This window comes from Corapipo altera, unplaced genomic scaffold (assembly GCF_003945725.1).
Source record: "Corapipo altera isolate COAL_440 unplaced genomic scaffold, ASM394572v1 0, whole genome shotgun sequence".
NCBI classification, from domain to species: Eukaryota; Metazoa; Chordata; class Aves; order Passeriformes; family Pipridae; genus Corapipo; species Corapipo altera.
The window spans coordinates 6,608,867-6,680,955 of NW_020884872.1; the positions used below are offsets into that span (position 1 = coordinate 6,608,867).

The window sequence follows — 72,089 nt, forward strand, 5'->3', positions numbered from 1 at the left end:
AATTCATAAAAAGCTCTAATATGTAGTCACAACCTGGCAGTCCCTGTCCAAAGGACCAACTTTCCATGTTGACCTTGGCGCTCCCTGGTCTCTATGGACCTGCCTGACATTCACTGGATCTGACCTTTGGATTGACTTCCTGGCTTGCCCTTGAATCTGCCCCGTCACCACGAGCTTGCATGGTGATCTGGAAACTTGGTTGAGCCTGCTCCCTTGCAGAGGGCAGTGAGATGGGGCCTGGCTGGTGAGACCCTACCAGCCCCTATGGAGACTCGTGACTCTTTCCTTCAAGGGAGCTGCTGGCCCTGGCTGCACACTAACATCATCACTCTCTGAACCAGTGCTCCAGTATTTCCTTAGCTAGTAAAGGAAGCAGAATTGCTTCTGGGGTTGAATGAAGTCAAGCAGAACCTTTAACTAAGGAGAGTGAAAAAAAGCCGCCAACTGGAACTTAAAAGGGGAATGCTGCCAAGCATCTCCAAGCTTCCCAGAGCACTGACTTCCATAGCAGATGACTTCACCTTGTTAATAAGTGTCCAAGTCAGACTTCTTCAGAGTCGATCATCAAAAATGGAAAATATTTGTCATCTGGTACTTGCACCCTTTCGCGAATGTCCCTGGCTCTGAAATTGGCCTGCACTTAAAGGAATAAGGCAGCAGTACTGGAGAATGGGAGCCCCTTGGTGTGTGTCTTAATCCCATTAGGCAGAATGATGAAATGTGTAGCTGAAGTGCAGCGGGATTTTAGCTGGATAAAGAGTTAGTTTGGTTTGATTTTCCTGTGTTACCACTGTGTAATCCCCTACTATCTACAGAATGATTTGAGGTCTGTTGTTTCCTCTCCAGCATTTGGGGCTGGAGGCCAGTAGTTACATTAATGAAAAATGCATCTCAGATCATCAGTCATGTAAGGTCACTGCCACCCAATGCTTCCTGTGATCTCTGAAATAAAATGGTTAAGGCTGCATTTCAGCCACCTCTAGTGTCCACAACAGGGGAAAAGTTACATTTTAAGACCACTGACGATTTTCACAACTTAAAAAGGAAATTCTGGGAACTAGTAACAGGTTGTCTTTCCTTCAGTGCCTAGAATCAGGAGGTTTAGCTTTCAGATCCTTTCTTTCCAGTATCCTACAAAAACTGAGTTGTGCTAGGGTTGTGTCCCGATGACGAATTGACTTTACTGCCTCAGTCCTCTGGTCAGCTCCATGCTGCACAGTATGATATTGGTAGTTTGGAATTCTTCCTGCAGAAGAGGAAGGTAAAACAAAGCATCTGTTTCACTGCTGGTTGTGCCAATTTAACTCTCACTGGAAATGTGCCCATCCTGTACCAAAATCACTGTCAGAAGGGCACATTCAATGGCAATTGTGGAAGAGGGGGATACACAAACATACAGGTACTTCATGGGATGGTTTATCATTTACCTACTTGGGGGAGCCACCAGAACAGGGCACAGGGGTGGTCACAGTTTAGAGGGCACAGGGCTACAGATGGCCCACAGGCACTGGGAAAAGCTGACATGGGGACACTGAACAGAGAAGGATTTATTTGAGCTTTGCCCTTTTAAAATAAAGAAGCTTTGCAGGATTATCAATCAGATATATTGTAATAGAGTGTGGGCAGACCTATAGGGATATTTAGCTATTGACTGATTGGTTGTTGCATCCATGTGAGTAACTAGGACTCTGTTTGGTGCTAATAATATGAAAGGTTACATGGAAAAAATATCCTAACTTTGAGTTGTTAAGTAATTTGCAGATTCACTATCCAGTCAATGCATTGATTTGGATGTAAATTGCTCATAGTTTGGTGTTCTTATTAGAGTTGCAGTATTTAGGACAGAAATATCAATATTTTCACTAAATATTGTAAGTTAAGTTATTGTGCACTGTGTTCATTTTTATCTTTTCTTACCATGTTTCACTTAAAATTGCTCAGTGATGAGGTTATGAAGCACCAATTTTTGCATATTTTTGGTTCTGTAAATTAAGGCATAGCTCAGTTTTGTAATTTCAACTTCCAAAGATCTCAAAAATCAAATTGGCATTCATGAGTTCTCAACACCTCTGAAAATCTGGTCATCCTGAATGTCTGCAACTACATTTTAATCAGATATTTAAGCCTTTATGGTCAGTGCACACACCACCTTATCCAGCTTAGGAGGAATCAATTAAAGGTGTCTCCTGACTCCCTGTTTCTGAGGCAAGGAGGGATTATAATGAGATTGCCCACCCTCCCTTTTTCCTTCTAATATTTCAGTGTTTTGCAGAAAAGGGAAAAGATCTGCTGTGACAAGTTTTCCTGAAGGCCCTGCTGTCAGAGAGGATGCATTTTTTTCTCTGGTATAGGATAAGCTCCCCTCTCCAGTTTCTCACTTGTGCTTCCAGGCGCGCAGTAACCATCTGCCTGAGTGCAGCCCTACAGCAGCAAGACCTGTAGAATGTAAATAGGAAACGCAGCAAAACCTCACAGAGATGGGATTTTGTGAGATATATTGTAATGACAAAGCTCCTTGCAAGGGGAATGGAGCTCTCACACATTCCCTGACATGGCCTTCTTGGACCTGCTCTGTCCAGAACATTTCAGGTCAGGGAGTGCAACCCAGCTGTGAGTATGTCTTATGTGGTCTCCTCTATCCACTAAATGGATGAGTGTCTCCCAGCAGGAACAGAGAAGCACTGCCCTGAGGTCTCACACACCTCTCAGCTCCCAAGAGACCTGGTTCCAACATTGGCACAGTCAAAAAGTCAGCACCTGGACAACTTGATGCTCCACAGGTGTGCAGAGGTAGGAAACACAATGAAAGGCCTTCTCCCTTGGCACAGTCAGTCACAGTAGCCACAGTAATTTCTCCCCCTGCATCATCATGGGTATAAAATCCCATTCTCAAGACCTCAGTTACACACATGGCATTCAGATTTCCACAAACTGGGCCATTCTTTACTTCCCAAAGCAGGGTGCATTCCTCAGCTGTCGATGTTGAACGTAAAGGTATTCCTTGAGAGCTGAAAACATTGTGTGAAAATATCTTTACCGATATTTTTAGTGGATATTGACTTCCTTCAAATGGTTTTAACCAGAGGATGATGTAGTGTATTTCTACAACGCCCACAAGATGTTTCATCATAGATGATGAAACAGCAAGCTGAAGGAAGAAAAATAGAGAGATCCAACAGACATCCAGGTAATTCTGCCACATGTGCGCTAAGCACAGTTTTGGTTAAACACAGCAAAATCTGATCTACAATATGACCAAACACTCCTCTGGGGAGAGGTGAGACTATTTGAGCTGTTTTAACATTTTTGCCAATACACAAGTTCAGTGATACAATGGAAGTATTTGCAGAATGTCAGTTAAACCACAGCTGGTTTATAAAGTGCTTTGGTGTGCTTCTGCACTAGGATCAGCTTTCTGAAAATAACTCCAGCTGCAGATCTGGACTATGTACCTGGCTGGGAAGGGCACTTTCCCTCAAAAGGAGCTTTCTCATTGGGCTGCAGGCAGAGAGCAAACCTGAGAGCCTCCTGGGCACACCTCTGTGAAGCTGCTAGAGAAGATTGGTTTGAAAGACTTGCTTCACCCAGATTGACCTAGAAAATTAGGTAGATCATGTAAAGCAGTTGTTTGCCCAGCTAAGCATCCTTTTGACTTCCCTGCTATCTGTTAGCTCTGTGCCAGGCATGTCTGCTCTGGCATTGACTCAAGGAGGGAGAAAGCAGACATTCATTAAAAAATAACTTAGACTCACTTTAAATTCAACTTGTACTTCCAGAGTGAAGTTCTGAGCTGGAAATACAGAATCAGCATTTGTGACACAAAATCAAGGAGATTTATTTTCCACGAGGAGCAGAGATGATGCTACACTCTCACTTCTTCCCTGTGTCTATCAATCTTGAATTGTCTGAGACTCCCAAGTCCACTAACTGATCAAGATCAGGAGTGGCTCATTTTTCTGTAGGCCAATAGCTACATATATAGCAGCGTTCTCAATATCATATGAGGGTTTTTTTAAGCAGCATTTGAAGAAATTCATGAGTCACCAGATGATACCCTTTGAACAATGAGAGCTTTATTCACCAGTAATGTAAAAATACGGCCAAAGCTCATAAAATACACTTCACAGAAATCATCTGAAAAGGCAATAAAACACCTCTGCAATACATTTATTTCCTTGACTGTCTTTGTCTTCACACACTTCAAAACAAAGGAGTCTTTTTTCTTGCAGGTTACACTGTTTTTGTCTCCATGTCTGATTGACCTCTTAGCTGACAGACCTTGAGTTTTTTGCATTTGGTTTAATCCTTTCCAGAGAGAGGGACTGACATGATTCCTGATGTGGGCCTGGACTCCCAGCTCCCACCATACTTCATGGTGTGGTGAGGCCAAAGTTTTGATTCAACTCCACTTCTAATAAGTACTTATTAAAGTTTGCTAACACACTGCATTTTTTAGCTGTTAGTCATGTTTGTCAAAGTTTGCCTTCTATTATATCTGTTAAAAAAATCAGCCAGTGCATACAATTCTTTCCCAGGTCATGGAGACCACAAGTGGAGTTATACTGCAACCACTAAAGGGGTAATGGGACACTGTTATAATTTATGTTTTCATTGTGGCAACAAGGACAAATCATGGTTTAGGAGTTTCACAATCTTGCAATTGTGACAAAGAGATTACCCTGTAAAATATTCCACAAAAACCTGAAAGGAACTTGAAGTCAGACTCAGTTCAAATTTCAACTAGATGAGCCAGATGGAAAAATGAAAGATAAAAAAGGGAGGCTGAGGGGCAGAGGAGGGATTATAGGGACAGGATGCCAGCATATTTCCTCCTCAGTTTGATTTCTGGCAGAAAACAGTTAAGTTTTCTAATATTCCAAACTTTGGAACATTTCTCTTTGCTATTTCTCTGCATTTATCATCATATTACTAGTGGAGTCACCCCAATTACCTGTGTCTGGAAGCCAGCTGGCTCTGCTCCTGAAAGACCTCATCCCTCACATCTCCAGGCATTCTCAAGCCACAGCAATCGCTTTTAAAGATTGGGGGGGGAGGGTTCCCCATTGGGATCGTACTTATATCACATTTGATGATTGAGCAAACATTCTTTCCAGCATGAAGAGGCTGGGAATAGAAGAATGAAGGACAAGACTCTAACCCCCTTGGAGTCTGTGGGAATACTGCCATTGATTCAGGGGGGCCAGCATTTTAGCCAGAGCTTTCCTCCAAAACCAGTATTGGTGTCACATCTTTAACATGGACATTACACAGAAAGAACAAAAGGAGAGAGATGCTCTTCCCTCAGCAGTGGTCCCTTCTCGAACAGGACCTATGACAGGAGAGAGAAAATTGCTGTTTATCCAAGATTGTTATCCAGGGAGGTTCCTGACCCCAGAGCACAGCTCAGAAAAGCACAGTTACCAGCTCTGGTCAGTGGTGGGAGCACCAAGAGTTAACTGAGAGCCTGGGACAAGGACAGCATTGCAGTCCTCCCCTTCCCTGGCAGTCTCCAGCCAGAGCCACGCTCCACCCCCACGCTCCACCCCTGCTGCACCCCTTGCAGGGCAATACTGACCCAATGGCTCTGGCTCTGAGGGGCCACAGCAGGAGGGAACATCTTTAGGTCCCGGGAACACTGCAGTTAACCACAATCTTCTGGATGGCTCTTATGAAGACACAGACCTTTGCTACACAGCAGAGATAACCACGTAATCAGTGATTGGCACAAACCACTCCAAGGGCTTTTAAATCCCAAGTACCTGTAAGAAAGTCAGAACACAAGCCTCTGGAATCAGAGACTTCAACCTTTAGGAAATTTTTGATTTAGCTTCAAAACCTCTGGCCCATCTTTAGCTTCACTCTGATGCACCCCTTTCATCCATGAGCTTTTGAATGTTTCCACAAAGCAAACCCACGAGCCAGCAGACCAAACCAGTCAAGTGCATGAAGTGAGCAGCAGCATCTGCCATTAGAGGATGTGTAGGTGTTAAACAACAAACACCACTAAATCTACAAATAGCTTTTATCATATTTGCTGTATGTCATACACACAAAGAAGTGCTTCTGCTTGATTTTGTTTTTATAAAGGATTAAAAAAAATTCTCAATTTAGCTCACTGAAAAAATAGGGTCAGTATCTTCATTAATCACCGTTCACAGCCTGCTCCATCTTTGATCAGAGCCACAAGGCTCAGAAGATTCACTACAGCACACCAGCAGATGACATCGTATTTCAAGTTAGCAATATGGTGCAAAGAAAAATGCACCTCAAATTAAATGTTGCCCTCGAGATACACAACATAATGGATGTGGTATTTTCAAGCTCACAAAATATTGAAAACAAATATTTTTATTTGTCAAATTGATTGTTAAAATACTTTATGATCAGTATGGTTTCAAACGTAGTAATAACATTATAGAGGGTTTCCCTTCACATCTCCTCTCAGTGTCTTTGCAGTTTGAAGCTAACTCTTTTCCAAGAGTCAGTTGTCCAGCTCCCACTCCTCTGAAGTCCCCTGGTCACAAAGTAACACACTCTCTGGCTATGGGATCTTTCCAATTCCAGCCTCATAGACAGTCAGGCATTTTCCCTACAATACTATTCCCATTAACCTTATGGTGAAGAGTAATCTCCTGCAGAGTACTCAATTTGACTTGACTGCTCTTCTGAAAACATTTTTTGTGAATAGGCAGGAACAAAAAAGGGAAAAGAGAATGATTACCACTGCCTCTAACACTGGTGAGGGCACCAAGTGAAACATGCAGATAGCAGGTTCATATAGAACCAGAGCTGGTAGTTCACAGAAATAAGCTTTGGAGTCCTTTTCTGTGCAACACTGAGAGTGCCTAAAACTTATATGAGCTTTTCAAAAAGGGATTAGGTATATTCACCAGGAAAGAAAAGTCCATGAAGAAATGTCAAACAAGATGTTCTCTTCATAAAGTGCACTGCTACCTTGAGTATGCTAATTCCAAGAAAAAAGAAGAGAAGCCTATGCTAATAGCAAGTTATCCTTCCTGTGAATCTTAGTAGGTATTAGAGAAAAAATATCCAAAATGTATCCCTGATTTAATAATATTTCATTCAGGTCTGACCGAAAAGTAAAAAAGAGAATGGCATCTGCATGATTAAATATATTTGCTGCAGGAATATTTTAAGAGGCAAGGGCTACCATTAGTTTCTTGTATTTTTATATCTGAACATATTAATTGCCCTTTTATTATATTTGTTCAATAATTTTTACATTCACCTTTAATTATATTTTTTTTACTGCACTATACTGGGATCAAATTTAGATGAACTGCTTTAAATGAGAAGGATTATAAATTCTGGCATATGGCTGGAACATTAAACTGAACACTGTTCTTTTAACACAGAAAACTTCTGCCTGGAATATCTATAAAATGCCAAGAGAGCTCTTTGTCAAGACAATCAGTCTGTGAGTGCTTGTTGGAGTCAGCAAGAGAGAGGACAGTGGGAGCTAACGACCACATCACCAAGTGTTTTGACCACTTCACCTTGACTGCCAAGGTTTTCCACATTTTGTCCCTCTCCTCTTAGGGGAAAGAAAACCCAAGATGAATTCCAGCCTTTTTTAACTACATGGATGGTAAAACTCCTTCAAATACAATTTTTGCTTTTGAGATATGCTAATAAACACGTGCTGCCTGTATCCAGTGGTGTTACCAGCCCTCCAGCCAGTAACCTTCTCCATCAGAGTGTGATGTCTCAGAGAGGAAAGCCCCATGCCCCCCTACCAGTTGTACAGCATACTTCAGTCCCAGGGCAACACTCACATTAAAAAGGGATACAAACCATCAGTCAAAATTCAGAAAGTGCTTCCTAATCAATGTTAGAAGAGGTTGTTCACATCTTAGTTTTAACACAAGTATTTCTTCACCTTTTTTTCCTTCTTTGGGGACAACTCAGTCTCTCTGTCTTGCATAAAGTGCCCATGGCACACAAGTCTTTTCTCCACAATCAAAGTTCATCACTCTCCAGCCCTTTGCCTTCCAGCTGGGAAAGCCTCACTTACCCAGGAGACAAAAGCCTCACCCCTCTCTGAGCAGTGGACTCTATGCCTACGAGCGGTTACTAACTCAACATCACATGTGGCCTGCAGAGGTCTGAGGCTTTGTAACACACTGGATGTAAACTACAACAATTTCACAGAAGCAAGAGCTCTTAAAAGTTTTATGACTAGTTAGGAGTCTTATTAATTAAATATGAACCATGTTATTACAGCTCTTGTACCAATTAAGCACTGAATCGGTGCCCTGCTATACAGAGTGACAACACCGTTGTCCTTTGAAGCTTACATCAGTGTTTTGACTTATTAGTTTGGTTGTTTAATCCAGATTTTTAAACATGGAATTAATAAAAACTGAAGGCTTCCATTATGTAGCTGTAGCACTGGCCATACTTACTAATTCAATCACTTCTCATGGGCTTGTACTAATTATATCACTTCAATTTTATTTAAATGCCTTTGAAACATTTTGATTCAGAAGGAAAAAAAAAAAAAAAAAAACAACAACAAAAGAAGAACTTTATATTCAGCTCAGTAATGCATCAGGCTCCCAATTTGACCAGCACTCTAACTGCCTTCTTTGAAATCAGCAACTTTTCATTTTCAGCTTTACCCCAAATTCTTCTGCAAGGCATTTGATGTTTTTTTCTCCCCAGAGGAGGCAGTGGGTTGGACACAATATATATGATCATTGATTAAACAATAGCATTGGTCTCAGCTGAATACAGAAATCTGAAGCCAAAAGAAAAATGCAATACATTATTGCGTGGGCTCATATGATTAAAATTCCACGACTGGCTTCTGGGTTTCAGGTAGGAGTAGCTTCCTGACCTGGCATTTTCTCCCTGAAGTTATGACAATTTTTCTGTTAAGGAAGAAAATAATTTATTTTCCAGTGACTTTCCTTTCAATACCTTTCATTGCCCCTGCTTTTTCTACATGAGATAGTAGAGGCGTTGTAGGCAGTACTGGAGTGATGCTCATGAAAGCTGTAGTGGTATGAAGGACTCATGACACTCACACACCAACAAACTTTTCTGAGTGACCCTGAGAGCAGGGAAGAGCCAAAGTCTGAGGCAGTTTTGCTTCCCCGGAGACCAGGAAACAGCAAGAACATCCCTCTGCTTCTGTGAGCAGAATGCAGTCATTTGGCCCCTTTTCCCACTGTTTTCTTCATGGTTGCTGGGATCTAATTTTGTTTTCGGCTCCAAAACAACAAGAACCTTTGCTTATCAGAAGAATAATTTTACGGGTTTTGCAAGGAATAGCTGAAGTGCCTGTTTCCACAATTTCCACCAGGTGCTATCACTTGACAAGGGGTTTACAAGAGGCATAAGGGCTGATTCTTTTTGGCCATATTCTTTTGGTACAAATCCAGGATTAAAGACACCTATCCATGTTTAGACAAGAGACTGGTCATGTAGTCTAAAGAGGTACCCACTGATGCAAATCCTCTTTCCTTCACTCTCCCCTGTTCATGTGGGGTGCACAGCTCAGCCAGAGCATAGACACAGCTTTTCTTATAGACTGAGCCGGCAGCCCACCTCAGGGAAGACTCATAAACACCAAATTAGCTACTGCCAACTGTGCTAGACTGTATTTTACCCGCTACTTATACATCTGCACCTCTGGTCAAGTAAGGGAACCCCTTCCACAGAATATTCATACCAAGCCTGTCACAGCTACTGACCTAGTCCTCAGAAAAAGTTCTATTAGCCATTTTATGTAGCACACCTCTTTAGGAGGCACAGCAACTCCCATCCTTGTTGTGGCATTTATAATGGCCAGAATAATGTCCAGACATTCACCTGCCTATGCCCATGAGAGGTGACATGTCCTAAACATGCACAAGATTCCCTGCGGGACAGTTAGGGCAATTAGAGCATCACAGGGACACACTGCAACCCATAGCAGGAGCAGCAAGGATCACATATTTCCTCAGACTGCAGCAAATACCAGGCCTGAACACCAGGCAGGAGTCAAGATTTCCAGAGCTTCAACAGATGGGCTAGTCCAGTGCTTATCCACCACTTCAAATCTGGGAATTCTCTTCTTAAAATTAACAGGCCGTCTTGCTTAGGGCTGTCAGAGCAGCTCATCAATTTACAATGAGCAAAGATCATCTGAAACTTTGAATATTTATTAATTACTCTTCTGCAATGTGTTCATTTGGCATGTGTGTGGAAATGCCAATGCACGTTTTTGCTTGACCAGTTTTCTCACTTTGCAGCCATTCCCACAGGACACAGGTAGAGAAACTCTGGTCCAATGCAGCTGAAGTGCAAAGGAGAGTCAGCTGTACCTGTGTGATCCCTGACAGCTGTTTTTCTACACCACCAAAAACCTGCTGGGATTAACAGTGTGAGCTGTCAGATTAGAAGGAATCAGGGTGTCTCTGTTGAGGAGATGAGAAGTTTTTATTGCATTTTTTTGGGAGCAATCCCACTGTCCAATACAGTACTCCAGGTACAATAACCAGGAGATTTTAATTTAAAGAAATAAAAGGAGTAAGACTGTTCCCCTACCATGCAGATATAAAAAAGACAATTTCACGTCTGGATGATTGACTCCAATTTACAACAATCTTGTAACAATAATCATTTCAATAACGTGGCTTGCCAAGGGTTTTAGGGCAGCTAACTGAATTATAGCAAATCTTTACAATTACAACGTTTGTAATGAATGCAGTTAGTGAAGCCTCAGCGGCCTTCCCTTATCATTTACCATTGACTGATTGCTCGTTGGAGGAGGCCACCCTTCAGCAAAGAGCAGTGGAGCAGCACACAAACCAGCCAAGCCTCAGCTTCACAGCTTCAAGGAGACAGAGCTGCAGGGGTGGAGGGTACGTGTGATGTGCAGAGGCTCCCTGTGCCACTCTTCACCATTTCTGCTAAGGACTGTCTGGAAACTGAAAGAGAGTAAATTTATATCAGATATTAGGAAGAAATTCTTTACTGTGAGACTAGTGAGGAACTGGAACAGGTTGCTCAGAAAAACTGTGGATGCCTCATCCCTGGAAGAGTTCAAGGCTAGGCTGGATGGGGGTTTGAGCAACCTAATCTGGTGAAAGGTGTCCCTGCCTATGGAAGTGGGGTTGGAATGAGATTATCTTTAAGCTCCCTTCCAACTGAAACTATCCTGTGATTCTATAATTTATTTATTCCTGCTCCGGCTTCTTTTCTTCCATCATCCCTAAGCATCTCCACACACCCAATGAAGAAGCAGCCAGTTGTGTTGCTGCTCCTTTGCACAGGGCTTTGTTGGGAAGCAGGACTGGCAGGAGGCAAGGGGGCCAGCTGGCCTGTGAGGCCTTGTTACAGAGAGGGTACCTTTGGGGTAATTTTGTACCATAAAACCACCAGAACAGGAGGAAAAAGCAAGTCTGCCATTTCCTTCCATGCTGGGCTCACTGAGGCTCCTCTTGAAAAAATACTTAAGCCGCTATTTTCCCCTTTATGTGCTGTATTCTTGCTAAAAGGCAACGCCCTTGGGGGATGCAGGTGTCCGTGCTCATGGACACTGTGTTTTGGGCAGAGCACAGGGCTGCCCACAGCATCCAGTTCTCGCTTTTGCTTCTCTGTGGTTGTGTTGCCACCAGCAGAGCCACAGGCACAGGTCACCTCTGCAAATCTCTGCTCACTGTCTGGAGCACGACAAAGCAAAACAGTCCCAGCTCATAGGGAGGCTGGAGCAGAGAGTTCCTCTCCTATTCCAGGTGATGCCTCTTTGTGCAGCACCGACACTGCCTGAAGGGAAAACCAGACCCAGCTGGGATCTTGGAGGGCATCTGAAATGCATCCTTTGGATATGACATAATTTGTCCCCCAGCAAATCCAACGTCTTTTCAACCTCAGTCAATTGAGTTCATGACTATAAGAGAAAAACTAAAAAGCAACCAGAAATACGTTTTGTCCATGACAAAAGTCATCAACAGGAGACTCAGATAGCTCTTCCTTCCTTAACATACTGAATAGTCCACGTCCCTGTCACGAGGCCAAGTCTGCTCTGTGAGAGAGCCCAGCACATGTGGGTGGGCAGCCTTGGCCAGCCCTCCTCACTGAGGCTGCTCACCAAGGCTTTTCTGAGCATGCAGGAAAGATCTAACGTGGAAATCATCAAACCAAATGTGTAAATGTACATCTACATTGCTGATATCCACACTGGAGCTTGTAGTTGAGGTTCCTTCACAGTCTACAGAGATGAAAAACAGCTTTGCCTTATTCAGGGGTGGCTTCTAAAACAGTTGAGAAGTACTGTACCCAAGAACTGCCTGTTTCTTCAGTCTGCCTTATAGTGAGCCTAGGGTTAGTTGAGGCTGGGGCCAATACCTATGTGTGACACAGTTAAATGATGTGAAACTCAACCCAGCAACTAAAAGAAGTTTTGTCTGGCACTCAAATGCCTGCTCAATGTACCCTGAGGTGCATTGCCTGGTGCCTTGCAGCTGCCCTGGCTGGCTCTTACAAGTGTATGAATTTGCTTGGCTACAAATGCACCTTGTGGCATTACTACAGCAATAAATTACCCTCCGGGCTTCTGTCTGAAATACGCATGTTAATGTTGACTTCTGCAAGCAACCAGTGGGAGCACAGGTTAGCAGAGTCCCAGAGTCACACTACATTACAAAGATCAACCATCTTTTGGCTTGACACAACTTTCAGCAGTTCCAGCAACAGCCAGTGAGTACACACGTGCTCTCACCTTCATTAGACTAATATGTGATGTGTGACTGTGTCTGAGACTTCTAAAACTCAGTTGTCATTACATAAATAAATAATAAAGAAAGCAAGGAGGCTTTAGGGAGTCCCCTGTAGTAGTTCTGCACCAAGTCATCTCTGTGCACTTGTGCTTAAAAGCACAATTTGTGTCCTGCTGAAATCAGTGGGATTTTATAACTTAGCAGTGGAGTATCACCTTTTTCATCACCAGCAATGAAAGTCAATGCTTCAAAAATTCCTGGTATGCTGAGACCACCATTTCTCCTGTTGATAAATAGTCTTTCACTCCTCCTTTACGTTGCTTCATGTCCTGACTGCCTCTGACAGCTGCCTCTGATTTTGATACTGAACATTTCCTGGGAAAGCGGGCAACTTTTTCTTCCAGGTTTCTGGAGCACCTGACATGGTAATATTGAAAATAATAAGGACTCCTACATTTCCAAAGGAGGTACATAATGACATAGAGATATCAGCATCCTCCTATAAGGAGTAGAGCTGAAAGACCTGAGTGCCCCTGGTTCCCAGCTTCAGGACTTGCTTTGTCACTTTGCAGTATTCATCATTATAAGCCCAGGATATTTACTGTGCTGCTCTGGTTTCTTTTCCAGTTAGAGCTACAACTAATTCGGTCAGACAAACCTACGGCCCCCTTTAAAACTTTACTCTTCTGCCCTCACAGCTTGACTCTCGGGGTTCTTGGCAGATGGAACTCCCCATACTCAGTCTGCAGACAAAGCTTGGTTTTCCTAATGTCAGTACAGTGAGCCAAGGCAGTTCTGCATTGCGCAGGTGTGCAGCACCCTCGAGAGAGAGAACAAAGAGCTCCCTCACATCCGTGCGTGTTATACAACCATGGAAGGAAACAAAAATACATCCCCAATAAAAATTAGGAGGTCTTTTGTATTTGAATTATTCAGATGGGAGTTTGCTTTTAAACCTCGGGCTCGAGGTAGTTTTCTTCCACAGCATGGCCTACATTCAGGATATTGGATATATAACTATATGTACAGCTGAATATATAACTGTGCTGAACAAAGGGGAGAACTGGTAAAGACCTGCCACTGAATCTCCTGCCCCAATTAGCCTTGTTCCTGCGTGGTGCTGTAATTGACTTCTGCTCTTTATTAAATGCAGAAGCACTTAGTCCATTGCCTCTGCTCCCAAGCTTAGCAAACTACCAGCTGAGCCTTTTCTTAACCCCCTCAGAGGAACAATAAGGCAGCAGTGTGAGCTGCAGCTCAGGCCACTCCCTCCTCTCCCCCCTGGTGCATCCACGTTTTGAGGAGAATGGTAGAGCCTATGTGGGGTGTGCTCTCAGAAGCAGAACCAACACTACCAGCTGCCCTGTCCTAGTAACAAACACATTTTGTTTTACGGGATTTTTGTGCAGAATATCTGAGTTACCAGAAGACAAGCTATGTGTTTACGACTCCAGCAGGAAAAATCAAAACTCTCGTTCTAAAAGCAAAAAAAAAAAATCTTGTTCCCTCCGCTTCTCCCTGTTAATAGCAGCTGCGTTCTTCCAACCATTTCTGCTAAGAGAAATCAGACTTCATACTCGAATGGGCAGAACCCACACCAGGCTTTACTTGCTGGCAAACCCTCAGCAAACTGAAGAAACCAAAATTTCATTTATTTGAAGGACTTGATGTATACACACAAGGCTGAGCAGCACCTTTTCCACTGGGTGAGGGTACCTGTCGTGAAGAAGGGTATAGAGGCTACAGCTGCCAGATGAATGATCAAGGGCATTCACTGCAGGCCTTGAAATTGCTGGACCTTTTGTTGTCCCTCTCAGAACAAGGATTTTATCTACTCCAGGAAAAATTAGAGGAAATTCTAGCATCTTCCTCAACCTGACCTCACATAGGAGCAGGGGTTAGCCCAATCCTACCCTTATAACACCAGATTGGGACAGCAGAATGTTTCAGAGTCTCTCATCTCTCTTTAGAAAACATAAGCTTACAGCAACCCAACTACACAAAGGTTAACACAAGCCAATGCCAGAGAGTGCAGGAAAGGATGTATTCTTCCAGTGCCTTGTGTACTGCTTGCGGATTAGAAACTCAGATATGAGGACTTTTTTATTTTTTTTTAATTAACCATGATTTTGTGACTGAGTTGTGACTTCCTACCTGGGAAAACAGAGACAAGATTGTCCTGTCTTGTGGCTTTGGGTGCCAGCTCTTCTGGACATTCCACATGAATGTTCATTCAAGCAAATGCAACAGGTCGTGTTTCTAAGCTGAGATCTGAAAAGTAAGCCAGTTGTTTCCAGCTGGCTGTTATAGTCCAGCCCATCAACCCAGCAATAAGAGTTTGGCTCTTTACCAGCTCCCACATGTGTCAAAATGACCTGAAATATCTTGTGAAAGGATCACCTTCCTTCCTGGAGTGGATTTTTCTTTTTCCACAAGGATGTTAATTGAAGAGAGGGTAGGAAAGGGATTCAATAGCAGTGAAGAAAAGTTATGCCATCAAGTACTACAAGCCTTGCCACTTTTCCCTCCCTTTTTGAATACTGGCTTCAGAGAGACAACTTCTCATACACCTGGTTAAGGAGTACCTCTGGTAGCTCCACAGGATTCATTTATCACCTCCCATCACCAACAAAGTTACCTATTTGTTCAATAAGTTCAGAGGAAAGGTCTAAATATGCCCAAACTACATGCAAAAGGATCTTCAGAAATTCTGTACATATCATGCTTTTTACTCAGCAGGCTGCACTTTTCAATACTGGGAGTATTTTAATAAAAGATACTCTGTTCAGATCTGCTATACATAAAAAGAGCACTCCAGGGGGAAAGATAATTAAACACCTCAAGTATCACTTTTCTAATATTCTCATTTTTCTATGCACATTTTTCTAAATCTCATACTGAAACAATTTGAAGAAAATATAAAATAAAAATTTTTATTTATTCTTTTGTCAAAGAGAAACTCCTGGTCTTCAAAGCATGAAAGGATTTTTCTACAATTTGTCTACTAACTTGCATATCTATCAGATTTGGAAAGCCTGTATACCCCTTCATCATTTTCTATTTTTCTGTAAGAGAAGCATTCAAGGAAAAAATTCCCAATAGTCACGTTCAAAATCTGCTCCTGCCCACTCTGTCAACATATTGATTTTCAACATTTGCCTATGACCAATAATACTGAAAACAGAAAAAAACAGAAAGTAACTCCTCAGAGACATTTCTTTTTTCTAGTGCAATGGAAAACATCGAAGTGTTTTACTTTATCCCATCCTAAATTAAAAATAAATAAATAAAAAAAAATCAGTAAAATGAGTCTGACTAGGTTTTTGCCCGAGACCACCTAAGAAATCATATCAAAGCCTTTGTAGAACATTTTGACCATTTGCTCCACTATTTCAGGTGACTCATAACAAGTTTATTTCTCCCAATCTGTTTATCATGTGCTGCTTATTTGTGTGCCCCTGCAGACATGGGCTCTTTGCCTCCAGCTGCCATCTCCTGGGAAGTGTGGTCTCCACAGCAGCCCCTCCCAAACCCCCAGTTCCCCAACCTGTGCCTCTGCAGGGGTTAGAAGTGAATAATGCTTCTCCCTAATCCCAGATTAGGCTGCCAGATGTGATGCAACCACTGTAAGAGAAATCTGATATACATTACAGAGACTGACAGGCAGCTGTGTGGTGTGAGTGATGACTCTGGAGCTGAGAAAGCCTTTGTATTCAGCACCCATAGCTCCCTCTCTGAAGTGCTTGTTAAGTCTTTCAACACAGGTGCCAATTATGACCAACAGCCAAACAGTTGACCTCTACAGCTTTAAATTTTGTAGCTGATCACAGAGCAGACGAGTGGGTGATGACTTTTGGTCACATCAACCTGGACTGAATTTAAGGCCTAAAGGCAGACTTGAGAACAGAAAGACCATTTTCAATTACCAAAGTCATAAGGCTTGTTTGAAACTGTATTGACATAAAAAAGCAGGCTAATAAGAGCATTTTAGCTTTGTGTTTTCATTACTAACTCAGAATTTCTTATCTGGAGCTTACATTATAAATGTTTAGCCTTGCAGTTCAGGTTTAAGTTTCATAGATTAGATCTAGGAGCAGTATCTGATATTCTTAAAAGTAGTTCCCTGCAAGACAAATAAAGGCTACACAATCAAATGTTGTGCAATAAAAAAGCAAGAAATGACCACATCAACATGATGAGTTGCCAAATGAGTTCATCCCATATAGCTGTCACCTCTGTCTCAGCCTCAGAAACAGGAAGCACAGACTGATATATACTCCTTGTGTAAACTATCTTTATATTTATCCAAGGAGGTTTCTCTAACCCAAAGGTTAATACCAGAGGCAAAAGAGGACAGTTAAAAGAATACTGGGTTTAGATATCAAGGCAATGGGCACTCTTGTAAAATTTCCAGTCAGGCAGACAAAAGAAGCAGAAGCTAAAAACAAGAATGTGTCAACGTGCATCTTTGGGACATCATTTATATTGTCCAGCAAGGCCGGCAGGGTAGCACAGTCATGTTGAGTTTCAGAAACCAGTAGTTAACACTGAGAGACAGAAGTTGCACACAGGTTATCCCAATAGTATATATTTAATCACAGACACATCTTTATAGGAAGTGGATGTACAAACTACTGTGAGGAGCTTAGGCTTTATAAATGTAAAAGAATATAGTAACAGACATTAACTTAAAGAGCACAGATTCCTGAAAATTAAAATTCTTCCTCTCTCAGATGCAGAAAGGTTTGCTGAATAAATAAGCAGGAAAGATAAGCTGATGGTATCTTTAAGAAAACCCATGTAATATATTGATGCATATGAAAAAAATCAAAGTAAGTGTTGTCATCTTGTCAAAGCAATGCAAGCACTCTGGTGCCCAGGAGCATAAAAGTAGTGTCTGTGCCCCAACATTCAACTCCCCAATGCCAGTAACAGGACTAACTTCATTGTGTTGTTCTGTGAAGTCTGGTTTTACTTGTTGCTTTCCAGAAAAAAAGAAATTAATAAGAGTATCTCACAGAAAGGAGAACCCATTTAGGAGCTCTGCTGAGAGTCCCAGCTCTTCCCCTGAGGTGTGGAAAACTGTGGCAAAGGTAGACAGGAGAAAATACATAAAGGTGACACTGTTAAAGTAGATTATTATTTAATCATCTGCCCTGAGCAAATAATGTCATCTTTTTCCATTCTTCATTCTGCTTCTCCTCCACATCCCTGGCACTAATATAAAGTTTCAGATTTTGACTATTAATAAGATGGTAATGTTATAAAAACCTTACATCTAGTGGAATAATACTGAATTACCAGCTTAACTACTGATCAAATTTATTTCTGTGTAAAGGAAGAATACCTGCTTTGATATCAGTGGCACTGTGTTAGGTTAAACTTATCAGAGTCACTCTCAAGATTCCTGTCTAGGGCAAAGCTTTTTTCCTCTCCTGTTCATTCATCTTCAGTCTGAGGCCAGTTTAATTTTCAAGAACCATATTGCTCAAAGAGCAGTCTACAGGTGAATTTCCACCGGTTTGATTGAAATTTTAAGCTGATGCAATTAAGCAACAGCAAAATATAAGATGTTTTGAAACTTCTTTCCAGGAAGATTTTTCGATTGGTTTAAGAGTGGTTCACACAGACTTAGCCTAAGAGGCAAAGAGCTTGCACACCTGTTCCCAAAGTTTGTCCTCAGCTCGAGGTTGCAGTCTATCAGCTGAGGAGCAGGAATTAACTCAGTGCCCACACTTAGTTCTTTAAGCACAAAGGGGCAGCAGCTTCACAAACAAGTCCAGCCCAAATGTGAGCACCTGTCTGACCTTAACTGAAGTCAATTTGACCTAACCCGGAGTAATCCATTATCCCTCTGAAATACAAATATCTATACAAGCTTTAGGCTTGTTGACCAAATCAAATACAAATTGACTCAAGTTGCATCAATACAATTTACTTAAGTCTCCTCACTTGTACCACACTCCCTCTCCTAAGCTCTGGCTTTTGCCCGTTATCTCAATGCAGATTTAAATAATCTCTTGTTAACCAACATATATGTGCTCTGCCCTACAGTGAGGCCCCCAGAAATCCTTATCCCTGCTTTTGTTGTGCCTGATCCTGAATCTGATATGAATTTTTCTTTGCTCCCATGGCTGTGATGTCTGATGACATTGGGAACACTGAGCAGCTTGCAGGATCAGTCTCCAAAGCCCTGATTATGGTGGATACTGAGACACACACTCCCATCAACAGCACTACAGTGCCATCCCGCCGATTACTTCTCCTGGCCTTAGGGGCGAGACCTCTAGGAAAATATAGTTCATATTTTCAATGTGTACCTGCAACCTACATTTTTCCTTTGTGCCATACCTAAAATCAAGGTTTCACCTGCACACTGAGTTTAGCACATAAGAATATCTTGTTACTCCTCCTTTGAATATCCCCTCACTTGGTCCTTCGACATTTTTTTTAAACTCTTCTTTTTCATTCTGTAGCTCTTTGATATCAACATTGTTTTCCATCCTCACTCTGGCCTCTAATTTTCTCGTCGCAGCAACTTTATTTTCCATGCAGCATGATCTAGGAACAGCTGCTGCTCTTCTACCAGGGTCTTCCTTTCTCTCTCAGTCTGGCTGTTGGGAGGCTGCAGGTATTCTCCAGCTCCACAGTTTCTGTCTGTCTGTGCCAACGGATGACCCAAAACTTCCTGGGGATTCTCTACATTCAGGTGTGCCCAGGAAGTGTTTCTGCAGCCTGTAGGAGCCATAAGAGCACAGAAGAAAGTCTGGTTTCACAACAGGGTTTCTAGGAAGCCTTCCTTTATTTAAATTTCAGGGAACTCAACCATGGCAATGCTGCAGTTATAGTATCCTAAGTCTGCTTGGCTTTTAGGTCCTCTCTTGTTCCTAGTTGTTACCCATTTAAGAAGACTGTAAAAGGCCACCTAGTGCCCCACTGAATCACAGGGTATGCTGGCTGGAGCTTCTCTCAAAGGATTGAGCTAGTCTTTTTGCATCTAAAGGGGAGATCCCCCCACCTCCTCAGCATTCCAATCTTAAGTCTAGCTGGGATTCACAGGAACAGACAGGAATTTGGGATCAACATTGCTTCACGGGTGGAACGGTTTACCGGTCATCCTCCAGCTCTTCTGAAAATTAGACCAGCGTTCTGCGAAGAAAGAATAAGCTTAATAAAACTGTCTTGGAACAAATTTATAAAAATGAAAAGGAAGCGCTCTCTCTCAGCTAACTGCATCCTGGCTTGGCTCCAGTTGCTGCTCTCTTTATTTCATCCAGCTAAAATGCTGTTGGGGCCTGTCTCAGCTGCAAGAGCCAGAGCCGGAGCCTGGAAAGTCTGAGCAGTTTATACTGAACTCAAACACTCTCATTGCTTTCCAGCTCCTTAGGCAAGGTACAGAGCAGGGATGCTCCCCTGGGGATGCTCCCATTCCTGCAGGTTCCTCTCTGCAGGTTGTACAGATGCAGACATCGGAGTGTTAACTGCAGCTGATGATGCATCTTTATCATGCAAACTGTGTGATTTTTATCTCTTACAACCTGTCTTTAGGAATGTGGATATCCCCTGGCACAGGCCAGACACAGCCTGGCATCACCATTTGTGTAGTCGGTGAACTCCAGGCTTTCCTGACCATAAACATTTCCTGACCAGAATAACAACTGGGTTAGTAATTTTCCCTGTGAGCAGCCCATGTAGTTCCTGTGGATGAGATGCCATCTGCACTCCAGCAGGGTGACATTTAATCTTAAATCCGCTGCAATGAAACATCTCTGCTGCAAAAAAGGTTATGTCTACCCTCCATCTCCCCAGCAATACTTCTTCACCATTTTCCCTACAACCAGCACTGCTACAACCATGTGAGCAGCCAACTCAGGCTTTGCTTGCTGAACTCTCTGAACCAGCACATCATGGGGTTGAACACACAGCAGTGCCAGTGCAAAGGAAGCAGCAGGAGTGAGAGGTCTTGCTCTGTGGACAAGGGGAAGGGGAGCAGGGCCACTCATTTCAGCAGCAACCCACAGTTAGGTCAGCTTAACCATCTACTTCATGCTTAGTCCTTACACCTGAAAGCTACATTTTGTGCGAACACGTAAAATCGCTATCATGTGCTGTACAAACAAAAGATGTGACTGTAGACACAACTAAAAGCAGAGACTAACAGGAAGAGAATCCAGGGCAAGTTCCTAACTTGACTGACTGAGTACTGGTGCCAGCCTTTAGAACCTTCATTGCTGAGTCCAAGGAGATGTGGCATGCCAGCACCTTAGCAATGCAAATCTTTAGCATGTGCACAGGTTAGACATTTATTCATTTCCCGTGCTAAATGAGGAGTTGGGTAACTCTACAGCTCCTTTGAGGCTCATCTTCTTCCCATCACACCATAATGTCACATCACCATTTGACACGGCTTGTCTGAAAGTTGCAGCCTCAAAGGCTCTGCTCCCCATGCAGCTAGAAGCAACACTCACATATATTTAGGACTACAGGTTTGTAAACCCACACATGGCATTGTTACAATAGACTAGGAAACATCTCCTATGCCTGACTTCGGTAGTTCCATGTTTGCTTTTGGTGAGAACAGTGAGGGCTTTCTCAAGGAGGTGTTCTGTCATCTCTGTTGCAGGGGTTGATAAGAAGTAAGTGGTAAATGTCACTTGAATCTTCACTTACCAGACAGCTGAAACTCAGCTTGATACCTGTGGACTTTCACTTTTAAGTGCTCATTTCTCGACGATTTCAACAACTTAGATAAGCTGGAAAAATGCATCAAGGACACACATCAGCCTTCTGGTAATGAATTGGCCTCAAGACACTTGATGCTATATGGAGAGCAGAAGCTAAATCTAGCAATGACTGATTCTGAAAGCTGCCAGTAGTGATGAAGACCTCTACTTACAGCAGTGTACTAAGTTTAAAAGTAGGCCTGAAACATACTGGGTAGCCAGTAAGTAAAATGTTGGCATTTTATTTTAAGAATCATGATTAGAGTGCAAGATGTTGCCTTAATAAAATATGTTTTGTACCTACTCTTAGTAAATCACAGACAAATCAACAGCCTATACAGGAGAGGAAGGCTGGAACTCAGCTTGCAAGCAGACTGAATTATTTCTCACTACAGATTTGAGGTTATTGGCAGACATCCCATGTTGCCATTTAGTCCTCATAGCAAGCATGTTTTATAAATATTTTCCATATAGACAGACACACTGTAGCCATTGAGACTCCAGAGAGCTGCCATGTAGGCCCTCCTGCCCTTTGGAGGCTCCAGTTTTGATTTCCAGGTAATACAAATCAAGACCAAAATTGCAATTACATCTGTAGCAACAATAGTTCTTTCTTCATGCTGCAAATAACAAAGAGAAGGATAATATGTTCCCAAGGAATGAGGAGATGCACACTGCTTTCTTTCCTCCCAAGTGCCACACTTGGACCCCTCTCAGGCTCAATGGTTTTGTCACAGGCCAGGATGGCAAAAAGCTAAAGCCAGCTCTGTAACTTCTCAGAGTTCTGAAATTTGCTTAGACTAGAAACTATTATGTCCTTATCAGAATAATATCTTCAGTTGTAACTGGGGAAATGTTAGGCAGAAGAAATTGATAATTGTAATGTTTGCTTATACTTGATTAGTATTTATCCTCCTGTCCTTCTCCCTTTTATATTTTAGACAAGAATATGCTCATGTTTAAATGTCATTAAAATAACCAATGAAACACCCCCCTCACCTTCCCCCAAAAAAAGAAAAAACCCTTACAAATCTACTCATTATGATACCTTTTTACCTTTCTCCTCAGGGAGAAGGAACACTCTATGGTCTATGCATATGTGCTCACCTATGAGGTATTTTTAGCAATATATTAATGTTGTGTGTTAGTCCCTTTTTGTACAGACCCTTAGGCTATTGCTGTTTTACATGATCAAAATAGAATTGCACCAACTTCTGGGTGACTAATTGATGCAAATTATACTGGCATAGCTGGTGATTTTCCTGCTTTAAATTGGCAAACATTTCAGTGGAAAAGTCATTAAAAGAAGAGGAGGACTAAGTAAATAAAAATGTTGTTTGTTGTGTTGTTGGCTAGGCTGAATCCACTAATGCTTTTAAAGCACTTTTTAAGTTATTTTCTTTTAATCAGCTCAGCCAAAATTCAAAGGCCATTGTTTTAACATTACTGTGTCATCCGGTTGGAGTTTTCTGAAATTGTTGCTGGACAAGAATTTGCACAGTTGCAAAATCTATGGTGACATCCATACTCAGGATGGAGAGAGAGAGGGAAAGGGCAGGGAAGATGGGAGGCAGGGAGGGAAGGAGACAAGGTGTTTTATTACAAACAGCCATCATATCCACATTCAGCTCAAGGATTAGCCAGAACTTCCTTTTCTTCTTGCATTTTTTCATTTAATTAACAGACTGCTTTTCAGAAGCCAAAAACTCAGAAAGAAGATCCAGAAAAACGTGCCTGTTTTAATAACAATTTTCCTCTGACTTTCACAAAACATCCTCTTTCCGGTTTGCCTGAAAACTTTTAGTTAATACCCTCCTTTTCCCACTCTCCCCCAGACAAGCCCTACTATTTCCAGTGCTATTTTGGCAAAGCAGTTATTTGAATTTTTGTAAAGGTCGTGAATGGAGACCCTTGACCAACTCTTGCCGTCTTCACAACATAGGCATGAACTGTAGGTCAAGCACTGAACAGTGAGCAAATTTCACTGCTCAAAAGTGAGACTCTGAGGAAACCTGTAACTGAAGGATTTAAAATGTGAGTAGTTCCTCATCTACAGTCTTTTGCAGCAAGACTGTGCATTGGAGAGCAAGAAGCTGCAGCACCACCTCAGATGACCTGGACAGCTTTGGGTGAAAGACCCAAGCACCTATTCCTACCACTGCAAGAGTGGCCTCAGGGTGAGAAGACAGCAAGGATCGCTGTCCCGTAGACCCTGCAGGAGCAGTGGAGAGTGAGAACCACATTGAGGAAAGCTGCTGTTTGTCTCTCACTCCAGTTCATGGCCCAGAGAGTCACAGAATCACTTCGTCTGAAAAAGGCTTCTAAGATATCAAGTCCAACCATTAACACAACACTGCCAAGTCCACCACTGAACCATGTCCCTAAGCCACGTCTACATGTTTTTTAAATATCTCCAGGGATGATGACTCAGTCACTTCCCTGGGCAGTCCGTTAGAAGCTGGCAAGTCCTCCAGTGTTGCCTAAAATAGCTGAAACATGTAAACGTCTACTTCAAAAAAGTGCCTAGGGTGCTCATGGGATGGGCACTTCTCTTGGAAAACTCTAGTCACTCTCTCTCCTTATTCAAAACACTTTCCCTTTGAAGTTCACACATTGTATGCCAACATGGGAATGTCTTCTAATCTAATGTTGGCAGGAGAAAAAAAAATTATCCTAAACCTCATGTCATTCCCCCAGAAAAACTGGCAGTCTTGTAGCTGTAACCTTCCTCTTCACCAGATTCATACTGTGCCCCTTACTGTCTTAGTGTTTTAATCTCAGTAATAGACTTGTGACTAACATAACATTTTAAGAGCTTTGGAGAAGGGATCACAGCAATTTCCTGCAGCTAGGATGAGATTACAACATTCAAAGATGTGATACATTAATAAAAACAAATTAATCTGCTACAAAACAAGGAATATCTTGAAGCATATTTATTAATTCCACTGGGATTATACAAACTGCTCAGATCCCCAGGAATTTCTCATATTGTGCTATAATTTATGCTTCTGTGCTAGGGAGGCTAGACCTGGTACCAGCCTGCTTATCTATCTGTGAACAGGTCAAGGATTAAGTGTTATCCGTGCCTTAATAGACTTGCCTGGAGAGAACAAGGGAAAATGCATCATCAGTAAAGGCAACCTTGCTAAAGTTAAAAATTGTTGAGTTTCTAAAGTCTGTTGTAAAATATGCTGAGTGCATTGGCCCTCAGCACTGTGTACTTCTGAAGGGAGAAAGTGTAGCTGTGCAGTGACTTCCAAAGTGAAATTCTCTGTGGGATGAGAGCACAGGGCATCTTTAGGAAACCTGTTCTGCTGGTGAGTCCATGGGCAGCTGGGTTGGAGCATTCCCCCTCCATGGGAGGGTGGCAGAGAGGGAGCCTGTTCCTAACAGGGATAACAGAGAGGCCAAGATGGTGTGCAGTGCCACAGTCTGTTGACCTCTGGAGTGTTCCTGGGATTTGGTGGCAAAAAATCTTCTCCGTGAAGGTCCTGCAAGGGCATTTCCACTGGAGCTGTGTGGATATAAAGACCTCTATGGCTTAAAAACCTATTTACATTGTGTTGTTTAAAGTCTTCCCTGCTCTGTTGTCTGACCCCCCAAGATGCTGCTTGGCCTCTTGTGGCTACACTGCAGAGCAACACACCTTTGGCACCTGTGACCACCCATGTTTGGATTCCAGATGCCAGGGGGATGGCTGTAATCAGCACTTCCTTAGGCTGTTGTGGTTTTTTACCATATCTGTAAGTGTCAACAGTGTGTGCCTGGTCTATATACTCTGTACTTTGTGCTTTTATAACTGTATTGTAAGTTGACTGATTCCTGCAACCAACCAAACTTGGGTGTCTGGGGGTGGCTGATATTCGGACATGCTGATTAACTACACGGCTTTATACCTGTCTACACAAATTCTCATGTCTTGCTCACTGACTGCAAAAAAAGGCGTCTGGAAGGAAAGCTTTATTCACAGAGAAAAAAGGTTTGTTTAACCTGAATAGTGTCACTTAATGCTGACACCGGAAAGTCAGAAACCTGCACATCAGCAGGTTTCTTTTATAATCTCTTGAGGTTCTACTTCAGCTGTTCTCTGCCCAGCTTGAATGTCTATTTGCCTCATCACAAATGATTGCTGATTTATTGTCAAGGGCAAAATTACCTGCTCTAAATCCCTGCTAACTACTTCACTTACAAAAAATGATGGAGAAAAAGACTAGGTGGGGATTTTTTTGTTCCTCCAGGACTTCGCTGGGCTAATGTCCTTCAACCCCTAATTAAGGCTGAGGGAAATTATATTACAAAAAACTGTGTTAGAGAAACATTAAGAATTTGAATTGAAGCTGCAGAAGTGACAAATTTCAAAGATGGATCTGAAATTCTCATCTAGCATCCTCTCCCTACCGCATCCTTCACAAAACGAAGGTGTACTGCCTACAGATTGGAAACCCATGAGCTCCATCAATCCTAGCAAACCTAACAGGGCCTGGGCTCACCATGTGTGACTGCCCATAGTGCTCACACATTAGTGCACTCTCTGGTATGGTTTAGGGTCATGTCCATCAGCATTCTACCATTCAGCTTCTGTTCACGGTGCAGAAGCAGCACCGAGCCCCAGCCGCCCTCGTTTGGCTACATGGAAAAGGACACACTCTCTGGGAGAAGAAAACACAACAGTATGTGAGCGGGTAGTGCCACATCCCTCACACTCCTCAGTGAGAAAGAGCTCACTCCCGTCTCTTTTATTTCCTGAAACAGTCATATCTATTTAGTAATTTTATAATTACAAGAATGACAAGCCCTGGGACTTATACTTTAGATTTTGCATCAGGAATTCTTTTCATTTTTTCCCCTTCTATCCCTTCTGCTTTGGATTGAGCAGTATCCTCAGTGCATTCTTCCACTTCCCTTGGCCTGTCAAGAAACCTAACTGAGTCTGACTGCACTCGGATCAAGCACAGCTCCTCAAGGGATCTGCACAACACAAATAAAATTAAATGTAGGGATTAAGATGAGTAGGGGAGGATGTGATTAACACAATCAATTAATCCAAGTTCTCCTGTGTGGAATCAGACCTACCGCATCCATGGTAAATTCTCATTAAGTTACTAATTTTATCATGGATGAGCACACAGATAACCCATCGCAGCCCCTTTTTGTAATAGATGTTCAAAAAACATTAGTGAAAACACGTACAGCCAAGTTGAGGCCTTGTGCTCTTGTACTCTGACAGACAAGGGAGCTGATTTGTCCTGTGACAGGACCAGCAGCTGAGTTCAGGTACTCACATTTCCAGACCCGGACAAGTCTGTGCAGGCTGATCATCCTGTTTAAGCGTGTTTGTGAGAAACTGTGAAAAGGGGGAGGGGGAGAAGAAACATGCCATCTCCTATTTTAAATACACATTGGTTCCAGCATGGGGAACTGATGGTTCAGCAAACACCAAGTGAGGAGCACCCAGAGCCATCACAGAGTCCTTGGGACAGACCTCAGCCTCTGGGAACTGAGTGTGGCCAGCTGGGACAGTAACTTGTTTTCTTCAACAAGTATCTGGTTTAGAGAGGACTGAAAAAACCACTTTGATAAGCCATTCACAGACCTTCTCTGCGACAGGGGAACATGGAAGCAGAGGAATTTAGGAATGAAAAGGGGCAACCCCAGACACCTTCCTGGCTGCTATCAGTCCCTGGCCCCTTGCACTTCTCCATTGTCCCATCTTCCTGGTGTGCAGTTCAGCAGCCTGCATTAGATTAAATGCTTACACAGTAGACAAAATGAGTTTTCCCTTTCTAACAAAAGCTACGGAGTTTTCTTTCCTCATTTACTTTTTCAAAAAGACACAGGGCTTTTAAAACTTTTTGACAGTTATGTCCTTAAATACGTAACACTTACTGTAATCGCAGGTTGCTGAGGAGCCACCCCACACCCACCACCTGGGAGACCCAAAATGAGCAAGGTTCTGCCTGTCTGGGTGAAGGTTGCTCCAGGGGTTGCCATCGTAGGGCTGAGGTAACAGCAAGTGCTCCATGAGCAGCACATGGGGATTCAGTCCTGATTGACTCTAGAAAGGGCCATTTTTGAGTTATGACAGTCCCTGCCCACCCAGACACTTTCCATCTCACAGTATTTTAGCTATTCAAAATATGTGATAGCACCTAAAATTAATGCCAGTTCCACAGAGTTAGACACATTTATTTCTGTAAACTGAGATCTTAATCAAACATAAAGGCGTTGGGAAATACCTTGAGCACAGGCTGTAATGGAGCCAGTCTCTTCAGAAGGATTGAAGGGAGGTTAAAAGCCAGGTACATATTCTTTCATAAAAGCAGGTAGATGTATCAAAGGGGGATGAGGCTGTTTTTCTGCCCCTTTGTTTGTGTAGAAGCTGTTTGGCATCTATATTTTGTGGTTTTGTTTGTTTGGCAATAGTCTGCCATGTGGCTTTTCTCTTTTCTTCCAACTGAAGCTCTATGTTTTCTAAGAATCATAAATCACAATGACAGGTAAAATAACTAAACCTTTGTCAAAAATATATGCACCTCTAGTGTTTTAAGAGCATGTGGATATAGCATGCATACATTGTGGTTTTAGGGAGAGATTGGAGAGAGATAAATCTGCTTCTGCCCCTCCACAGCATGGTAAACCCCTGTTTCTGTACCCAAGGTGCAGATTTTCTTCTTTCTTTCCCTTCCTTTCCTTCCAAAATGTCAGTCTTTTATGTACATGTCCAGAACACCAACCTCTAATATGCTCAAAAAAGGAGACCTAAAAGCTGACATCAAAATCACACTCCCTTCTTTCTTTGTGTGTTTTCTTTGTTTTGATCGCTGTCATTTCCCTCAAAATAAGCCAGCTTTGTTCCTCCAGCTATTATTCCTTGTGAAAACAGCCTAAAATATTTTCCTCAGTGAAACCTGGACACCTGTCTTAGTTCAATAATCTCTCTGTGCCTTAAGTGAAGCAGATGCTGTTGATTCAACCCTGTAGAAATTGTACTCTTCCTAGTCATTTTTGTTATTTAGATTATCCCTTCTGAAAAAGAATTGTCTTAATCTGTATGTCACCTAGTTCTCCAAGGGAGCTGCACAAGGTCACTGAAAAGAAAACAGTGCAGAACATCTGGAGGCTGCAGAGTCTGCTCTGCCCAGCCTCCTCCCCAGGCTGGAGTCAGCTGTGCATCCTGCTGACTCAGACCAGCCACGCTTTCAGAGGAGTAAGATATGACTAAAAAGTGCTAAAGCAAGTGTTCATCTATAATTAAAATTTGCCAGCTACATCTAAATTAGTTCAAAATACCTTTTCCAGAAATCACTATTCCTATAAAATGAGATTTTTCCTTTTCGGATCAAAGGATAGTTTTAATAAACGAGGACAAAATTATCTGTGGAAGCATTTCTTGCAAAAGATGGTGATTAAATTGCTTCATTTTCTAACCTGATCCCTTTGACTTCTGCGAAGCATTTCCTGGGAAGGTGCTGGTAGCAACCCACCCTTGCTGTGCATGAACCCCAGGTCAGATCCCAACTCAGCTTCACTGAGGGCGTGACCCAGGGCTGTGACCCCTGTGATCACCTGAAAAAGCAGCAGACAAAGTCAGTGCCTGCTTTGTAGCTGTCTGTTGGACTATTGATATTGAAGAGATGGTCACACAGATTCAGAAAACCCCAAAATGTGTCACCCTCGCTCCTTCAGAGCTCTCTCAGCCAATCCCTCTGGTTTTCTCCATCTCAATGAAAGCTCTTGCCCAGCCACCCTGCTCCTGGAACAGCAAGGGGAAGGGGATGCTGCAGCACAGCAGCAGTTTTGCTCCACCAAAGACAAGACTTCAAGCTGAGAGATATTTCTGGGGAGGGTTCAAAGAGACTGCCTGCTGCTATGCAAAGCGGCCAAGGTCCCCCTGGTGCAACTATCTCAGCCAGCTAGTTTTCCACACACCTCTTCTAAAATTATTGAAACTTCTATTGACCTCCAGCAACACAAAAAATTTTCCTCTATTTCACCATATTTACTGTGTGTGCTAAATGGCATGAAAAGCAGGCAAATGATTACAAAGGGAATCTCTGTCCTGTTGGCATCATTTCAACAGTCAGAGGAAAATCTCAGTATAAGCATTTTCTCAGATGTCCATGAAGCTATATTAAGAATATGGCCTTGGAGGAATAATATAAATAATTCTGTTTTATTTCAAGTGTGACAAATTTTTTTATAATTGTTCTTATTGCTTATTACTGACCCAAAACTCAGGGCAGATTAAAATATCAAGAGACAGGCCCATATGGCAAATATTCATGGTCATGCTAAGCATTAAATGGATGGATGAGCAGAGGGAAAAAAAAAGAATGGCTGCAGACTCTAACACTGAAAAAGACATTAGATGTATTCTCTGGGTTGAAAGGAGGGAGGAACACTATGAAAAGGCTGAATTGGGAGTCATAGAATCATAGAATGGCCTGGGTTTGAAGGGACCTTAGAGTTCATCTCATTTCAAATTTCAGGGGACACCTTTCGCTAGAATGGGAGGTAAGAGCTGAGTTGGGACCCTCTCTTCTACCTTCTGTTTTTTAATGAAGAAGAAAGGGGGTCTGGGACAGTGGCTGTGCGAAGAGACAAGGCAGCTCAATCCCACGTGTGCCCCAAAGAACAGAGCTGGAAAAGCAAGTCTCCGGGTCCAGAAAGCAAACTGATAGGTTTGCAGAACACAGAAATCTATGGAACAGGCTTTTGGGAGCTGAGTGGGGTTTCAGCCTCAGCTCCTTGAAAGCTGAAACTCTGGGCTTCTCCATCTGGTGCTCCTGTGCCCACTCTGAGATGGGTGGGAGTACTTTAGCAGAAGAAGCTCCACCTTGCACAGTTGCCAGCCAGACATGGCTGGACAGCAGGCCCCTGAAATTATGCACAGCTTTGTTCACTTCTCAACAGTAAAAGCCGTAAAGGATTTGAAATGATTAAGCTACATTTTTTCACATGTTTGAATCATGCTGTATTTCTCCATGCCTTCTGTTAATGATGAAGTGGCTGGCCAGCAAGACAGCCCTGCTCAGGCAAACCCTTAAAAACCGTGATCATATTTGCCTACAGCTTGGCTTGCAGAGATAAAATAATAGAATAATAAATCCTCCTCCCCCGTCACTGAGGAGCTTTGATTTCCCAAAATTAAATAACTTGGTGGATTGTGGCAGTGCACAATTTACCCTTTCAGCATGTGAGTCACAATCCACTTTAATTACTTAAGTAATTCAGTCCCCAAGCCTCGTTTACTGTGGGCACCATTTCACTGGTTGGCATCCAGCCCGTGATTTGTAGCTGGCTCTGAATCTCCCACATGCATGCAGCGCTCCCCTACATAAAACTTTATATATCCCTACACTCCTTCCAGGAGCTATATATTATTTACATCATCTGTATTGCAAACATACCAGAAGAGTGCTAGAGTTTTCTCTAGAGTTCAGCAGCCTTTTCATGTTGCCCATGCCTGAAACTACATTGAGCATTCCTGCTTCATCCTGTATCTCCACTTTACTGAGTACACAGCCTCTTTCGTGCAGACCAGTACTCCCTCTCTAAGTAGGTGAAGGTTTGTTTACTCACATAGCGCAGGACAGCTCCTAAGCCTGTAATTCTGAAAAAAAGCAGCTGTAATGGCAGTGAGAAACAACAGAAGGAACTGGGTTGCCATATTTCCTCCTCTGAACATTTGAATAAGTTTGGCTAGAAGTGAAGGAGAACTAAAAAACACAAAGTTAGGTGGGACTACCAGCGAGGAAACAAGTTGGAATGCCTCTGCAGTTATGGTAACTGGTAGGACCAGTGGGGAGAGGCAGCATGGAGAAAGAGGAGGGAGGCAGCCTTGCAGAGTTCTCATGTGCACGGCTGATCTGCAAACTATCTCCCCTGCAACTGCCTCGAGTTCTGGGAAATCATTTATGTGGCTTTTGGAGCCTTTGTTCTCAAATGGACCCTTTGTTGCTTCAGACACTGATCAGCTTACAAGTTTTTCTGGGCAAACACGAGAGGAAAAATATTGTTTGGGAGAAAAACGGAATATTGCAGAAAGTAACGTCTCTAGAGCACACATTAGAGCCAGATGTTCCACTCGAAAGTATTTGTGGTCAGGGACTATGCCGAGAAACCAACTGCTGTAAAGGGAAAAACCCAGAAATGCAGCATGCTGGATACAAGAAAAAGTTACACCTAGAGAAAAAAGAATATTGAAGAAGGATATATTAGGTGTCTTACAGTCTGACAACTGTAATTACAGGTTACTATCCAAGTCAGAAGAGGGTTGGATCCAGCTCCCACCTCTTTCACAGATGTGCTGCTGGATTTTGACCAAACCACGTAGGCTTCACTTCGATGTTGACTAAGGACTTGAAGGCTTTGCTGCACTGAGGGGTTTTTTTCCTCTCTCACTGTGCCTTAGTCATAAGGACTGGATGCAGCCCAGAGGTGGCAAGTTCTGGGAGGACTGGCAGGAGAAGGGTTGGCACAGCAAGCTGCTGCATGGCCAATTCTCCAGGGTACCACAGAGCATGGGGAGGAAGAAGGTGGCTACCAGTCCCTCAGGGCCTTTCCCGTCCCGGTAGACCCTTCCTAGGACAGTGATCCCCTTGTAAATAGGGATTTGGCTGTTTCTCTGACATTTTGAAGAGCTGTGAGGGACAGACACTGATGCGTTTAGGTCTGCCATGTCAGACAGTGATGGAAGATGTGGAAAAGCCTACAAATAAAAATAAATACCTCAGTCATATATTTTAAAAACATAGCAGAAGAACATCCATACTGTCACCATACTGAAAAGCAAGGACTCACCTGGCTCTATATCCTGAGTGTGGTCAGAAGGAAACATTCAAGTGAAGCGTATGAGAAGTAATGCAGGCACTGAGTGGCCTTCTCCTGCTCCTGGTGACATAGTAACTTCCAGGGTTTCATCCTCAATATAATTTTGAACAGAAACTTACGGCCTTATTCCCTGCCAAACTGCCCCATCAGCTTTCGAACCCATTTATTATTTTGGTCTCCATAACATCCCACGGCCATGACTTGCTCAACTTCACCACATGCTGGGTGATGAAGTGCTCCCTTTTTAAACGCCCAGCTGATTATTTCATCAGCCCTTATTCTTATATTGTCAGGAATGATAATTAATCTCTTTCCTCAACTACCCATTACCATTCATGATGTTATCAGGCTTCATCTCTTCACCAAGATGAAAATACCCAGTATATTTTGCTTTTTCTCACAGAGAAGTCATTCCATTCACTGAGCCTGCTTCTTCCTTTTTCTGGGACACTTTCAGCTCTCCATTCCAAGCTGTGGTGATGAGTTCACTGCACAATATGCAGAATAAAAATAAATCATGAATTTATGTGGTAGCATAACTAATTTTTTCTGTTTGTTCCCTATTCCTTCCCTGACAATTCCTAATAATCTTTTTGATCACCGCTGAGCAATGAACTGATTTTCACAGGGACTTATCAGTAAAGACTCCAAAATCTCTTTCCTGAACATCAGAAGCTAATTTAGAAACTCTCATTCTGTATGTAGCTAGAGTGCTTTTTCCCCCATATGCACCATTTTACATCTATTGGCATTGAATTTTTTCTATCATTCTATTGCCCAATCACTAAGCATTGTAAGACCCTTCTTCAAAGGTGAAAATCAGAAAATTGATAGTGAAATTTGGCCAATTTAATGTTAAATGTATTTGTAATTTCATGGGAAGCATAGTCAATATATGAAGAATGCAACTCGGTGAAAAACGTACCACTTACTGCCAAAAAGCCCTGGGAAGTTCATTTCACAGAGAATCTGATTTCTAGAGAAAATAAATTCTTCTCTTCTTTTGTGGCTGGAGGAATTACAGTTTTCCAGTCCAAACTTCAAGTCTGAAAGATCTATGACATAAGGAACACTGCACTTGGCAACCAGGCAGTCAGCATCTCTTCATTGTCTCAGTGGGGTACATAAGCCTATCCATTTCAGAAAGTATTGACATCCCAATCAGGATAGCTACGTCCTGACAAGGCTGTGTCAGGTCTGACAAGGCTGTGAATTGGTGTTTTTCTGTGTCCTCAGACCCTGGTGCAGATGCACCACATGCTTTGGTGTTTGCATCCCTGGCCCCTGCACCACAGGTGGTTGCTGCTCAAATGCTGCATCCCTCTGAAGGTACACTTGGAAAATTATTTTCATTAATAGCTTTCTCTAATGATTTTTAAGCCACCTGTATAGGCCACCTACAAGCAGTTGGCTGTGTCACCAAAGGGCACATCCCACTTTTAGGAGAACACAAATATTCTCTCTGTGCAATGAGAGAGCTAAAGGTGACTTGTTACCACTAAGATGAGTGAGTTTAAGTGTGGATAAGGTGAACAAGTCCTGAAATTTGTATGTGGGTGCCTGCATAAGCCATGAGGTAACTCTTTGGCCATGGATTTGCAAGTACAAATCCTGCCCATGAAAAAGGTGACAGGATTTGGGAGAGATTTGATGCAGCCTCCTGTCCTTCTCAGGCAAAATGCTTCGAGCTGCCACAGGCTTCCTGCCCTCTCTCCCTCTCTGCCTTCCTCACCCCTCCCCATTGCCTTGACTCTAGGAACTTTAATTAAGCAAATGTACAGGTTTGTGCTTTAGAACACTCAGTCTTTTGCCTGTGAAAAGGAGAGTTTGCTGCATCCAGTGTCATCACAATTCTGAAATTCCACATGGAGCACTTTTCACTGAACTGCGTTCAATTACTTATTCAGGCTCTGGTTCTGTCCCCACTGAATGCAAGAGCACTGACTTCAACACAAGGAGTAGCAGGCATACAGCTGGAAAGAGAAAAAATGTGAATTAAAAGCCACTTAATCTCACTTAATCACATTTCCTCTCCTCCTTGCTCAAAAGAATAAGATTTAGAACATAAATAAACTCTCTGAAAAGGAAAACTATTAAGTAAGTTTCAAAGTCAAGATCATGCCAACTAATATTATCTATTTCAGGACTTCCTGCCCTGCTTATCTCCTTTTAATTAACCTATTTCTGACCTGGACCATGTGTTTGTCTGGCAGACACAGTCCCATTTTGCAATTGCTCTTGGCTAAATAAAAGAGTCTGTAATAATGTTTGTGATCAACACTGTGCTACGTGTTTCCTGCAGCAAAGCTGAGAGCAGCACACGAGTGAGGCCGGGAAGCAGATGTGGAACAGGAGCAACGTAGTGGGAAGACAGGGTTTCACTCAAAGTACTGCACATTGAAGTGGTGGATAAAACAACATGGTCAATCTGCTTCTGTCTCACTGTTTCTACAGTTCAGATGTCTGGACAAAACCCTGGAGCCGAAGGGAGCACAATCAGCAGAACTTCTGTTCATTCTTATCTTCTAAAGTGCAGATTTAAAATCCTCCTGTGCACAGTGACAAACAGGCCATTGAGGGTGACAATAAATTTGCTTCCCAAATGGAGTCTATCCCTTTATTATAAGTCTGAAAATAAATCCGATAAAATTCTCAGACCTCAGATAACAACTAGAGGTCCCAAGTGTGTGTTATGCAAAAGGCAGCAGACCCAAAAATATGTAGTTTTAACTGCCAAAGGTTTTATCTCTTATGATTTTAGTAGCAATTTGATGAAGCCCTGGACAGCACAAAGACAGACACTAATCCACTTACCCAAGAAATCCTGTCCTCCAAAAAGTACAGAGGCTCAGACTAGGCCAAAACTGAGTTTGAATTCTAACATCCTCTTCCAGTTCAGTAAATTGCAACAGGAACATTACATAAATAAAAGAGTTAAAGGGAGGAAACAAAGCAGGATTCTGATGCAAGAAAACAAATAAGAATGAGTAGGATAAAATACCTTTATCTAGGCAAGTGAAAAACTTGTTGGTAGACACAGGAAACCAACGCTACAAATAGATAGTCTCACAGCTTATTCCTTTTCTCCCCAATTCTTTTTCTTATTGTGTTCCAATAATTAAAATAAAATGGTGGTTATTCAGTGCAGGAAAGCTGTAGAAATACAAACTAATCACAGCCAACTATGAACAATTGCAATGGAGATTTAGAAGGAGAAAAACAGATAAAAGGCAGTTTAGAAGAAATTCTTCGAAGGAAGGCAAATGGTGACAGGATCAAACCACATGCCTTGGAAGAGAGCATGTCTGAGCTGCCTTGGAGGTGATGCTGTTACACTGTGGAATGGTGTCTGTATGGCCTCACAGCAACGTGACTCCCCAGAAGTCCTTTGTTGGACCCCAGCACCTTCCAGCCCAGTCCAGCTCCAAGAACCGCAGTGTCTTGGAACAAAAACAACTACCAATGTGAAAGCTGAATATAAAAATAAACAAAAGTTCTTCTCTTCCGTCACAGGCTCAGCTGAAATATAACCCAGTCCCAAGCAGAGAGGAGATAATCTTAGATGTTGCTGCCAACTTGTTTACTTACTTACTGTCAGATGATAAATGCTGGCAAGCCTTCATCTCCTGTTTTACTCCTGAAAATGCTGTTTTCCAGAGTTTCTCCTGTCAAAGTCATGCTAAAGTGGACATCAGCTAAGGTGAGTGCACTGGTAGTGGTTATGAGGTTGCTCCAGCATCATTCCCCCAAGCTGCTGTGAGGCTCAGCATGATTTCCTCACATTTCCTTTCCTTATTCAGGGTAATTATATTACCCAAGGATGGGGAAATACACTGTGGCAGACAAGGTGAATCTTCAGTGCTGTGAACAGGCTGGGCTTGAACACAAACATCACAGCTTTTGCCTCTAGACAGCGCCGTCACAAATGAAATTGAAACATTAGAACCCTTAAATGCAAAGTGCACATCTCTGGCAACAAATAACTATATGCCAGCTGCTACACCAATTAGCAACACAGGTCTTTTGTACCTCTCCTCAGATCCGAAAGATAATAAATGCTAGTTCCCAGGAGTAGAACATAGAAGAGCATCATCCAGCATCACTAAAGACCATTTAATCAACAGCTTCCCTCCAGCACCAGTCAAGGAAGAAGGATTTGCTTCTCAAAATGTTCTTTTGTCTCTAACGCTTTTAGGAAGGATTTTCTGCTTATTGTCTTTCACTGACCCAGACCGGCCTCTGCCTCAGCTGAGCGAAACATCCCTGGGAACTAAAAAGTTTGTTGTGAAATAGAGCTGGAAAAGTACTGGGAATATTACACCAAAACACAGTGTTTGGATGCTGCTTGATCAATGTCTCATTTCAGAAACACCTACATCTTCTGTCTGACAACAAAGCAAGCAATTTCTTTGAAATAACGCTATTTATCTAAACAAATATAGAGCAGAAAAAGGTTAAAAGGGTTAAATACTCCCAAAATGAAAAATCTCTTTTTCATTTAAGTAAAGCATTTAAGTTTCACTAACGTATCCTTAAAAATACCCTTTTTGGCTTAGCATCAGATGAACATTTTTACATTCTTTTGGTTCAATTGACATTCTGACAAAACTAATATTCACCTCTCTCTTCCACAGCACAAATTCAAAGCTGGAATACCCCTATCTTCCCAGACAATACTGTGTGCTGTCCTTAGAAGAATTTCTTTGAAGTCGAGATGTCTTGAGCACAAAATCTATGAATAGATACTGAAGAAGGTGACTTGGGACAGCTGTGAGTTGTATAAAGGGTGATTTGCCCACTCAATGAGAGCAGCAAAATTGGATTCATTTTATTTCCATGCCAAAGACTCACAGCCATGTCTCCATATGTCCGTAATTTTTTTTGTCTGTAAAATTACTTTCCTACAATAAGTAGGAAAGGTTCTGTAGGTCAAGGCTTAGAGACATTCATAGAAAGCAGAAGGAAAATGTAGTAGCTGTAGCTTTGTCATTGAGTTATTTGTGATAAGTCTATATGAACATCCAGGTATGAGAGAAAATGACAGATTTTAAATCAATCCTTTAGCTTATTACCAAAAGCAAAAGCAGCTTTAATTTAAGCTTCCACTTAGACATCATACCCACACTGTAATTTCAAATAAACAACATTTAAAACTGCAGATAACAAGACTGAGAGTTAAAAGCCTGATGATTAATCCACCACTTCACCTGTCTTCCCAAATTATGGATGTTTAGCCAAATAAAGTATTAACATTCTGCATTTTACATACAGTAATGCTGAATAAAATAATCTACTGTGAGAAATGTTTCTGGGGGGAGGGAATATTTGTAAACTGTTGATAAAGCTGATGTAATGCACAAGGAGCTCTCAGAGATTTCATAAGCAAAAGGCTGAGCCTTCTCAACAACACCTTGCACCTATTTTCTGAAGGCACTTTTTCGTTGTACTGAATGACACCACTGTGTGTCTGTGGCTGCTGTTCCTGGCAAGGAAGCGGAGAGAGGGACACTGGGAAGGTTTGTGCACCTTTCCCCATTACAAACGGCTTCATATCACGCTGCAAAAAGACACAGCTAGAGATAGGAAAGGGAAAAATGAAAAAGTAGAGAGAGCTTAAAGTCGTGCTCCAACCAGAAGTGTGGTGAGGGGCTGAAAGAAGCTGCCCAGCGTAGCTGTGGTTTCTCACAAGAGGAGCCTGAGACTGTGCAGACTGACTGACTCAGAGCAGACCAGGAGAGAGAGTAATAAAATGCAATGCCAGCTTGTGAAACACAACCAGAATAGCACAGAGTGCTGTGACACATAGTCAGGGAAACAGGCTCATTACCTCATGCATATGTTTGGAAACTGTTTTCGAGGGAGCTTTTCTGGTGATAGGTACAGTTTGTTCCTCATTCCCATTTAGCTAGGTAACATTTTCACTGATTAAGGAGAAACATAAACCAGTTAGAGCAAGACAGTGACACATCCTGGCTCATGTCTAGGCTTGAGCTGGGAGGATGAAACTACGTCACCAAACCCGTGAGCTCTTTGTGGGGTGTTGTATGTGACCAAGTCAGGCTGCCCACTGAGGAGGACCTGAAACGACAGGAAAACCAAGATATATTTTTAACACATTTGCACAGCATGTCTTGCACTTCTACCACAATATACTTGTATATAAAAATCTTAAAACCAGGAAGGGATGATGTACAAGAGCGTGACAGGAAGGCACTGAGGGAAAGATGGTGTTTGTTGAGGGAAGTCTGCTCCTTGAACAGGCTGTGCTCTAGTAAGTCATTCCTTGGCCCTGCTTATACTTTTTGCCTGCTGTCATGATGTTAGGCTTAAGAAGAGCTCAAGTTGTTGCTGATTTTCCTCCAATTATACCATCTATTAATGTCCTGTTAGAAAGCACTGTCATCAGCATATTATGGTGATCTTAGTACTCAGGAAACGGGTGTAATGTGCCGTGTTTTGGCTACTCCCCCGCATAGCCCTTCTCCTCAGATGGGGCTATTGCCGTCTTGGTGGGCTCTTTAACTGAACACCATAATCTCAGAGGAAGAGTGTGGCAAAATTTCAGCCCCTGCATGACCAAGGGACCAATAATCCAATTTTCCAGTTTATTCTGGCATCAGTCTTTTGAGTCTGTTACAAGGCTTAGTAATTTGGAGTCCAAGTTTTAGTGCCAACATCACGCAGAGTTTACGCTCCAGAATGAGCCGGAGGTGCTGTCATTGTATCTTAGTGCTCTTGATGGAAATTTTTTTCCATTCATTTATTCAAGCACCTTGAAGCCCCAGGTAAGATTTCAGCGTCCTGCAGCAAGTCCCACCATTCAGACAAATATTGAATGGCTCCTCGGCTTTTCTGAACATGTCAACTTCCCCTTTTCATGTATTGTTCCCCTCCCTCCCAGTTTTTACAATGGTTGAATGGTCTCCTTCACACAATTTGGAGCAATCCCTGCTCCCCTTCTCTTTACTGCTCACAAATCCACACTGTCATAGCTCCCACTCAGTCCTTTTCCCTCCAGGCTGAAAAGTCCCCCTCAGACTCTGAAGCAGGATTGCCCTTCCTGCCTACCACAGAGCTGTAACAATGGACACAGAGGAGCAGGGTTTGCCAGCCCAGGCATGACATGGAGCATTTAGTGCACTCTGTCAGTCTCTTCTTCGTATAATCAGACATCCCTCAGACACTGAGAAACCCCTGCCCCGCTGTCAAGAGTTCAGTGGGTTGTCACCTGGCATGTTCTTGTCCCAGAACCTCGTGTTTCAGTGGGAAGTGAGAGAGTGGCAGTGGCTTTCCAGGCAGCCCCTTTCAAAACTTCAGCCTTTCTCAGGCGTGTTTGTTTTGACTGTTCCAAAGTTTCCTCTCCCTTTAATAGATGGCAAATGCATTAACCAGCACAAACAGGGAGCGCATATGATCGGTGGAGGGACAAAACAGATGGCACATGAGTCACTCCCATTCGCAAAGTCGGTGATGAAAACATGCTCTTGCTTTAGCATCCTGCTGGAGTCTTTTTGCAAAAGACAATTGAGGAGCTCTGCTTGGCACGGAGTCTCCTCAGGCTTCCAGGTGAAAAAAGGGATTGCTGCTAAAGTCCTTTCTTTGTACCTCAAAAGCGCCTGGGGAAGGGCTTGGGACTATGGCAAACCCCTCATAAAAGTGCTGTTTAACAACAGTTAACTCCCCCACAATGATGTGGGGACTGAACAATGCCACTAAGCCACCAATTTCAGTGCTTCCCCAGGTCCACAAGCCCTCCGTACTTCTTCAATGTATTAAGCTTCCTCGTTGTTATTTTTTTCCACCTACTTTGCTTTTTGCTTTTAATTCCCTGTGCCTCGCAGCACCAGGTACATTCCCCGTTTTCTCCTCTCCCCTCTTCCCCCCTTCCCACAATCCTTCTATGGGTAATGGATTTTGTATGCTATGTCACATCACTGGAATATCATGAATGACATAAGTAGGAGTAGAAGGCATTGGTTATGCTCTTGCCAGGAAAGATCCTCAGCCTATTGGAAATAATGATTATTTGCACTTTATAAATTGGATTTTTGCCACGAACAATATTAGAAGGAAAAGGCAGTGAGCAGTATTACTCTGCTGCTGAGTATTCATTGTGTTAAAACAAAAACAGATATAATATCAGATAGCTACCACGTGGAAACTGCATTATATGTTTGGGGGAGAAAACAGTCTCAACCTGCAAACATATTTTCATATGATCAGTTTTACACTTTGCAAGAAATTTCCTTGAAATTCAGTGCGTGCAACATTAATAGTTTTATTCATGTTTGCAGATGATGGTCTTGGCTTACAGGAATAGGCACAAGATAATTATTTCCAGCAAGCAAGTTTAGTTAATTTTCTCTCATAACTCAGGGAGGGAGGATTGTTGGAATCAAAGACATGTAATAAATTAACATATTATTCGTTATTTCTAATTTAGCTGTCCAAAAGTAGAACTCTTTAGACAGCAAAAGGCAATTCATATATAGAAGGGATTCTTTTTTTCCAAAAAAACCAGTCAGATTTATTCTCAAAACTGCCTGAAAATTAAAATTTAGATTTCAAAGAAAAATTACTTCTACTGTAAATCAGAATCTTTGGAAAAAAAACTCAAATGTGAAACCTGACAAAATCAAGATACACACACAGAGAGAGTCTTTCTGCTTTTTTCCACTTTCCTTTTCACACGGATGCTGTAAAATTGATAACATCAAAATTGTTCTAGTTTTCCTTTTCATTTTCCTTTTTATTGCCTTCAATAATTTTGAAATTTCCTCATCTTTGAAAAAGAAAAATGAAACAGTCCCTCTTTTGTGTCACACTTCAAGCACTAAAAAGACTTTTCAAAGTTTCAATAGCAACCAGCAGCAGAAACACTTGAAAATGCAAAAAAGAATTTGCTTGTGTGGGCAGAGGTGCCTGTTCAGCTTTCATTTTACTGTCCCCACTTTCGAAGAAATATTTGACACTGTTAAAATTTCAAAGCAATCAGCCTTTGGTGTTTTAAAAGTTTATGAAAATTCCTTTTAAAAAGCCGTGTAATGTCAGCCAGAACAACATTCAGAAAAAATCCCGACTGTGGCAGACACTGGTTATTTGCATTGGAGTCCCAACAGCAAAGAGCATCCGTAGAAACAACTCCTCCTGACTGCTCAGAGCAGCAATACTTTAATAAAGGAAAATAACTTAAACCCCATAATTTACCTCTTGCAGTTCCTCCTCTTAACTGAGGAAATCTGATAAGGAGAAATACATATTCAGGTGGTTGCTGATTCTGCGTGCCCTCATCTTTAGACATCTAACACGTGGAACTTTACAGGGATCTGATTTTCACACATCTTGCAAAATCAAACCCTTCAAATGTGTTTCGCATTCAAAGTCTTCAACCAGCACATTCCTTGGCCCATGCAACACGATATATGCAAACTACACCATAAGACAGATTCACATGCACACAATTTCACAGTAAACAGAATGAAAAAAATTTAAAAATTTACAAATTTGAGAGAAGAAATAGTAAAAATGGAATGTCACAGACACAAAAAAATGGTTTATAATAAAAGAAAACATCCCTTTTTTTACTGCTAATGATGCGATCCGACTTTGCACCAGTAAATTGGCTTTGATCTTTGTCTGTGTTCCCCTCCTGTGCACACAGATACAATAGCTGATTTCTGCTGTGCCAGCAGTGTTTTCCACTACCAGAGGGAAGGATTCACGTCCTCTCAGGTTTGGGCTGGTGCCTGGTCATGGATCTGTTGCCAGACTCCGCCTGGGAGAGGGGCCTGCAGGAGTCATATACTGCCCCTGCACAATTCAGGACTTTACTTGCACGATTCAGGTAACTCAAGTACAAGTGAATGTACTTTCTCAGCTTCCGTATACTTTGCACAGAGTTGAGATGGCCTGAGCCTCACAACCTATGCTGAATAAACAAAAGTGCAATTTTAAAGTGGAAAATGTGAAAGGAAATCCTCCTTCAGGTCACAGGTTGTGAGTAGGTGAAGGTGCATCCTTCAGTCAGTCTGTTGCCCATAACAGGACAGAAAAGCTACCAAAATCAGAAAATATCCCAAATTTTAACAGACTTGGTTAGACTCAGAATGGCACTATAATTGCTGAACCTGAGCAAAGCTTTTCCAAAAAAATGGAAATGGGACAAAAATGCATCTGGATGGCTTGCATATAAATAAATACTGACATAGATGTACCCTAAACCCACTATGTCCTTCTGCAAGTGGCACGAAATAACACTCTAAGACACACAAGTAACTTTAATATATCATCTTCAATATATGCAACTAAGGCCCTGACATCTGATTAAGTCTGGAAGTATTGGTCCTAGCTATATGATCTGTTCAACAGATCACAGAAAAAAACATGTGACCACGTGGTGAACATCTGCACTGGCTCTTTGGATGACTTTTCCTTCTTGACTCCGGAACGGGAAAAACTTGGTATTCATACCATCACTAACATTTCCTCCATCTGATCTACATTTTAAGAATCACAAGTTGCCACGTTAATATTTTTTTTCCCTTGGGGAATGTTTTTTGGGCAATAAATCTTACTTTTCTTTTCATGTTGTTCCTTATGAAGAACACATTACAAGCAAAAATAGCATGGCTTTGTAATGCATTTGAAGCAATGAAATGTCTGAACATGTAATCCTGTGTCTTGAAACTTTAGCACTTCAATCTGAATGTGGAGAAATGCAGTCCTGAGCTGCATGTCCAGGAGAAGTGGACACCCCCTGTTAAAGGGAAGCTCCTGGTTTGAGACTTTGGTGGTTGGGCAAGGACAGATTGGGTCAGAGCCCATTTTGCATCTCTATTAGCAGAGGTTTTGTGGAGGTGGTGTCAATTTTGTGGTGTCAATTTGCTAACTTTTCTTTATCACCAGTTGGCCATTTCTTGGGGGAGCACGTGAGGAGATGAAGCCCACAGGTCCCAGAAAGGAGACAGTAATGGAGTGGGCACAACTCCCCCACACACACCCTGTGTGGCACCATGTAGCAAACAACCTGTGTCCTCTACAGAGTTGCAACCTCCTGGTGCAACCCACGCTTTCATTTTTGTTCCAATGCTGTTTCAGGTTTCTTGGGAAGAAGCTGTAGGTCATGGACACCACCCTGCTTTCCTGCCAACATCCTCTCTTGGAAGTGTTTCACATGTACCCATAGTAACAGCAAATTCATTAGGTTTGTCCATACACAAATTCCCTGGGCACCGACAAAAGTGATGTCAGAGAGGGATGAAGTCCAAATAAATTTCAGGTACAAAAATTACATCTGTTATTCTGAGTGCTTCTCACCAACAGGTTAATGCAGCATTCAATTTGCATGTCCAATGCTTGGCTTCGCTTTACAACTCACTTTCAGTATATATATGGTCAAAACCCACATGAAAGGTTTTAACTTAGTAAAATGCCTGTTATCATCAGGATTTACTTATGTCTCTTCAGTTTTACAACCTGGTGCAATAGGGAACAGGTCGAAGGATCACTGAAATCAGGACAAGTCTCTTACTGACTCAAACCATCTGGTAAAAGTGATTTCTCTGAGTCCAGGGCATGCATCCCACAAATCTCTATAAACAAATAAAAATGTGCAGCCTACAGAAATACAATGAAATACGATAACAAACCCAAGCTGTTGAATGAATAGTAAAGCCAACCACCCCCAGAATGGTTCGTTGATTAGTCAACACCAATGCAGAAGAGCTTGACGTGGATAATTTATGGTTCACATAAATATCACATTATTATAACGTTTTCCTGTTCAGTCAGAGATAATAAGTGACATACTCCAAATCAATATTTATTATTTCAGTTTTCCTTCCTCCTCACTGTTAAGCTTGACATCCTTCTCCTCCCCCATTTATAGCCTCCCATTGCTAGCTGAACCCCTTCACAACCTGCAAGATAAGTATCTGTAAGGGATCCATATATCATGCTAGCAATAAACCAATCCCTCCAGACACATTTAACCACAATGCAATACTGTCAAGCTCTGAAGACAAGTTGTTCCCTGAGGTGCAGAACTACTGAACCTTGATTTCCTGCAGTTCAGTGTCCCAAAGCTTTCCTTCTTAACCCCAAATAACATCTCTCTGCTTCTGGCATCATAAGTTCACCACATGTCCCCTTGGTCCTTTCATCGTACCCTCCATGTCCCTGTAATATTTTACCTTGTAATGTCTCCATTTACCTTCACATCTCCCAGGCTTTCTGGTGACTTGACTCATTTCTCCTTCATGCCCTTGCTACTCTTTTCCATCTTGTCACTTGGGCAGGAGACAACACTGGGACTAGGTTGGAAGCACAGTTTGTAGAGCTGGTCTGCCAGAAGGCACCTGCCACCTGACCAGCTGTGGGGCTGCCAAAACTGACACTGAGCACTAATTTGTTCAGATATGTCATGAAGAAAACCTCTGTCCTTTATCCACCCGCCAACTGGAATTGATAAATGAGGATTGCTGGAAAATTTGTGCCTTCTCAGATTCAGTTTGAAGTGTCCAAGAGGGTCACAAGTTACCAAAGGGCCTTCACACAGGCAACAGAAACCCCTCACCTTCTCTCCCAATGCCACGAAGCCAACAACTTGCTGACTCACTCCACACTCCACTTTTCAGAGTCAGTCGACTGACTCGCAGAACTCCACCTGATCTTCACCAGACTGACCAAACTCTTCTTGAGACAGATTTACCAGGGACCAGCCAACACTTTTTTTGATGTCTCATGCCAAACTTACATGAAATAGATCCGTTGCTTATTACTGTCAGTGTTGCAAACCCTAATCTATGATAATGTCAAATTTGGTTATGCTGCCAATGTTTTGTTCTCTCTGAGGTGCAGCGTTTCTTTCATTATCATGTTATTTATGCAATTTTCTTCTTCAAAAAGAAGGAAAAGAACACCAAAAATTACTTGGTGTATAGGGAAAACCTAACTTGGACAATTAAGAGAAACAAGGCTGCAGTATACATATTTCCTTGTGCAGCTCTTATAAACAAAGTTAGGCTGCCTGAATCCTGGTGATTTACTCTTTTTGGGCAAATATTGAGCTAATATCGTGATTCATGTCACTAGGCACACTCCAAAGCAGCACTGTGTTCCCTCCACTGTGTTTTAGATGTGTGCAACAGAATGTTACTATTGGATCCTAAACCTGTTACAACTTGCTTCCTTTTCCTTTGGTATATTAGCAGAGGTTTTTGGCAAGCCTGACTCCTTTTCAAAGGTTACCAGGACAAAATGGTCAGATTCTAATTTCATTGACTTGGAGGAAACTGAGCAGGTGGGGAAAATATATTTTACATCCCTCCGTGAGCCAATAGCTGTTCCAGTGGGCAGTCTCTGGCCTTATCTTTTCTTCCGTGACAGAAATTCCACCTTTGACTCTTGGCTTTCACCAGGAAGAAGTGATAACTTATTGTTAAAGACATTTTGATATCAATTGATCACTTTGCTCACCTAAGACTGTCATTTATATGCTAACAGCATGTTCAAGGCTGCCATTCAGCTGCAAGCTAGTCCCCAAAGGGATTCTGAAGATTTCTTGGGTCACCTCAGACTTAGCAGTGACTCCAAGCTGACAAATCAGTCAGGGCTCCTGCTCCAGTTGGGTTTCTGGGAGGTAAAATGCAGGCTGGTCTCACCAGCTAGCTCCAGCACAGCAACCAAGCTTGGAGAATGACAAACAACAGCTTTCTGCCACCCAAGGAGGGCCCAGCACCACTGGTCCCTGCAGCCACCAGCACAGGCCATGTGCAGGACACAGGAGAACAGGAGAGGTATGGCAGGGTAAGTGGGGTGTTCAGCTGCCAGTTCTGGAGAGATCTCACATGATGAATTTATATTCAAGGGACTGTTCACAACTGGGTGTTTTGCACATCAGAAAAGGAAGAAGGAATGCACAGCTTGGGTTCAGGGTGATGATGCCATGGTGAAAAAATAGGCACAACACCCTTTATCAACTTGGGTCAGGGCTAGCTGGGAGATTTGTACACCCATCTTGACCAGAAGAGACATGCTGTCAGTATGCTCACTGTGTGGTTCTCGTCCTTTACACTGGGGATCCTCCACCTCACACGGCATAGAGAGAAGGAATTGTCTGAAGGTGTAAGATCCAGAAATGGCCATGTCTCAGACATGTTGACAGGGACCATGAAACTTCAAACTGCATAAGGGGCAAAGCACAGAGCTTTTCCAGCCCATATCCAGCATGGGAAGCCACCAGCCCAGGAAACTCTGAGGGGCAAAATATTGCTACCCATTATATGGAAGAGCACAGCATTGATATTCTCTGTTCTGCACAAACCTTCCTGCTCGTACTCCAGTTGAAAAACCTCCTTCACAGAGCACACCACCTCCTGAAAGGGGCGGCCTGATTCTGCCTCTGCTTCTGCTTCCTGACTCCCAGAGGAATCTGTGGATGTCAAAAGCTGCTCAAGAGTGCCAGTAGCTGATGATTAGGTTAATTGCTGGAGTGAGATTAAGGAGAAAAATGGTAGAAATGGCTGAGGCCATGGTCTCACAGACAGTGGCAGATCGACTTTACCCAGCTAAAATCATTCCCTCTCATATGCCCATGGCAGCACAGCTGTGTGTGGTCACCCTGGGAGACACGTCACGGAACAGATCCAGATGGAAAGAGCTAGTTCAGATTATTTTTCAGATCATTAGACATTTTTGTTGGCAGCAAGACAGAGGGTGACAGTAAAGAGGAGGGACAAAGGAGGGTCAGCAGGGAGGAGTGGAACTGCTGTTGAAATGGCATCATGCTCAGATGAGGGCACACAGGCCAGCAAAGCCTAAATGTTATCTTTAAGTCACTTGGCATTCCCCAGATCTCACTGGAAAAGGGGATCTGGATTTCACAGGCATGTATGTGTTTTTTTTTAATATTGCCCAGAGTCCATATCCCTACATTAGTGTTATTTCATTTCAGCTTTTGTCCTGGGGGGCATAGTATGTGTATGTGTGTGTGTGTATATATATACATATGTATATGTATATTCATGTACAAAATAAGAGATGAAGGAAGAAAACAGACAGGGTCAGAAAGAAGTTTGCATCTTCTGCGTGTTTCTTCAATAAATCTATCAATTTTTCTGTTAGGAACAATCCTTAGTCGACTGCAGTTCATGTCACAGTATTACTGTATGGCAGATGTTTGACTAATGTGTGAGCAAGCTGTAAAATACACGTGATTGTCTGTCACTTATTCTTGTTTAAAAATATCTCTACATCACTGAGAAAAGAGAAAGAGGGAAAGGAAGAATCTACATTTCCCTTGACATTGAATGGTGCACTTGAACTGTGACCCTTCCCCAAGACTTGTAAGGTGACTTTTTAAGAATTCCAGTTATTGAACATCCTATAAAATACTTTCTTCAGTTTTAAATAAAAATAAATCCAAGTCTCACTCTCTGCAGAACAAAATGTGAGAGAACACATTTTGTGCGGACACATATTGTACAGTACTGCCAACAGCTGCTGCCATAATCAAAGAGCGTAGTATTTAAAAATAATAAAAATGGGAATAAAATACTGAAAATATGACTTCTCATTAGTTTCATTCTGGTAGACACCTTCATGTGACACTCCTAAAGAGTTAGAGGCTTTCAGCACTAAAAGTTCTGGCATTCTGAGCTTCAGCAACTGTCATTATCTTCATCTTCAGACTTTCACTATCCTTTATATTGATGTGTTTTGGAAATAGATTAAACTATTGTCACAGAAATATGTCTCCTTTTCTGATAAAACAGAACTGCCTCCACGCTAGATAATATGTGTTGCTGATGCAGACTATTAAAAACCTTTTCTTTTATGTAAGATTTTATGAAAAATAATGAGTTTTTTAGTTGTTGGATTAATGTGTTGATTAGGTTTGTCAGAATAAAACAACAGCACAAATGAAAGATCTAAGAAGTCCTCACAGGCATTTGGTTTGGAATGATTGTGGATATTTTTCCTGCATGGGATCACATGAAAATTTTTGCTACTCTAGTGAAATTGCTGTATAAAGCCTTAGATAACCATACCTAGAAAGCAAAATTACAGTCTGAATGTCTCATTCAGCCTATAATCTGAAATTAACTGGCATTCAGCTACTGTTGTTTACGGACTACAATGTCCCATTGGTCTGAATGGCAGATTACAAATATAAACATAAAAGTCTTTGCCCTGGGGAATGTACAGTCTGCTAGATGAGTTATCTTACAAATGCTGACACAGTGTGACCAACAAGGGGTAGATTTTTCCTTATTCTAGTATTTGAGCTATAAAACATCACCGTACCGCTAATAGGAACTTGCTAAATTTTTGTCACTGCTAGGCAAACACCTAACTAGAGCATCTGAGAAATGGCTACCATTAAAAAAAGATATCTGGTAATTAAAGGCTATGATTAGCTCAAAAAGGAGAATATGGCATTGTCAGCCAACACTGTCTGGATATAAGATTACTCATTTTAAATGCCATAGTTTTCATATGTAATGTTCTCAGTTACCAAGGGATAATAGACTCTTTATTGAAAACCTACTCAAATTTTCCCACCCGGGAGTTCTAAATGAATCTATACACACTTTGTACCTTGTTTATATCAGCCAATATGTATTATTCAACAAGAACCAAGGGCAATTCTCCAATGTCTGAGAGTTAAGGAGACTTATCATGTCAATTTTTCTAACTCAGTGCTTTACAATACAATCTCACTGCTGTATAAATCACCAATAAATAATAACTTCCTTAATGCCATTTTCACCTTCCATTAACCAAAATGTTCTTAACTTTAAACTGAAAAATTAAATAAAGGAATATTGCTCTTTTCAGTATTACCTGCATTGTTCATCACTTTACTATTCAATAAAATAGAATATAACAACAGGATTCAACCTGTAGGTTCACTGTTAGAGAATTCTAATCAACTTCTATGTTGCACTATTTCAGCTGGAAACAGGGGCAGATGAAAGTCTAGAGATAAAATTTATATTTAAAAAATGTTTCAGGATACAACCACAATTTTATTACTCTAATTATTTTGGAAATGCAATTACCCTTTAGAAATGTAAATCAATAGTAGCTATCTTTTTATACTATTGCTATTTACATTTCTGTTACTTTTATTAACTCTACATCTATTTCACCTATGCCAATTATATATAATGTGGGCATTATTTGCAAGAAATTGTAATAAAATTCCAGGTACCAGCTAGCAGAAATAAGGCAAATAACACAGCTCGAACAACAAAAATATACATCAGAAGCTTCAAATAGGCCTGCCACAAAAAAAGTAATGGCTAAAGAGCCTGTGTTAGCCCTCCCTCAAAGGCCAGCAGACTCAGCTCCTTTGATGACAGAAAGGATATAAAGTTTAATCCTGAACCAAGGTAAGAAACTTCAGCCATTTTCAGTGTCATGGCAAATAATAAAGTTCTTGTTTTGATGGTAATTTTATTTGTAGATTTCCTCTAGATATAAACTTTCCTAAGTGATGGCTTACTCATCGTGATAATGTACCTAATGGCAGCATCAGTTCATTTGGTCATACTTTTATTACTTCCTTAGTTTTCAAATGTATATCTCAAAAGAAATTCTTAAAAGATATAAGAGACTACCACATAAAATTCATTGCTTACATATACAAAAACCCCCCTACATATTTCACTTAATTCCCACTCTATTTTTCCCATCTCCACCTTCAGTGCAGTTATTCTGAGCTCCATCTTGCTCTAGATAATTTGTATTTCAACTGCATCCTCAGGTTTGCACCTTCTGTATTTTTTTCCACTTGAGTTCATAATGAAGGTACAAAGAGTCCTTGCCTTGGCAGTGAAGGGTGCAACTGTATTTGTTAAGAGCCATTGCAGAGGATGCTCTAGTCCAGGCACTCCCTGTTTTATTTATCATTTATCCAACCATTCAGTGTTAAGACAGGTGACAGTGGCACAACTGTTGCAAGGACTATTTCCAATCTTGTGCCTGGCAGAATATTTTCAGTTCAAGCTGGAGTAAATATTTTTCACATGTCAGAAGCTAAGAAGGACCTGTTACACCCCATTTGTTACAACAGACTTGCAAATAGCAGTCATTGATATCTGCTGATGCAATTTCCGGGGTACACAGATGACTCAAGAATTCCTACAGTTTTTGAAAGCTGTGATGAAAGCTCCCATGTTTGCCCACGCTCATCAAAATTCTGTTAAATGTACTCTCTTTCCATAGGTTTCAAGTTTCTAGAACTCCTCTGTCTTTAAAAACATCAACAGTGTTGCCTCTCTGAAAGGCATGCAGACACCTGGTGACTTGTACATATGCAAGTACCAAGCCAACATATACTTTATTATTCTAAGTGAATCTTTCCCAGGCCTATGTTCCAATTTTCCAGTGCAGTGACAAGAAATAAATTTGCTGAACTCGAAAAAAGACCATTTTTTAGCAGTGATTATAACTGTTTTTATCCACCATTCCAAACTGAGAGAACAAGCAAAATCATTTTTGCACCTGCCTCCTCACTGCAAAGTTTGAGAAGCTGAGTTTGTCACAGGGGTTGCTGGTTAGCTTGAAGTAGAGATGTGTGCCTGTACTCCAGACAATTATATGATTTACTTTCCAAACACATTTTTCTCTGTCTTTGAACAAGAATTGGAGGAGGAGTGACTTATTCAATTGAATTGACTACTGAGTCTTGCAAACAGTATCCACAACCGTGGACCATGTGCTTGTACTGGATGCACCACGGTATTCCTCACCAGCCTCTGGCTTTTAGTAAGTATCAGACATTTTTAAAATGTCTCTGGCAGCTGGCTGGCTAATTAGTCTTGCAAAGCAGTTTGATACACAAAAAAAGTCCAGATAATCAAAGTTTTGAATAAATTTTAGGATCACATCTGGTCTGCTTCTCCAGACAATTACGTTCATTCCAGCATATTACATGAATGTAAGAAATACAAAACACTATTAGGTTTCCATTTTCAACACCTTTTCCTTATCTGCCTTATACTCTAAATTGATGCATGATGTATAAAAATGAGTAATTGTAAAAAACTCAGTCAATGTTCTTGGCAGATATTATCAAAAACATTGTTGATCCATTCAAGCAATTCCAAGTGGGCAACATCAAATACAACTATTTTGTAGCCAAGAAAGGAATTAATTCCATACTAATCTAAAGAGGTGCTTCATCTCTAACTGTGTCAAGCCTGGCAGAACAGGTATTATGCCATCCCTCCAGCAGCTGCTGGATAAAGCCTCAAGCTATGGTGCCAAATTCTACATATATTCCTCACAAACATGTCTCCTGGAAATGTTTGCCAAGAGTAAACGGAAGATTGCAAATGGTTTTGAAGTCACCATCCTGGGTGTGTTTCTGTGTACCCTGTGCATTTATGCACATGGTCTTTGCACAGAGTTTAATCAAAAACATTTATAGGGGCAGCTTCAATATTTCCAGAGTTGTTGGTACCTCATATCCCTGCCTATTGCAAGGGAGATGGCAGAGGGCAGGTGGTTTGCACAACAGTCATTTACTGCTGGATTGCTTTTAATTGGGCAACAAATGAATGTCTTTACCAGGTGCTCCCCTGCACGCACTACACCCCTGCTGTGCTCTGCTGTGCTCTGCTCATCTGCAGCCTGAGAGGATCCATCCCATCCCTAACCCTGCAGGTTGTCCCTGACATCGAGTGTCCCCTGTTTACATCTCACAGCAATAAATTACAGGTTTTCTGCATATAGCCTTACATTTTCTGGATATAGTTTTACAAACGGCAACAGAACAGCAGCTACATTTACACAGTATCAAGTATCCTCCCCAGTCACCTCCTGAAGGCTCTCAACATTCTCACAAGCCATGTCCTGCACACAGAGGGAAGTAACAGCACAACATCTTACTGAGAAGTCCATAGTAGGTTGTCCACCAGGATTCAAGGGTTGTCTTCCTCTTCTGAGTTACTGAATGAGGAACATGATGCCCCAGCCTGCTTAGTATTTAAATGCAGCTCACATTCTTCATTATCCTCATAACGTGACTTCCTAAAAAATAACAGTAAATGAGCTTTAGGAAATTATTTCTTCCAGATGTGACTGTAAAAACCATATTAACTGAAGAATTCTATCACATGAGCACAGAAGTCATGGAATTTCTGAAGAACAAACTGTGGATCTGCTGACACTCGATGTTATAAACTCAGAGATTACTCTTCTGAGGGCCATCCACGTGTACAGTGGTGGGAACTGTTGGTTTATGTGAAGAAGGGATAATCACCATGAACACAAAGGCCTGGAGATGGGCAGAGGACAGTACCAAGCAGAGGAAGCCCTATAGCACCTGGTCCTGGATATTCCCAGGGACCTCAGCAGAGAACACAGTCTGGGTGTTGGAGGAGTCTGCAGGAGTTGCTCTCACCAGACAGCCTTGCAGACTGAGCAGGGTTATTGCCTGCAGGTGTTCAGGGCTCATTATGGGATGGGCATTTGAGGAATGGTGTAAAACTTACTGCAGAATGTCTTTAAGGGGTTGATGGGAATGTGTGATACCTACGGGATATTAAGGGTAAAGACCAAAGATGAGAACAGGAAGATGAAGTTTGCTTGTGAAGGAACAGGTGTGGAAAATACAGAGATAAGTGCGTGTAAACATGTTGCTGGTCAGTGTGCTTTATTGGTCATGCCCCGTTTGCCACAGTCTTCTTGTTAAACTGCATTTTTGACTTCTTTTCTGGATGAGGGACCCTGTTCTGTGTGCATGCAGCAGCTGGATTCAAGCAATGGATCAGAGGGGCCATGAGTCTGGATGCCAGTAACTGGAGAAACCAGTGTGTGTTTGTCTGTGTGTGTTTCCCTAGGGAAGATCAGTCCTGCAAGACTGCATGTAGGATAAGGGGTCTGGGAGCCAGTCAGGGAGACCATAGGTCAAGGGCCGGATACCAGAGAGAGACCATGGGTCTGGTAGTCAGATACTGGCCTGGCCAGTATCTGCACAAGCTCCTGGAGAGACCACTGTGTGCATGTGTATGTGTATATGTGTGTGTGTGTGTGTGCGTGTCTGTGTGAGGGCCTGGCTGCAGCAAACAAACTGGAGTTGCAGACCCATCGCTGCAGTCACACGGATTTCCCAGTCTCCGAATTATCAGCCAAGAATAAATCAGTGGCAGAGAGGCAGAGGTCAGGCAGAGCATGGAACAGTGCCACGTGTGACCCGAGGACTCCAACCGTTCCAAACCATCAGCTCAAACCATTCAGCCGAGCCAGGCAGAGGAGGCTGCAGGCAGGTGCCTTGGCAGACCTCCGTGCACAAGGTTTTTAAGGTCCCAGCTCACAAGAAGCACGTTCACAGCGTATGTCATGTTCTCCCAAGACAGAAGGAGCAAGATCCTGAAGGAGAGGTGGCCACACAAGAGCAGTCCTGTCATGGAAGACACACGTGAGAGCTCAAGTGCTTTGCAGTACTGCGCAGTCTAGAGGCATCCTGTGCACACAGGCTACCCACGAGACAGTCTCAACCTGCCTGACAGCAGGGTCATGGAAAGTCTGGAAGTGGCACAGCTGACCATGCTGTGCCCCAAGGGTGTGGGCTGCAGCAGTATTTTGGCTCCTGCCTCACAGTAGAATGCACAGCTACGGACCAAGGTCATCCTTTCATCTCTGGATGTAAACGGCACATCAGTCTCCTGAGTCAGGGGAAACCAGCAGGGCCAGCCCTCCTCATCCCACTGGTTGTTGCTACAAAACAGAACAGTGGGAGACGGGCCCTTAGGCTGCAGCTGCTCCTTTGCCATTATACTGAAGTCGTGTATTTGCGTTTACTTGTAGCTGAGGCACTGCTGCCGAATTCTTAATGGCACAGATTCTCACAGGTTGCAACAAAGATGCAAACAGATGGCACAAGGCTTTGAGTTCAGCTGATGTGAAGAGCTCTCAGAAGGAATGAGGGTGTGGGTCCTACCACCCTTTTTGGGGTGGTAGGACAGGGTGACTGCAGGCTGTGCCACACAGCCTTGCCAGAGGCATCGCACCTTCCCACTGATGCAGCTGCAGCGCTGGGTTCCTGGGGAGCTTCCTTGGAAGCCAAGTTAGGGGTGTCTTTTAATACGTGAAAGGTGAGGGGCAGAAGAATCACTTTCTTTAGCAGTTGGCCTCACTCCAAAACTGCAATCTGATCCAGGACTCTGTTTCTAACTCAAGAAGGATTATGACAACTGCCCTGAATTTTACATTAAATGGAGCGTGTTAGAAAATCCTGTACACGTCTGAGAAACCGCAAGCCTAGACACTAAAAAAGCATGTCCCTTTAAACTTCACAAAAGTAAGAAAGAATATTTGGCTCTGAGCTCCCAGTTACAAGCATTCAGGGGACAATAGAGCTGTGCAAGGAACAGGCGATTTGTAATTGATTTGATTTATTAGGTTCCTTTTCTGCTCTCTGAATATCTATAAACATGTTGCAACCGTTACATGCATTTGTTTATTCAAATGCATTTGACTAACAGTATTCAGAAGCTTTGACAAGGTGGACTGATCATAAATAATCAAAATCTGAATAGTGTTGCATAGCTGTAATTTGCTAGGGAAAAAGAAATGGTTTAACAAATCAGGAAAGCACTGAAGTACTTGTAGGTAGCTGCTTTCTATGTTTATTTATCTGTGTGGCTTCAAAATTTACTCTTGCCCAATATTTATGCCAGGATAACTATTGTTTCTGTAGGCACAGCATGCAAACCTTGAAGTTAGTAAGCATGTTCACTCAAACTGAATTAATTTAAAAACTCAGCCACTGTTTACACACTTTTAATTATATACCAAGAACCAGCAGTGCAAGCAACAGAAAAAAAATTCCAAAGAGAAAAGTCAGACATGCCTTAAAAATTAAACTCCTTGTTCAAGCCCCAGCAGACAACATCACAGCTGACCCTGAAGAATAAAGAGCAGAAAAAAGAAAACCAGAAAACAGTTCTCATTTTTCCAACTTCCCAAGTTGCATTCAGTGAACCTTCTCTGCTTTGCTCTTGCTTTGTGCAGACCACTACTGTGTTAGCAAAGCCATTTTCTTTGCCTGTAAAATGGGAATATTCCCTCTGAAGAGCACTTGAAGCATAGCAGGGGGAAATACTGCAGTGAAGAGAGGTTTCTCTGAAACTAACTATAATGGATTTCTTTTCATTCCTGAGCTAAGGGACTTGCTTCAGAGCAGAAGAGTAGCCTGGCTCCTTCAGAGATAATGTTCCCTTTTCCTTTGGCCTGGTATCAAATGGAGACTGAAAGGGGAAATATGTTTTCCTTGGGGTACCCGTCTCTGGTCCTCAAGGGCTCTGCATTGCATAGGACCAGGGAGGATGAGAGATTTGTGGTCTAAGAGTTAAAGCAGGAGGAAAGAGAGATAGGACCCTCGGATTACAGTCTTTGCTCTGAGATAGAGGTAAATAGTCACTTACATTCAAATAAAAACTTCCCCCTTGAATTATTTTTTCCATTCCCTACCAATCCCAGCTTATCTCCCCAAAATGGTCTTCACTTTTAAAATCAATTTATAACCGATCAGACAGCTAAAATAGCTTCTTACAGTAGGTGTCTCTAGTCAATGACTGATTTGCATTAAGAAAGATATGACAGCCAAGTGTGAAGAGAAAAGAATGATAGTTTAATTTTAGAAAAATTCCACATTCATCTGAGAAATGATTACTAAGCACTGTGTATGTTCATACATAAATTACTTCTAAAAATGTGAAAAGATATTAAAATGCTAAATATTTTCTTGCAGCAGGAGCAGGAAAGCTCCAGATCAGACGCCGTGGCCTTTTGTGGGAAGGGACGGAGCAGACTCACACCCTGGGGAGGCACTCGGTGCTCCTGTGACACTGAGCAAGGAGGAGAGTAAACAGCTCAGGGGAATCGGAATAGAGGGATGCAGAAGGAGACAGAGGCTAAGAGAGAGGCCAAAGTCCCTCTGGGGAAGGGTGAGAAGCCTTCCCCTCATTCTCCATGTGCATGAGAGCTGGGACAACCATTCTGCCAGCACGGCAAGCTCCGCTCAGCGTTAGACAGGCCTGGGGACAGCGGTGTACGGACGTGTAATTATGGAAATAAACTGCAAGGTTCCCAACCAGGCAGGCTGGGAGCGCCAGGCAGCAACTTCTGCAGAGCCAAAGGCAGCTCCAAGGAGCGTGACACAGCCGTCAGGGGGACGTGCCAGGGAGCCAGGTGCCAGCTCCTGAAATAAGTCCTACAGCTTGTCAACAGAGCTCTGTCATCTCTATCCAGAAAAAGACTAATAGTGGGCTGACGCCTGGCACAGACAAATTACCAGGTTGCTAGAACTGGGATTTGGATTCGCTGCTGAGGTTTGCTTCAATTTTTTAAGTATATCTTTATTTTACCAGGAAAAGCTTTTTTCTTTGTCCGCTCTTGGTCCAAGCTGGCAAAAGGCAGCCTGAGATCTCCCACAGAGGAAACCCAGACCCTGCCAGGGCCTGTGCGCAAGCGTATGACACGTTCAGAGGCAGCAGAGACCTCACTGCAAGATAAATTGCAGGCTCAGAGCCTACAAGGGAAGGAAGGGAAGGAGTTGAGAGGTGAGAAAGGTATGTATGGAGGGAGGAAGACAACAAGAAGGTCACTGCAAGACCATTAGAGTATATATTATATTTTTTACTAGATGTGTCTCATTTTTCAGTGTCAAGAAGAGGATGTGTGTGCAGTGTTTGTCCCACGCTAACACACCCTGAGAGAGCAGACATCAGTCACCGGCTGTGTCACGTTTTTATTAGCCAAGTTTCACAGAAGCATCTCTCCAAGTAGGGAATAAATCCATGCATCACAGCTCAGGTTTGACAGGAACATTAAAGGCAATATGTACTTTGATATATCAATCCAAATTTGTAGGCAGCAGAGGTCAGACTCGATGCAAAAAAATTATTAGGATTATTTTTTTATTAAAAAGCTAAGTTTGTGGCCTTCTAATGAAGATCTCACTATCTTACTAAAAGGTCTATTTCAAACATTCTAAAGCTGTGTTAACTGACGTTTTAATTAGCTTCATTTCATTGCCTTGAATACATCCTGTCTTCTTTCATTATAAGTCCTAGAGCATTTGACACTAATGTATAAGATCATTTTAGAAAGACAGCAAACTTTTATTGGTGTTGACTTGATTGCTATACACTTGAACACCATTATTTGACGTATTCACTCTGCACATCACCTAACTTCCCTGAAATGCAACAGGTAATTCCTCCCTGGTTTCGTTCAGAAGAAGAAAATTACAGTGTAAGCAAATCACGTCATATGGAGTGCCACATCTTTTGAGGACTTTTGTTCTTAGGAGGCAACATAGAACAGGAACTTCTCTTTCCAGAGCAATATATCCACAAGTACCAGCAGAATGACTTCAAGTTCTCTCACAGAATTCTCAGTGGACTTGCTACCAGAGGTAGGAATAAAGTAATTCTTTCAAATGCGGATTGGTCCGAAGACTGAAAGGCAATGGGAATCTTCTCAGCAGACTTGAGAGCTCCTCTTCCCTCTGAAGAGATAAGATACCTCCAGCTCCATAAACACCAACCTCTGCCCTCAAGTTCCCTCTTCTAATCTCAGTGAGAGATTGAGAAAAGCAGAACGCTTCAAAAAATGCTGCATTTTTTTCTCTCTTTTTTTTTTCTATTTTTTTTTTGTGTTCTTTTTTTTTGCTTCGCTGCTGGGATCTACCCTTTGTTGTGGCAGAATATCAACCCTTGTTGCATATCACTGAATTCTCATCAAAACATCAGTCATTATTTTGTGCTGGTCTGGACCAAGCCCAGCTTGTTCAGACCAGCGTGCTTCCATGATCCCAAAACCATGTAAGCACACTACTCATTCCTTTGCAAATACAACACTGTGTAAGGGATTTCTTTGTCCCATGAAAATAATTTAACTAGCCCACAAAAAAATTACACCATTGTAGTATGACACCGAACCATTTCAGCTCTTTCAAAAGCACTTTGAAACCATGCAGAACTCAAGAGTTTCCCACCCAACAGACTAAAGAGTAGGTTTCTTTATTCTGCATGTTTTCCTTTTAGAATTTTCTAAAAGATTTGTCCAAAGCAGGCAAATACCAGTTTTAAGTAATACATTTTAGAGAGCAATTTCACACACATACAGAGCGGTCAAAACACTATATAACAGAATGATTCAGCGGTAAAAGGATTATGTTGTCTAACGCCAAAAGCTCTATGTCTAATTTAGTACTTACACATTCTGAGCAATAAATTAAAAAAATGGCGGGAAATTAAATTTTTTCGGCAGCAGTGCCAAAGCTTCACAAATGAATTTGAGTCAATTGACTGAAATTGGAGTTGAAAAGCACCATCCCCCATCCAGAAATGGCTTCAGTTTTCCATCGTTCAGGGCAGAGAGAGGTTCCAGGAATTCAGCTCTCCAGATTCACATTTGTTAAATTTGTGTTCTTAGCCACAGTGTATTGGTTTTCACCCAGGACTTCTGCGCAACAGAACACCCTCACTGCCTCCATTTCTGCTGATCGATTATTGCTGAAATTACATTCCAGGGCTTTTGAGAACAGCTCAGCTGGCTGAAACCTAACGGGAGCCACGTGCCAGAAAATACCTCAAAGATTTTCTTTCTCTCTGGATGAAGCTAACAAAAAGAACACTTTTCCTTTCTTCCGCAGGTAAAAGCTTCTTCATTCACCACGTGGAAAGGAAATTTAATGATCTCTTTTCTTTTTAGATGGCTTGCTCTTTTTTCAGGACTGCTGCAGGACTAGTTTGCTCCAGACTCCTGGTCCCCCTTTCTGCAGCAAGCCGGTAGTGCTGATTTGATGGGCTATGCCCCTGTGGGAAACAAATGGTCTCACCAAGAGCATCTGTGGGATGGACTCTTCCCCCCAGGAGTCTCAGAGAAGGACACTCAGGCAGGAGAACTGATCCACTTGTCTCCACGTGCTCTGCAATATTAAAGTGCTTTCACTCTTCAGTCTTTTGCTATTGGTCAGAACGGCCTGTGTAAAAAAATACAGAATCTGCCTTAAAGATCTGTGTAATTCATTTTTGTTCCTCATCTGAGCACACAGAAACAAGGCAAGACCAGGTCTAAACCCCAACAAAGAGTCCCCAAAGGTTTCTACAGGACACACACACAGAGCAGGACTGCCTGCAGGCTCAGGGAGGGCATCTCCACTGGCTACAAAGGGTAGTCCTGTGAGGACATGGAAATATAACACATTCCTTGTTCTGCTCCATGTGTTTGTAGCTGGGGACAAATAAACCACTGTCCCCAGTCACAGTGTGGTCTCTGCTCAGTGCTCAGTGGAGTCACTTCTTTAGAAGCCTCCTCCTCTCCTCCCCGGGGCAGCTCTGTCACAGCCACTGTACAGGCTGAAATTCTGGTCCTGAACACTGTCTGGGGTCATCACCTTAAATGACTGTCTGGCACAGCCAAACAAACTTTTCCTTTCTAGGCACATTTGAGCAAAGCTATACCTTTCTCCCATGCAAGGTGACATTCTGTTATTAACACATGACTCGGGGATCCAAAGCCCTGCAGGGCCCCGCTGTGACCATGAATGGCACCTGCCTGCATGACAGCTGGGGGGGAAAGCAGCACTGCTCTCTCATTTACCCAGCTAAAACCCAAATATTTACTCCCAAATTGAGCTGAGCTGCAGCTAGTCTGTACCAGCTGGTTATCCCATTGAGCAAAGAAAGGAGGGAAATGGATTTCTTCCTGTTTTCCTTATCGGTCAAAAGATTAAAAGCAATACAGTGGTGCTGGTCCCTAGGTATTGTCTGATTAATATCCTGCTAGCCTGCTGGCAAATTGCCAAAATCACTTCTCTTTAAATGAGAGACTGTTCCATGAGCTTAAATGGATTATATTAGCATAACACCAATAATTCAGCACTTAAAACTCAGAGAAAATATAATAAGTAAATATAGGCATGCATCGCCTACCAAGGTTCCTTCCTGCTTTCTTTACACGTAGGCAAGGAACTGCAGTGCCTCAGATATTTCATCAGTGCAGTCAGGTCAGAAGGGTTTAACTTGCACAGGAAAAGTGTTAGAAGCAAAAAGAACAGAAGGCCTAAGAAATTCCTTTCTCCCAGCTGCATCTAGAAACTTGGCCCTACCAGTATTTAATGGTGTTGATCAGGTAAGATGTAACAAAGAGAAGTCTTCTTGCCTATCTTTAGGTATCTTGGCTACCACTAGGACTTTCCCAGCTGAATGTTGCCTGCTGGCCCACAAATCACCTCCCTCTCGTCTGACTCTTCTAGCATATTTCACATTAATTCTAGGATATTTCACATTAATCAGCATATCATTTCCTTTGGTCTTCTTTGTGGCAGAGGTTTGTAGCCAACTTCAGTTCAGAAACCCCCAGCACGAGGCTGGAGTCATAAGCCTATGTGGTATCTGGGATTTTTTCATTTATTCAATGTTATTCACATGTTTGGGAATGCAGTTATGGCAAGCATATCTTTCGCCTACTGTCTGTATCAACCAGTCATGTCAACAGGGATTCCAGAGGAGATAACTCCTCTCTGTCACCTCGAGCAATGGTTGCTTCCCAAATAGTGCTCCCTGAGGGACTGACATGCCACAGAAGAAGATAAATGTTCTGAGGACACTCACTAAAAATACCGTGTGTTAATTCCCCAATTAAAAGTCTCTGGAGGAGAATAATGAGTGATCTGCCAGCAGTTCTGTAGGTTTGCAGTTGTCTGATATTCCACATCTGGGAGCTACTGCCCTCGGGTAGCAGCTAATTGGCCCCAGTTACCACAGTGCCTTGCAGTCCTTAATGTATGTATCATCACTCCTGCTCAGTAAAGCAAAAAAAGGACTGATTTCAGCTCTACAGACTGGGAGCTGTGTTTCAGAAAAAGCAGGGAACTGACTTTACAGAATTGTACTCCACGTATAAATCACAGAGTCCAAAATCCAGGTCCTGACAAGTACTTTCTACCCAAGGGAGAAACTGGCCACAGAAGATGATGATTCTTTGAGTGAAATGCATTTATTTACAAGGACTGCAAAAGTGCTACTTCCCTGTCAAAATCAAATAGACAGCATTTGCTTCACCTAGCCCCTCTTGGCCATCTCTGTAACCAAAAAAAGCTGTAGCAAGGCCCTTCCTTGAGCCAAGACCCAGTGACTGCTCTGTCTCCTTGGTTTTGTGTTACTTTCTGCCTCTGCCTCTGTGGTAGCCCTGCTCCTTCTCTGGTAGGCACACAGGGATCATTACCTCTCTCTCCAGGGCTTGCTCTTTTACTCTCACAGGCCCACATAATTCAGCTTTTGTGGGACCTTAAGAACTTGCTCCCATGGTTTTGGAGACTTGGTTAAACCAGGGAGCTCTGCTATTTGTGAGGCTTATCTTGAACAAAACATGGTTTTGAGCCCACTCACCCCCTGCAAATGCACCCAGGCTGTAACACTGCTGAGATACCTCAAGATATTTTTTTTTTTAAATGCTCCATCAGCATTGATTTCAATAGGACCTGGATGCCTAATCTGCTTATACACTTCTGAAAATCCTATTAAGTGCCTCTTTACTTCTCTAGGTGCCTAAATATACTTTTCTTAATTTGGGTCTAAGTGATTTGCATCCGTCATCAAGATTCCTGAGAGCACAACCCGAGGGGAGAGGCCTCCCTGCAACAGCCCCTCCATGAAGTCTGTCACTTGTTCAGATACCTAAGCTGGGAGCCAAGCTCTTGCAAAGATGCTGTGACAGTGTGAAATATGTCTATTAGACTGTGAACACTCTTCATGCTGTTGCACCCTTGTCTCTCCTGCACTGGCCTCTCCCCCAGGGAACCCTGACCGTGGAGTTATCACAGCTTTGTCTCCCTTTACACCGCTGCCCCAGAGCTATAAAATATTTGGCAGCAGGTCCCAGCTGTGGATGGTGATGTAATTCCTTGTTGAAAGTGAGGAAATGTATTTAGGGAGGGGGCAGGAATGGTTTGGTTGCCAAGGGCAGCAATGGTGTCTCACCTGGCCCCCCCAGATATCAAATGCCCTGCTTACAAAGAAGTGGGACCAGGCAGTGTATATAAACATTTACTTCTAAGGACATCCTAGAGAATTAAATGCCTGTGGCTCAGGAATGTCTTTACTCAGCTGTTCTTATCTTCCTTGGCTTGTTATTCCTAAAAGGCAGACACAGGCAAGAAAACTGTGAGGGGAGATAGACCTGAGAGGCTCACGAGATCTGAGGTTCAGATCTAGGGTTTGTGCCAGGCACTCCTCAACCTGGAGAAAGGGCACTAAAAAAGGGATTGTGCCTTTAGAACTGACACTGGATGCTGCTTCCTGCAGCCAATGGATTAGAAGTGAGGACAAGAAGAAATGGATCTGGCCGTGACTCCAGTGGTACCCACTTACGGACATTTTCTTGGAAAAGTTCAGCCCTGCTGGGATCCTCAGGAGCCCTGCTCTGGCCCCACTGCAAGCCTCCATCAGAAAGGAGAAGAGAGGAAATTAGCACCTCTAGGAATTATGTTTTAAACAGTCCTCTCAGCACCTTTAGCTGTTCTTAACACGAAAGGAAGCTTTGAAAGAGGGATTAAAGGTAGGACAGTCTGGTTTTGTTACAGAAGAACAATTATTTTAAAGGAGTGGTGAAAAATGGGAACATATTCTGAGATCTAAGCATACATAAAGAAAAATCTAGAGAAGTGCAGATATAGCAATGCTCTCAATCTGGTCATCTATTTCTCCTCTTACAGGCCCTATGCTGCAGCCCAGAAAGCCTTGATAAACCAGAGCTTAAAAGTCCACTTGGCCTTTGCCACAGATCTCTTTCTGCATTAATTCTCTTTGCTCCTAATCACAGGGCAGCAGCTGAAGTGCACCAACACTCACAGCAGCCCTGTGGAGGACTCAGCAGTGCAGGGTCCAGCCTGTGAGCTTCAATCAGCAACTGCTGCACTCCCAGGTCTTTTCTTGCACAGTGTCAGCTTGGGCAAGTCTTACAATACATCTGTGCTTCAGTCCCTTGTCTGCAATGCCAAAGCAATAATAGGGGCCCTGTGTAATTCTTAGGAATTGATTAGTTACCATTTGCAGTGGACACCAAATGCTGATAAATCACCTTTCTGGAAAGAGTGAATAAACGTCCATACAAAAAATCTAGCAAGTTACAGTTTGCTGATACACAACAAAGAGTCAGATCATCCAAATCTAGGAAAAAAAATAAAAACAATTAAAAACCCTGATTTGCTCATCCTCCCATTGCATTCGTGCGATGAGCAAAGGCAGGAAGAAAGGGTTACGTTTGTTCTCGGCAGAAAGCGATGAGAATATTCTTGCCCTTGGATCTGCCAAGCTTGCAAGGAAGATCCCCAAGCTGGATATCCTCAAGGAGCAAATGTTAACTAACTAACAGAGTTGGACAGGCTCTCTTTCTTGGGAGAGGAGCAGGGCTTCCCTCAATGCTGCTTTGCATGAGACCTAGAGCCAGGGGCCAGAACATAACCTAATTAGGCCGGAAAGGGTGATTAGCTGTTTATTTTGAGGATGTTCAAACCATGCACTCACATTATTCACTGCCCTGGGAAAAAAAAAGGATGCTGTTTATAGTCCCAGACCTACGGGATCAGCAGAGTTTATTTTCCCCTACAAATGAAGGCCTGTTCTACTTACATTCTTTCAGCTGAGATTGGATCTGTTTATTTTCACTCATCTGCAGGAAATGGGAAGATTTCAGTCTATTATTCTGAGTCCAGGGAAGCAGTTTGTATTACTTAACCATGGGCAAAGGCAAATTAGTCACGGCCTTCACATGCTACCTCAAAAGATTTGTTTAACAGTAGTACCATTAGTGGCAAAAGGATTTACAAAAACCCATAGTGCAAAATTCTGCTTCTTGAACAATTTCTGGAAGGCATGAGAAACTTTGCTGAATGACCCAGGTGACTGGTACTCCATCATGGGAGTGGGAGTTGATCAAGTTCTCCCCCTTCCCAGCAGGCACCTCCATGTACTGATGCTGAGCTTAGGGGTTTAATGCAATATTTTCAAGCTTGCTGCTCCTTTACTCTGCTAAATTTAGCTGCAGATTTGAGAGGGTATCTGGAAGCACAGAGAAAGGAAAATGCTTGTGGGAGAGAAGAGAGAAGTGGTGTAATGATATTCCCCACACATGGCTTCTGGTCAGACCAGCGGCAACAGGACAAAGACGTCTTCACAACACTTGTACCTCACCCTGCCAAAATCTACAGTGGGATCCCACTTCAGAGTTTCCAAATATTTGCTTGAGTTGGCTTCATATTTAATTATAAAACAACCCCCTTTTGCTAGAGTTTGTTAACAGGATTTGTTTGCGTGCTTTGATCTTTTATTTTTAACCATCTCTCATGTTCATGAAGCCTCTGGTAAGATTCTCTGCTGATAAAAGTGCTCAAATTATAGCAAATGGACTATGAGGCTACAATATATCTTACAGGGGGGTTTAATTCCTTTGAAGTTAAGCTTTTAGATGGTCAATAAAATTATTTTTATTGTAACTTATTTTAATCTTAAGACAGTTTTTCAACAACTGGAACTCAAAAATTCTGCAGAACCCAGGCAACTGCAAGTGCTGTAAATATAAATTTCATCTGTTGACTACATTCAGCAGAAGAAACAATCAAGAATGCAGCAAACATCAAATACTGTGATGAAAACAGAAATTACTGGCAACCAATTATAAAGATACGGAACAGCAGAAGGTACAGTGTGCTACATACATTATGGGGCTGCCAGAATAGGCTACTTAGGGATGTACAATAATAATTTAGATTGTTTATCATAATAATCTCATGCTGGTCATAACTGTCTGGCTGTTATTTTATGCTTCCCCAGCCTGTTTGCTGAATCTGTTTGCTGATTTTTGTACTTGTTTATAGTTTGCAAATTGTTTGAGGCAAGTGAATTTTGCTGTTTGTTTGCACAGCACCGGCTCTCAAGAAGAGAATGGGAACCTCCGTGATCTCCTTCGCTGAAAATAATTAAAAAATCCCCATTGGATGCAGTACAAATTCTTCTCTAGGAAAAACAAACTCAGCTGAACTCTAGCTAAATTAACTGATATCCCTCATGATCCACCAATTTTCATGGGGAAGATTTATGAAGTTCAAAAATAGCATCCTGTTTCTCCCTCCTCCTCCTCATCGCAGGGTCCTGCTGGCAATCAGAAGATCGATTTGCCGCAAGCAGAACTTCCCCACTACAATGAACATAATCCTCCAGTTCACTGGTTTAAGTGAGTCTTGAAGGATTACTTTTCAGAGTAATGAGGGCTGGATGCTTCCCCAGATGCTTCCCAAGTTAGCTAAACAGCCTCCATGGGTTTTTAAGATGAGCCAGTGCCTGAGAAGTTACAAAGTGCTGTAGCCTTTACCTGGATGTGTTTCCATTTTCTTGCAGAAAAGGCCAGGTGCTCTGAGACACCCACCTTCCTGGGAGCAAGTTTCTCGTGCATATCTATGAGGAAAAAAGTTCCTGAGATGTAGATGTTTCTCTTGTTTGTTCGGGTTTTCTGTGTCCTGGCACTCTGTTGCCATCCTAAGAGGACTCAGTCCCTAAGAGATTTCCACAAGATTTGCCAGAGTCCAAAACCACATGCAGGTCCTACTTTCACGGATCTTTGTTTTCATGGACTCCTTGGCCAGTCTTTGCCTCCTGTGCCTCCTGTGACACGTGTCCTGGTGAAGTGGTTGACTCATGAAGTGGGGAGCCCAAACACTCGATAGCTGTATTTTCCAATATGAGAATGCCCCAGTCTTGCTCAGTGCAATGCAAGTAGCAGGTACTGCCCCTGGAGAAGTTGAGAACAAGCAGCCACAAAAAGCAGCTCTCCCATCCCAACCTACTGTCCCTTGACAGGAAAGGAGGAGAGAAGGTCACAGCAGAACAGCAGCAGATCCTATTCCCCTCTTCAAGGAACAGTCCCTTCATCCAAAGAAAACAGGTTTTATATTTTTTTATATTTTTATTTTTATACCCTCACAAAACAGGCTTTATTATTTTTGGTTAAATAAATCAACACCTTTCTTGTAGAATTTTGGTTGTTCATTGTATATGACCAAAGAGTCCAACAGAGACAGTAATTTAAGCAGAAACTTGGTGTCAGCTCTCCCGGGGTAGGAAGATTTCAGTATTTCAAATTGTTCTATTGTTCATAGGAAAAAAGTAGTTAAAATCTGATCAGGTAGTTAATTCTCCTGCAAAACAGGATTCACAGGCACAAGCATTCCTAATATTTACTTCAGATTATGAAGTAATTTCTAGCCTCACTAAAAATTTTCCATATTTCTGTGGAATTTACTTGTAGGTTTTTTGAGACATTTTGAAACAACCCATTGGAGTATAGCTGTTTTCTCCCAATACACACAGGATTCTATGCTAAATTGGATAACAAAGCTGCTTGGATTGGAAAACAAATTAATCCACCCAGTCATATATAAAATGCCCAGAAGAAACAGAAAAATAAAAGCTTTTCTACATTTTACTTTGTGAAGAGAGAATGAAACATTCTCATCTCCAGGGATTTTTGAGTCCCCACTCTCATCCTTCAAGTTTTATCTTCCCTCCTCAGATTCAGATTTTTAAGGAGCCAAATTAACTGTTTTTATGAGAGGACATGGTAATGGCAAGAGGGGATACTGTCAATCAAGGACCAATTCCCCGCCCACACGAACATCCAGGATGAAATGCTCGGTGGGCAACAAACCCATTACAACAACCAAGCAGGATGTCCAGGGGCTGCTGAGGGACAGTGTCCTGCATGAGGCTCCCCTGTAGAGCTGATGCTTCCAACAGAGCAGATATATAATTGATGGTAAGCCAATCAATACAGTGATGGGAGGGTCTCTGCTGCTGTTCATCTCAGGCAAAAATAGAAGTTTAAATGCAGAAGTTTCTCTCCAGCGACTTGGACCTCTTGCTCACGTGAAAGTATCCACATTTAGCAAAATGAATTCCACCCTCTCTTAAGGCTGCTTGCATTTCCTGAGCTGCTCGAGAGGGAACACTCTTTCCCTTCTCCTGCGCCCCAGGTGCTCTAGAGGAGGGTGGGTGCTTGAACTCTGTTTTGAAAAAGCAATGCCCCTAATGGGGAGAGCTGGGGGCAGTGGTTGTCAGGATGAAAGGAGGAAGAAATTGCATGTCTTCAAGTGAAGAGTTTCTAGCAGGGTCCAACAGAGACTCAAAGGCATCAGAAATTTACCTCAGGGGAAATCCTAGGCTGTATTTTCCCTGAAAAAATACCCAAACTCTACATCACGGATGTGCCTGACAAAGGAATCTGACTGGCAAAGTTCATCCACATCTGCTATCTTTTAAGAAAGGGGTAAAAGTATATTTGATGCAGCGTTCAGTTATTTGCTCTTTGGAAATCCAGCTCCCTGGGACTTATTCTCTCATTCTGTTTTATTAGTTTTCACTGTCTCCCAAGATCTGTGCAGTTCAGCTCCATGGCAACTCAGGAACTCGCTTAGTCGCCTTACATATTGATGTATACAAGGAAAGCACAGTGCTAGTACAGTGTTTGAGCATCTCTAAGGTATATTTAAAATATCTAAGATATGTGGCAGAGTGGGATTTACAGAGGATATGGAACAGTGCTGCCTTGCCTTAAGTTGTAGCGATTGTTTCTTAGGGAGTTCTACCAAGACGCTCCTGGCTTTCCAACAACTAAAGTCATGCTAAACTTCTATCCACACTGTTCAGCAACATTAGTTCTCCCTGTCCTCCAGAGATTACAATAAAAAATACAAGGTGATTAAAAAGGGGCAGCAAAACAGAGCATAAAGGACTTGTCCTACAGTAACTAGCTGTGTCTAGACTTACTAGCTGGGTGCTACTGACTAAACCCTGGGTATGAACCCTGTAGTCCTCATTCTTTGCTGGTCTGCAGCCCACCACGACTCTGCTCAGCCTGCCAGCCCTGTGCTTTTTTACAAAGGACAGAAATACAAGAGGGATTACTGCATGTCCATGTTTTGCTCTGACATGTGCGTCCATAATAAGAAGCACTTCAGGCAATAGGAAACAGAAAAGCCATAACAATTCTCACATAGACCTGAAATCAGATCCCTGGTTCCTAAGCTTTCATCCTTGTGCCCAGTCAACAGCTGGCTAGTACTATACATGACATAGGTTCAGTTACTTTGAATATCTGTGTGCTGATTTTCATGATTTATGATGGGATCCAGACAAAAGGCTTAGTGCCAGCTGCAGTTCTGGAAGTGCTCTGGGTATTCATTAGTTAATGCCACAAGGACCTGGTGTGGAACACCTAAAGCCTTAGTGGCATTCTGCTCCCTCTCACTGTTAGCTTTGAATATCATTGGGATAACTTTTTTTGATGCCTCAGGGAAGATGACAAGAAAAGTAGGAACAAAAACCAGATGGGGAAAAAAATGCTTTTTCCACATGTTTTGTGAGAGAAATAAAGCTGCATGTTACCCTTTTGATATCTTCATTGAGAACAGGAGAGGGATCAGCTTCTGCTGCTTCAATTGCAGTGAGTGACCTACCTGATGCCAGGAGATTAGACACTTGTCCAAACACAATGGCAAGAAGCTAAAGACATGTATCAATTGTTCTGAGATCCTCTGGAATGGTTAATTTTTCACACAACAGCTCTACATTTGAAAGCCCACCTTGGAAAATGGGTAATGCGTAATCAATGATGTCAAAACACAGTTCCTGTTGTGCCAATGAGCTTTTCCTACTGCCCTTTGGATTTAATGACCTTCTGATGTGTATCAATGCAAAGCAACTCCTGTCACCAACGACCTGCTTTAACTGTTGCATTTAACTTACAGGACAAGCCATTGCAGAAAGGCATCTCTCCCAGGCAGCTGGCAAAACACGAGGTGAATGTCAAACCAGAGAGAATAAACACTGAAGAGCTTCTGAGGCCTGTGAAGGCATTTTCATTGGAGCTGCCTTTGAGCAGAAAAGCTCTTTCAGTAGTGCTAAAGGGTCAGCAAGGTGTTGGAGAGGCAAAAAAGACCTTTGTAGCTGGCTGTACTATTGAACACATCAGAGTAATCACAGGATCCCCACTCCCCCCATCAGCAGCAGTCAGGCAAGCATCGTTCTCTGGCTTCAAATCTGGAGATGGGGGTCTTCACTTGGTAGCTTCACAGAATTCCATCTAGTTTACATTATCCTTCTGCTCTGGAAGTCTTTCCACCTGAGAGACACTGCTGTACAACATCAAGGTTACTTAAGGTGAGTTTCAGTGGGTGTAATGCAACTTTCTGGCCAGTGCGTGTTCATCTGTAATCCCATCAGTTAATTTCTGAAGTTAAAGCCAAATGCAGAAAAAGTGGAAATAGTTGTCTTTTATCCACATTATAAAGTCTGTATGGGCCATTAACATGAAGATCCTTATTGTTATTGGTATTACTATTGTTATTATATTCTTCATTTTGAAGCACCAAATATAAGAACATAACCATGAGTTCATAATTACTTTGATTAAAAGAAGGGAAATTCGCTCAAGTATATATGATATATATGTGTAATTGTGCCTATTACTACAAAAAATTCATTTACATGGCCAGGATCGAGATCCAGCCTATGTAGATAAAACTCTTATAAGAAAAATTACTTTACTTCTGAAGGCATCTGTTGTCTGCTATTAAGTAGGTAACTGATTTCTAATTAGATAGATCTTATAGAAAATGTTTGGCAATATTTGAAGCATCCTGCATTCTGTATCTTGTTTCAGCTACCTGACTCATCAACATTTTGCTTTTGCAGCCAAGGAGAGCAACAGGATGTTAAGGTAAAAATAAACAGTCATCTGATCTGTAAGTAAATAATAATACAGTAACAGGAGTGACCTATTATTTAAGGTTCCAGAACAATTTTTTCTTTAAAGTTCATTTCATTAGAATGTTTCAGCACACTTCTGTCTGCCATGCACCCAATGACTGGTTAGGTCCCAGTCAGAGGAAAATATTTGAAAGTTACAGGTTTCAGGAGGAGCTGCTTTTTCAGAACAAAAAATCGGCAATTGGTAACCTTTCATACTGAAATTTTTACATATTCATAGCCAAAAACAGGCAAAACTGAACAGAAGTTTTCTCACTGGCCATGCTGACAATGAAGACATGGGATATTTTTTTGCCAAAAACCCTGTGGAGGAATTGGTATTTAAGTGACCTCCACACTCAGTATAACCCCAGGAGAAGTTTAGGGAAAGGGTACAAGTACATTGCCTGTCCTGTTTCTAATTCTATCATACTTTGATGGCTGGAAATACATTATATATTGTCTGGGGGCTTATATTAATCAAATTTACATAAAAGTCCCCTAGATCTGCCCTTGTATCCATCTAACGGAAAGTGAAGGCCAGAGCCTCCAAAGATCATCCTGAAATCCACTTCTAGCCTATCTCCTTTTATGAATATTCTTGGCAGATGCTGGCAATGAACACACTCAAGTAGTCATTTAAATTCTGCTGCTTTCTCAGGAAGGGAATTCGTTATAAATTATATTTGGTAGCATCTACTAATTCATTCATTCTCCTTCAAATGCCAGCTATAGCCTGATCCTGTACGAGTGTTCATGAAAAATACTTTCCATTTAAACATTGAGACTCTAAGACTCAGCAGTGAAAATAATTGAATTGTTGATTTTGTTTTCTAAAAAAAATAATTATGTTGAAAACAGCACATTCCTATGCAATGTTTCCACCTTGATTAAATTATACACTTTCCACTGGAAAAAAAATAATCCATTTTCTGCTCTCTATTTATGGAAGTATCAGTCCATCTTTCTGAGGTTTCTCTGCAGTTCAGACAAGGACAGTTTGCACTTTGCACCAATCAGCTGTTTACTGCCTTAAAAATTGGGGCTTCTATATAATGAGTCACCAGGCATGGGAGATTCAAAGATCAGTTCCTGGGTCCCAACTAAGGGAGCACTTAAAGTGTGCTTAACTTAATTGTTAGAGTATATTTAAATGCTTCTCTTGGTTGGAGTTATCAGTTTAGACCACAACTTGACATTCAATGGACAGAAAATTTCAGTGCAAATGCCATCATGCAAAAAGCAAATGTACATACTCTGGAGTGACATTTCATGTGACAGCTAGTTAGGAACTTCAGCTGATGGATGGTGAGCATGGGTTAAAACTAAAGACACTCCACACTTTGCCTGCTTCCAGGATCTTAGTCCTTGTTTTGTTTTTATTAACTAGCCTCATTGTTTTGAAGGACAGTAAATTGTTACAATTAAATCTTTACAGTTATCTTGTTTGGGAAGTTCTTTATGGATCACAGTCTTTCCTGAAATTACACTGTGCAAACATTATTACTTGTGAGATGAAGTTATGCTTAGTGAGTAAACAAAATATATGCACAAATAAATAAGTAACCTTCACTGAGCAACTTATTGCTGAATATGTTTGGACATCTCCATTAATTTGGCCTTCTGCTGGCACTGAACAATAATTTCACCACCTCAATAACACAAAAAAGAGCAAATGAAAACACAGTCCCTGGGTTTGAGAGAAGATTGTACAGAGTAGCATTTGACTACAAGGCCATAATATCAGATCATGGTCCTGGCAAAGACTGGAAGGTCGTATTCTCTGAAATTAATGACTGCCAATGTTGAGACTTTCTTCAGGATGACTTTTGCCAGAGTTTGTCTCTCCAGTTTCAAGTGGAATATTAAGGAGATACTATTTCCACCAGTACTGGCTCAAAAGATCACTGACAGATGGAATTCACTGTAGAAGGTCTCCACCTTACACTGGCAAGTTGAAGAGAACCATAAATCAAAAA

At 42.1% G+C, this 72,089-nt stretch overlaps 3 long non-coding RNA genes across 5 annotated transcripts in view; all 3 read right to left on the minus strand.

Moving 5' to 3' along the window:
- Positions 1 to 19,446: 19,446 nt before the first annotated feature.
- On the minus strand, positions 19,447 to 44,584 carry LOC113946415. The gene is made up of 4 exons (XR_003527422.1): positions 44,499 to 44,584; positions 38,115 to 38,365; positions 19,747 to 19,877; positions 19,447 to 19,463 (listed from the first exon to the last, which is right to left on the minus strand). It is a non-coding gene; the product is annotated as an uncharacterized LOC113946415 (long non-coding RNA).
- LOC113946399 lies at positions 31,645 to 35,499 on the minus strand. Of its 3 annotated transcripts, none has more exons than XR_003527415.1 (4): positions 35,289 to 35,499; positions 32,618 to 32,775; positions 32,258 to 32,378; positions 31,645 to 32,165 (listed from the first exon to the last, which is right to left on the minus strand). It is a non-coding gene; the product is annotated as an uncharacterized LOC113946399 (long non-coding RNA). The 3 variants fall into 3 exon arrangements; XR_003527416.1 differs by lacking the exon at positions 35,289 to 35,499 and adding an exon at positions 33,213 to 33,913; XR_003527413.1 differs by lacking the exon at positions 35,289 to 35,499 and having other exon boundaries at positions 32,618 to 33,040.
- Positions 44,585 to 56,458: 11,874 nt separating the features above from the next.
- The window catches only part of LOC113946409, a 23,606-nt gene continuing 7,975 nt past the window's right edge, over positions 56,459 to 72,089 (minus strand). Inside the window, exon 3 of the long non-coding RNA XR_003527418.1 lies at positions 56,459 to 59,291. This is a non-coding gene — a long non-coding RNA (uncharacterized LOC113946409). The remainder of the gene's footprint in view (positions 59,292 to 72,089) is intronic.